Source organism: Martes martes, assembly GCF_963455335.1.
Source record: "Martes martes genome assembly, chromosome: X".
Lineage (NCBI taxonomy): Eukaryota > Metazoa > Chordata > Mammalia > Carnivora > Mustelidae > Martes > Martes martes.
In genome coordinates this window covers 94,419,195-94,491,283 of record NC_137897.1, presented here as the reverse complement: position 1 = coordinate 94,491,283, position 72,089 = coordinate 94,419,195, and positions in this window count along the sequence as shown.

The window sequence follows — 72,089 nt, the reverse complement described above, 5'->3', positions numbered from 1 at the left end:
TTAACTTAGGGTTCACTCTTGGTACTGAACTTTCTACAGGGTTAGACAAATATGTAATGATATGTATCTGCCATTATAACATCATCCAGGATAGTTTCACTGCCCTAAGAATTCGCTGTGCTCCACCTATTTATCTCACACAACCCTCTAGCCTATGGTGACAGTGGATCATTTTACTTCCCCATAGTTTTGCCTTTTCTAGAATGTCATGTAGTTCTAGTCATACAGTATACAGAATTTTCAGATTTGTTTCTTGCACATGGTAGTATACAATGAAACTTCTTCCATGTCTTTTCATGGGTTAATATTCATTTCTTTTTAGTGAGGAAAATATTCCTTTTTTTTTTAAGATTTTATTTATTTATTTGAGAGAGAGACAGTGAGAGAGAGCATGAGCGAGGAGAAGGTGAGAGGGAGAAGCAGACTTCCTGTGGTGCCGGGAGCCCGATGCGGGACTCGATCCCAGGACTCCAGGATCATGACCTGAGCCGAAGGCAGTCGCTTAACCACTGAGCCACCCAGGTACCCCAAATATTCAATTTTTTGAATATATAACTATTAATTCATGTACTAGAGGATATCTTAGTCACTTCCATGTTTTAGAAATTACCAATGAAGCTGCTATAAATATTCATGTGCAGGTATCCGTATGGACATATGTTTTTAACAACTGTAGGTAAATAGAAATGAATATGATTATTGTATTACATGGTCCAAGTATGTTTTGTTTTATAAGAAACTACTGAACTGGGGCACCTGGGTGGCTCACTTGTTAAGCACCTGCCTTCGGCTCAGGTCATGATCCCAGGGTCCTGGGATTGAGACCTGCATTGGACTCCCTGCTTCTCCCTCTCCCTCTGCCTGCTGTTCCCCCTTTTGTGCTCTCTCTCTCTCTCTCTCTCTCTAATAAATTAATAAAATCTTAAAAAAAAAAGAAGAAGAAAAGAAAAGAAACCACTGAATTGTCTTCTGTAAGCATGCAGTTTGGCTAGTCTAGGTCCTTCTTTTCTGTGACTTTTTGTGCTCCTACCTACCAGTCCAATTATTAAACTTTATAAGATCTGTGGCCTAGGACAACAGTAACGGAATTTTTTCAGGTTCTTTTCATGGTAGGAAGAACACTATCTCTGGCAGTCTTTGATTTCACTCATTGATCATTTCTCTAGTCCTAGTAGCAATCCTACCCACCCCCGGAGACAGAGCATGAGGCAGGAAGGGGCAGAGAGAAAGGGAAAGAGAGAGAATCTTCAGCAGGCTCCACTCTCAGTGTGGAGCTGACACAAGGCTGGATCTCATGCCCCCGAGATCATGGCCTAAACTGAAATCAAGGAACAAATGCTTAACTGACTGGGCCACCCATGCATCCCGCTAGTAGCAATACTTTTATCCTCCCCAGTAATTGATCTCTGTAACACTTCTACATACTTCCAGTCCTTAAGTTCATAATGTTAAACTTACTTTATAGCCATGTATTTCTTTGCAGTTTCTGATCCACAGGAATACTTAGCTTGTTTATACACATTGTTTTTGTTTAAGAAAACATCTTTCATTGCTGCATTTACAGATAAGGAAGGGAGTCAAAAGTCGACTTGAAAATGTCTTATTGACTGAAAATTCCTAAACAGAGCCATTTGTGTGAATAAAATATCGACAAAACTTATAATCTGTTCATGGCAGATAAAGATTCTAACAAATTTATCCTTTTAAGTGTTTTATAAGTTACAAATTATCTGAACAAATAGACTTCTACAATTATTTGCTGGGTGTCTACAGATAGCTGCCCATCTCTTCCTGAATTCTGTACTATTTTTTCATTTTGGACTTTAAGTTGAAAAGTCTTGGTTGAAGTAAACATCCTCCACTAACAACTTTATCTCCATGAATAGCTGGCCTGAATAATGACACAGTGTGGCTAGCAAAATGATAGCTTATAGAGGTGTCTACATCCTAGGCCCTAGAACCTGTGAATAAGTTACGTTACATGGCAAAAGGAACATTATAGATGCAATTAAGTTAAATGTCTTGATATTGGAAGGTTATCCTGGATTTTCTTGGTAAGCTGAATATAATCACATAGATCTTTTTATACAAGGGAGTAGGAGAATTAAAGTCAGAATAGAAGGTGAGACAATAGAAACAAGAGATTAGAGTAATGTGAGGAATAGACCATGAGCCAAGGAACACCATGTAGAAGATGCAAAAGCAAGGAAATGGATTCTTTGGAGTCTTAAAGACTCTAACCTTAGTGTGGAGAAAAATCAGCCCTGGCTGTTTTTAACTCTAAGATTCATTTAAGACAGCTGACATTCAGAGCTATAAGAGAATAAATGTGTGTTGTTTGAAATCATTAAGTTTGTACTAATGTGTTTGTTATAGTAGCAATAGGAAACTAATACATATTAATACATATGCTATAGTGATGCCCTATATTTTCTCTATCCAAAGATCCAAAAATCTAGACACTTGTTTTTTGAAACTTAGATATACAATACATCAAAAGTACCTTAAAGATATACCAGGGTTTCATGCTGAAAGGCCATATTTAGTATGATAAATGGCAATGCACACTAAGCTTTATAGTTGGAGAGACAGCAGAAATTGATGAAGGTAGTGGGAAAATGGAAAGTGCTGGCCTTTCTAAAGGCCATTACTCAGTCCCAGCCCAATGTTGTTATACAGGAATACAGTACCAGATCCTATATTTTTCTCATTCAAAAGAAGCAATTTATGTGGATTGTTATGTGACATTTCCTGATTTCAAATGTCTGTAACTAAATAAAAATTAAAACATCACATAGACCAACACAGCAGGGTGAAAACCAAGCAAAATACATCTGTAATCAGCGGTTTTGATTGCTTATGCTACAGCTACTCTGCAATCTACATATTACACCTTGGGAACTCTGTATCAGGAACATATCATGATACTTAACAAGGGCTGCTTTGAGGGAAATAAACTACTCTTCATATAACTGCTTTTAAGCCAATTTTTTTTTCACTAGATCAAGGTCAATTTCAATGTCTAATTATAAAAAACATCGAATGATCAGTCACATACTTTTACTATTTTAACAAGTGACCTGTAAAATTCTCAGATTTCTTTAAAAACGACACCATTTAGTTTGCATAGATGGTGCCACAGAAGACTACATACTCTTTGTAACCAAGGAGCAATGGACATTTTAAAAAGACCATCTAGTATCCTGATTCACATAATTCCCCACAGAAAACAATCCTGTGAAACTTGAGAACAAAGTAACTAAAGAGTATGCCTCCTGGAAAGGGAGTAGGGGAGAAAGAGAAGAACTAATTGGTGATGGCACCACAGCAGGTGTTCTCCTCAAGGACAATGATGACATTGCTCATACATTCAGAGACCAACTCATGGGCTCCTTGGCAAGCTTACACAGATTCCTTTTTGTAAACGAGTCAAGTGTCTACATCTGCTACAAACAAATCCGTGCTTTAAAGAGTGCTTCACAGGCCAAGGGCCCTAGTAACAAAGCCAGAATAAAAGTTTGTCAAATTGCTAACAGTCATTTTGCACCAGGTAGGCTTAAAGGCTCAGGTGTGGTCAGTTATCAAGAAAGATGGAAATGAGTCAGAGGCATTAAAAGAGGAATCTCAACAGCCATTGAGTTTCATAAAAAGAAACAGAATACCTTTGATGTTTGAATATTAATCATTGCATGGTTACTCTCTGGAAGAGTCAGAAAGTGTAAACTGCCCACCTGGGGAATCACAGCATGTGCTCTACCCATCTGTTGACAGTGTCTGAGAGTATGGATATACTTCATATTTCCCTTCATCTTCAAGGAAAATTATTTCTGTATTTCTATGCTGAGGCATAGAAAGGACCAGTATTTAAAAGAGGAAGTACAAGTTTTCTCTGTGTTTTGGCAAGGCCACATTCATGCACATTTTTTTTTTCTCAAAAATAACTTAAGCACACAGAAGTAAATCCTTTGAGTTCTCCTGGAACTACTTGTTGTGCTGTTGAAAAGAGGCAAATCCTAGAGGTAAATGTTAGAATAATGGAAACCTTCATTTGTAACTTATTTCTGAGCAAAAGGCTATGGTTGTATTTAAAATATCTTCAAGGGGCACCTGGCTGGCTCAGTCGGTTAAGCAGCTGCCTTCGGCATAGTTCATGGTCCCAGGGTCCTGGGATGGAGCCCCTGCGTCGGGCTCCCTGCTCAGCAGAAAGCCTGCCTCTCTCTCTCCCTGTGCCTGCGGCTCTGCCTCCTTGTGCTCTCTCTCTCTATCAAATATAGAAATAAAATCTTTAAAAAAAATTTTTTTTTAAATCTTATTATAAGCACTCAACCAAAATTTACAGGGTAAGGACATTGATTAGGGGATTAATTCAGTCATTTAGCAAACTATAAGGAAACCCTCTACTAGGTGATATGGAGGAAAGAAAGCAGATATGGTATTGAAGGTAGACTCTTAGCGTCTAGGAAAATTAGTAACAATAGATATAATGATTATTTAGTATTTATAATGTACCATTTATTAGGAATATTATATACATAATTACCTTTAATCATTAAAATGATCCTAAAAGACACATATCATCATGATCCTTATACAAATATTGAATTTGATACTTAAAATGAATTAGTGATATACTCAAAGTCATACAGTATGTGAATGGCAGGATTAGATTCAAGCCTACATTTATCTGACCACAGATCCCAATAGATAGCTCTCTGGTTGTTTTGTGTGGGGTAATGAGTGTGGGGATCCCCCATTCCACCTTCTTGCTGACATCACTGTGGAACTATTTATTTAAAGGTATCCTCTCATAAGCTAAAATGAAACTATGTGCTCAAAGGGAAAGAAACCTCTTCAATCCTTTGTGGAACAATTTATTAAAACATTACCAAAGCACATAGTTCTAAATCTACATGGGGATCTTTTGATTTCCATCTTAGTTGGAAATCTTCTGCCTGATACAAAGAAATAAACTGAAGATAATATAGTTAGATGGTTGGTTCTGCCTTTTAATACTCGCTGCAGAACCAATTTTTTGAGGAATTAAAAAATGACTGTCCTTTTCTTACAGTCTTTACAAGAACAGAAATGCAGTTCTAGAAACAATTCAAAGCATACCTATCTTTCTTATGAATCTCCAAACCTCCCCTATTAATCTCCAAATGTTTGCAGATATGGTAAAAGACCACATTTGAAACAGAACTGTCCTGCAATTCAGAAAAAATAAAAGGGATAATCTTAATTACCCTAGATCTGTGATAATAGGCAAATAGAAAGGGAAAGAAAGGGGGAGAAAGAAAAAAGCCTTTCTCCCTCTGGGAGAAAAGTTACACCACTTCAGCATAGTTGACATGTAAATTTTCTCCCCTGTCTTCTGTGGGATCCAAAAGCCTTGGACCCAACCTCAGCCTCCCTGAATTTCAGGGAGATGACTTACCAGAATGGGGGGAAAAGGGAGATAACTGGAAACACACTGGGCAGATAAAAAAAAAAAATCTCAAAAGTCTTCTCCAAAAATATTAGTAAAAGTTTTAGCTACCTGAGGGGGTAAATTTAACTTATTCTATAGGCCAGGAACACAGTTTGGATTCCAGCTATTCTTTTATAAACTAGTGAGTTTTGCATTATTATACCTGACACATGGCTAAAATTTTTAAATGAAAGCCATAAGACCTCTCTTTGTACTTGTCTGTAGGGTTCATGTATATATATATATATATATATATATATATGGAATATTTTTCTACCTCTTGTTGGTAGTACCAAAATTAATTTGTAAAACAGCTCTATTTAATTGACATAAAGAAAAATAAACACTTAAATAAATGAAATATTCTTAGAAAAGTGGGAACTAATCCAAATGCTTTTCATGTTCACATGGCCTTGGTAATCTTTAGCAAATAAGAACACTAATAGTTTAATAAAACAAAACAAAACAAAACAAAAACGCAAAAAATGAGGATACCTTCATATTTGTCAGCATTAAGCACATGCATACATATGTCAAAGATCAAGAATTTGTCCCCTAAAAGGGACAGCTGGACTTAGAATCAAATTGACATGAGAGAGATTAACAGGTGAAAAAGAGGGGCACCTGGATGGTTCATTTGGATAAGGGTCCAACACCTGATTTTGGCTCAGGTCCTGATCTCAGGGTCATGGGCTAGACCTCCTGGGGGCGTGCAGTGGAGCCTGCTTAAGACTCTTTCTCTCCCGGGGCACCTGGGTGGCTCAGTGGGTTAGGGCCTCTGCCTTCGGCTCAGGTCATGATCCCAGGGTCCTGGGATCAAGCCCCGCATCGGGCTCTCTGCTCAGCGGGGAGCCTGCTCCCCCCCCCCCGTCTCTCTCTGCCTGCCTCTCTGCCTACTTGTGATCTCTGTCTGTCAAATAAATAAATAAAATCTTTAAAAAAAAAAAAAAGACTCTTTCTCTCCCTCTGCCCTACCCATCAAACAAACAACAACAAAGAAACACAGGAAAAAAATCAAATTTAATAGGTGTATGTCTGGGGAATCCATGTAGACATGAAATTACATAAACAGTGAGGTGACATGAAGTTTATGTGAGTTCGGGAGAGGAGTAGGCACCTGAGTGTTCAAAGGGGAGAGAACCATTTGGCAAGAAGGTGAAAGGTGTTTGGAAAAAACAAGGTCACCCTATTATGCAGAGGAGTTCCTTAGGTAAAGGGGAGTCTTTTCCTGTCATAGGCTCTTTTCCAGTGTAACTTTAGACAGTTGAAGATCAAGAAGAGAGCTTTTCCTCCATCTGCTGGGTCTTAATTGCTTTCAACTCAAAATAATACTGAGGCCCGGGGCGCCTGGGTGGCTCAGTGGGTTAAGCCTCTGCCTTCAGCTCAGGTCATGGTCTCAGGATCCTAGGATCGAGCCCCGCATCGGGCTCTCTGCTCAGCGGGGAGCCTGCTTCCTCCTCTCTCTCTCTGCCTGCCTCTCTGCCTACTTGTGATCTCTGTCTGTCAAATAAATAAATAAAATCTTACAATAAAATATGTCCACCCATTACTTTAAAAAAAAATAATAATAATACTGAGGCCCATCTTGGGGTAGCCTCCCTTGGCCCCTACGCATATAACATTTAATCTACCTAGGTTTACTAGAGGTATTATCTCTATGTTACAAAATAGATCAGCAAGTTAAACAACTTAAGATGACAGCTAGCTGTTTAATGTTTCAGGAAACCGTCATGACTAATACAAGCAAAATTGTTAAAAACAACTGAATTAAATAGATTTAAGTGGGATAAAAGTTATAAATGAACTTTTCAACTATTATGCTTTATAAGATTTTTATAATATGTCTACTTAATAATAATTCCTAAATCTCTTTGGTAACATACACCCTTAGAGCTTTGCCAAGTTAAGGTAAATGATGGATATTTGTTGATTATCTAGATCATTTTCAAAGAAGATAAAATGGTGAAGCATTAATTGCTGAATATAAATATACGTTTATCTACTTTTTGCTTCTAAATTTTTACAGAGAGACTAAAGATACTTAGGTGTATTTATTAGTAGATATTTGGGTTTTGTAGTAAACATGTCCTGTGCCACATTTAAAAATAGTGCTATGAGGAAGCATACACTACAGAAATTTGTGCATCCATATATTTGCTAGTCTACAGAATGCTGGCATGGCAGTTCACAATTGCTTACTTTCTAGTTTTCTAGAAATTAAGGGTATTAGGGGTTAAGAATTCTAATTAATATATGTAATTAAAGTTACTAAAAATAATAATAATAAAGGATAGTTGGGAGGAAGCCAGGCAGGGACAAGAGGGCCCCCTAAAAGGAAACTACCCTTAAAAGGATTTTACACCACCCTGGAAGGAGCTCTCCACCCTTTCCCACATGATAGGCAGGTGACAAAAATCTGACTGGGTAGCAAATGCATGGAGGATTAATCTGATTAAAACAGCCTGCCAGCAAGCCCATAAAAACCCCTAGATCTAAACCCAAATGGGCAATTCTTTCAGGTCCCCTCCTTCTTTGGGAGCTTTGTACTAAACTTTGGTTTACTCTCCTCAGTAAACTTTAATTTGCTGCCCACCACTTTTCCTCTGGTCTACCTCTTCATTCTTTAAAGATGCATGACCAAGAACCACAGGCACTAAAGGAAGAGAAATCCTATAACAATTAGGTACACAACTCTGTATGCAAACTATGCAAGGAAAGTAAAAAGTGTTTTTGGTAAGGAAAGCTATAAGGTACAAAAGTGTTTTGTTTTGTTTTTTTTTTAAAGCCTTAAGGTATGAAAGATGTACTCTCCTTAAGGGAAAAGAGAGTAATTTTTTTTCTTTAATTTTATTTATTTATTGGAGAGATACAGAGAGAGAGCTAGAGAGCATAAGTCGGGGAGAAGGAGAAGCAGGCTCCCAGCAGAGCAGGGAGCCAGATAGGGAACCTGACAAGGGGCTCAATCCTAGGAGCCTGAGATCCCGACCCCAGCCAAAGGCAGACACTTAAACGACTGAGCCACCTAGGTGGCATAACAGTAATTTTTCTTAGAGTAAAATAACTGTTACGGAATGAGAGAAAGAAGAATAAAGAAAAAGCACTAAATGTAAATAGAAAAGGAGAAGGGGAGAGAATGAAGGATGGGGAGACGGAGGGGAGAGGACAGAAGAGGAGAAAGGGAGGGAAAGAGAGAGAAGTTTTCATGTATTATTATATAAGATTTTTTTTTATCTGTTAAGTAATTCACTTAGAAAACAATGATTTTTGTGTCTTATCAAAATAATTTCCTGTGTCTCATGTTGTCTTTACCAGGTCTTTGATTACTTAAGAAAACTGAATCATCCTATAAAAAAGCTAAACTTTCTTTGACTATGTAACTGTGTATTTGCCTTTGAAATATTTTGTCATATTGATTCAATAGATAACTATTTTTTCACAGTTATCTGTGATCCTATTTAATCAAGTATTTTAAAACCTTTAACATTTTTTAAAAGATCTTATTTATTATCGGACAGAGAGAGCACAAGTGGTGGAGCGGCAGGCAGAGGGAGAGAGAGAGGCCAAGTTTCTGCAGAGCAGGGAGCCTGATGTGGGGCTCAATCCCCAGGACCCTGGGATCATGATCTGAGCTGAAGGCAGAGGCTTAACTGACTGAGCCACCCAGGTGCCCCTAAACCTTTTGACATTTTGAACAACTTCCCAAAACCAAATACCAAATGAAGGTTTTTAGAATTTAGACTAACTTCTGGACTTTGAAGAGCTTCTCTGGAAAATCTCAAAGGAATCTGCTCTCTTTCCTTGTGAAAAGAAGAGATGTTACACTAGTTAGGCTTATTTGTTCCGTAACATTGCATAGGAAGTATTTTCAAATAAGGACTGCTGTTCTACCTTCTTTAAGTATTTATTTGTATGGTCACATTTATATTAACAGGTGTTCCAGAAAATCTTTAAAAGATTTTATTTATTCATTTGAGAGAGAGAGAGAATGAGAGAGAGAGAGCATGAGAAGGATGAGGGTCAGAGGGAGAAGCAGACTCCCTGCCAAGCAGGGAGCCTGATGCAGGACTCCATCCCTGGATTCAGGGACCATGACCTGAGCCAAAGGCAGTCACTGACCCACCCAAGCACCCTCAATGTTCCAGAAACTATATAAAATTCCTAAGATATTTGTCAACATTCTTACTGTTCATATAACTAGTCATAATTCCAAATATTATCTTAAAATGTTGTATGTCACAGAAATAACCAAGTTTCCTTGTTAGTTACATTACAGATAACTCTCAACAGATCGTTATCCGAGACCATTTTGAAGTCATTTACAGTTACTGTTTACTCTGATGCTTTCCTGAAAGCTATTGCCAGCAACTACAGACAAAAGTGCTCATCCTCAAATAGAGACTGATGGAAAAGAATGTGGATTACTTTATGATGATACCATTGAACTATGTAAGAATTTGCAATAATCTAATGGAAAAAAACTGACTCAAAACTGCTAATCCAAGATTAAATAAACAATTTAGTCAAATTGGACTAAATGAATTGATGAGATGATTACAATTTTTATGAAATTTTCTTTGAAAAATTACTGGTTATTTAATATTTTGTTTTCCAAATTTAAAGGGATCTTTTTTCTCAAGCTATTTATAACTTACAGCTATTTGGCAAATTATACTTTGGCAAACAGAATTGAAATTTTTTCCTCATTACCTTTTCCCTCCACAATTCAGAAACTCTTATTGAGTATTCTTATTTTTACGGCAATGTCATTATTTGCCTAATTTCAATAAGAATTGTTCATCTTATCATAGGGACACAATAGGAATCATTTTCCTGGTTTCCTCAGATATCTAGCTACAACCCATCAAACTGTGGAGGTCACTTTTGAACAACAGGCTTGAACAATGGGAGTCTGAGTAAGGTAGAAAGTCCCACAGCAACACAATGGCTGAATCCAGACAGGCCCATCTGATGACCCACCTCAGAGTACCCATAGGTCCTAACTAACCAATGGGTTACTTACAACCAGACACAGTTACCAAAGGAAAAATTCTATACATCCCCAAACCTCCTCACCTTTCCCCTTTAAATATAGCCCCTACCCACTATCACTTTGCAGAGTCTCTCCTTTGCTGTCCTGCCCAGTGCTCCCTTCCAGTGTATTCAATAAACTTCTATCGCCTTGGTTCTGCCTCAGGTGAATTCTTTTACTTCCCACATGACTGGTTTCCACCTGATTGGGTTGCCCCACATTTAGGGGCCCCAATCGGATAGAGACAGATGCCACACAAATGAATATCTCACATTTTCTTCCACTCTTTTCAGTTGGAGTCACTAAAAACTAAAACGGCCCTTTTCCCCAAACTCTGCAAGCTGAAGGTGGATGACCTGACATCAACTTCAGAGAAACTGCAACAGCTCACATATGGACAACCTTCATGCCTATTGCTATATGAGCCATGCATAAAATTCACTGGAACACAATGATGTGGGAAATAAAGGCAGAAGAAAAATTATTAAATTTCCTCACTACTTACAGCCCATTGACAAATCCCTCAGACAGTCAGAGTGACATTCCCCTAGGACTCAACTGCCTAGATGTTGACACTTTGCTAAAGGCAAAAGGCAATGTTAGCCTAAGGCCCAGGGTCCTGAGTCTACTTCAACATATAAAAATTCTTTTGGAAACTTCCTTTATCTCTACCCCACAAGATACATGTTGGCAATCATCCCCCCAATCATCCCACCGCTATGCATCTGAAGGGTCTCACTGAATAAGGGGCAGGCAGGGCTAGGTAGATAGAGATAGGTAGGGGGCTGCATGACTAGGTTCACATGGGAGCTAAGTGATCAGACTCCCCCAAAATCCCAGAAATGCTGAGGCATAAGGAAACCAGAGATAAGAGAACAAATCAGACTGATGAGGTTTTAGAATATAGGTTCGGTGGGTGAGGTGGGTGAGGTCCAGAGCCCACAACCAAGAAAGAATTCTAGAGACATCTTTGGTGCAAAATGGTAGTTTATTAAAGCACAGGAACAGGACCCGTGGGCAGAAAGAGCTGAAGAATCTCTTTTGATCCTGATCTTTGAAGAGCAAATTGTCCAGCTCTCCAGCTCATTTCTTACAGAAATTATGTGGAAAACATTGTTTCTCAGAAACAAAATTGTATTTTCACCTTTACCAAAGAAAATGATCTTTTTTTAAAAGATTTTATTTATTTATTTGACAGACAGAGATCACAAGTACGCAGAGAAGCAGGCAGAGAGAGAGGGGGAAGCAGGCTCCCCGCCGAGCAGAGACCCCAATGCGAGGCTTGATCCCAGGACCCAGGGATCATGACCTGAGCTGAAGGTAGACATTGAACCCACTGAGCCACCCAGGTGCCCCAAAAATGTCTTGATTCACTTAAATTACTTTGTATAAAGAGAAGTAAACTCATTCAGGAATATAAGGCAGGAGTGGGATCATCCCACTAGGATCTGAAAATCCTTTCAAGTAAACCTGCTATCTAAACTGAAGAACTGACAATACATTCATAAACTGAAAAAAAGGTCACTTGAACTCACGGGTACAAGTATGTGTGTGCAAATATGCACAATGATAAAGAAATAAGAGGTAGTATGGAGAGGAAGGTCAAGGAGTTTAGTGGGTAAAATTGTAAAAGGTTTCATGGAAGGGATGAGTTTAATGCCAGGTTTAGTGAGATGTAAAACATGTGAATTGTTAAAGTGGTTCTTCCTGGATTCCTCTCCACTACAGTGATACATGCAATACTTGAGATACTTCTGAAGAGATAATAGGACACCCAAGTTAGACCTCTATTAGCAGAGCATGAAGAAAATGAATAGGAATGAAGATGGCCTCAATTGTAGGAGGCGGGATTAAAATTTGATATCTTAAATCCAAGGAGGTATGGACCAAACTATTTAATTCAGGTAGCCATCAATACTTGAAAGGTCTGATATGAAAGAGATTGGGCTAGATTCATTAACTCAACAAATGTTTGTTGAGCACTTACTATATACCAGGGAGCCTTCTAGGTTCAGGGAATATGTCAGTGAAGCATACAGGCAAAAATCTCTGCCCTTCAAAAGCTTATATTCTATAGTGTGGAGAGAAAGACAATAAGCATAAGAAGCATATTATACTATACGTTAGAAGTTATTAGAAGCTGTGGGGGCAAATAAACAGGAATACTTCACAGAGAAAATAGCATTTTAGTAAAGTCTTGAAAGAATTGTGGGCTAGAAGCAACATTAAGTTTTCTGGCAGTGAGTGGTGCCTGGCTGGCTCAGTCAGTAGAGCAGGTAACTCTTGATTTCGGGTTGTGAGGTCGAGCCTCATGTTAGGTGGAGAGATTACTTAAATTTTTTTCTAAAAATCTTTAAAAAAGAAAGACTTCTGGCAGTGATAGACCTAACATCTAGAGAAAAATAGGGTGCTATACAAGGGCATTTGATTTAAGAAATTAACAACTAAGGAGAAATTTTCTGCCATCTCTAGAAGTGTAGAGAATTGGGGATTCACTGGACAACAAGTAGCACCTGTTCACTTGAGGCAAAAAGTAAAAGCAGGTGTCAACACTCAAAAGCAAAAGTGAAGTGAACAAACTAGCGCTAGCCAACAATCTTCCTCAAGGTCTTAGATTAAATAAATGACATTGTGCCTCCCAGGGCTCTGTTCACCTCAATGCTCTTGTCCAGTGGGTGATAGCCATCTAAGGACTGTATCCAGTTCCTACTTACTAGTTTGGAGGAAACAGCGTAAAGTGGTCTTAAATAATAGACAAGTAGAAAAAAAGGGTAGGTGGGTTTCTATACCCATGCCCTGGTTCTCAAGAGTTCTCTTGTAGCAGTTTCTTGCTTATTTGTCAAATTCAGATGGGTGTATGTAAAGGAAAGAATCTTTTCTCTGTTATGTTCTGCTTTTAAGAAGAGAACTGGACTAAGCACATGCGTGTTTTTAATACCAATAATCTGACAACACTTCCGCATGGATCAAGGAAAACATTTTAAGCCTCCTCTTTGTTTTCCTGACTGTATTAATGTCACTTGTTGCATTAAAAAAAAGTTATTTGAGATGAATTGCAAGTGTCATGCTAATTCTTCCATTGCCTTTAAAAATATTCAACAGCATAAACATATTTGAAGGTCTTAATGTGTACATGTGCTGGATTTAGTTTAATCAATAAGATTATAATAAATAATAATTTTGCACATATTTACTGAAAAAATTAAAGATATTAAATTAATTGTCAAATTAGTAAGGCATTGCTTAAAACTTGAGATGTTTCAAATTTTGGAACAATGAAACCTTTGCAAGATACTATTTTGCAAGTATTCAAATTAAACTCCTCCATGACCTTTGTAAAAGGTTTGCAGTAGAACAGAATTAGGTGAAGAAAAACTAACATTCACTATTAAAAATAAATTGAGGAGTGTCTGGGTGGCTCAGTCAGTTGGGTTTCCAGCTCTTGGTTTTGACTCAGGTTGTGATCTTGGGGTCGTTAAGATAAAATCCTGCCATTGGCTCAGTGCTGAGCAGGGAGCCTGCTTCAGATTTTCCTTCTCCCTCTGCCCCTTCTCCGTACTTGACCACTTATGTTCATGTGGGTGTATGCATGTGTGCTTTTTCTCTAAAATAAGTAAATAGAAACAATCAACAGAAATTATTATCAACAGTTCTATGCCAATAAGTTAAGCAACCTAGATGAAATGGATGCATTCCTGGAAAACTATAAATTTCTAAAACTGAGCCAGGAAGAAATTGACGACCTGAATAGACCAATATCTAGTAACAAGATTGAAGCAGTGATCAAAAAACTCCTAAAAAACAAGAGCCTGATGGATTCCCTGGGGAATTCTACCAAACATTCAAAGAAGAAATAATACCTCTCCTCCTGAAGCTGATTCAAAAAATAGAAGCAGAAGGAAAACTTCCAGACTCTTTTTATGAAGCCAGCATTACCCCGATCCCCAAACCAGGCAAAGACCCCACCAAAAAGGAGAATTTCAGACCAATATCCCTGATGAATATGGATGCTAAGATTCTCAACAAGATCCTAGCTAATAGGATCCAACAGTACATTAAAAAGATTATCCACGGGGGAGACAAGATGGCGGGGAAGTAGGAGGAGGCGCCTTTTCAACCTGCACCCTAAAGTGAGCTGATTACCTACCAAAGAACTCCGATCACCCATGAAATCAGCCTGATATCAGAATTATACATGTCTGGATCTCTACGGGGGCCAGAAGACGCCAGTGGGCAGGTAAAGTGGAGTGGGAACGTCGGACTGATATCGGGAGATAAACAAAAGGGGGAGGGAGCCACCAGAGGCGACCGACTGGAAAATAATACCCCAATATGAGAGTGCGCGGCATCTGGGGACCAGCATTAACTTGGAGTCTTGTTGAAAGCACTCAAAAGAGCAAAGACTCGAGCGGGGAAATTGTGGGAATCGGGGCGGATAGGGATAGGGGCTTAAGTCCCCAGACCCAGGGCAGCATCCCCTGGCGCTGAGCCGGAGAGTGCGGCGGAGAAACCTGGTCTTTGTCCCGGAGCCGCCAGTGCGCCCCAGAACGGGTGGAGTCCGGCTCCCGTGAGGGGCTGGGAGCCACACCAGATGGCAGAACGCGCACCTTACTGGAGATGCGCGCGTGCCTCAACCTCCCCTGAGAGAGGTGCACGCCCAGCCTGGTGTTCTGGGACCCACGAGGCGATAGACCCACGCGGCGATAGAGCCGATAGAGCTGGAGGCGCCGCGCCCCAAACCATCCCCTGGGAGAGGTGCGCGCAAGACCTGAGCTCTTAGCCCCAGCCAGCGGGAAAATCTCAGTGTGCGATTGCTGCTTGGAACCTCTCTGGCGGTCTGGAGCTGCCCAGACAGCCACAGCTGCCTTGGTTTTGCGTACAAGCAGGAGATCCTGCGTCCCCAGGGACCGTGACTCAGAACCTGCTCTGCCAGCGGCCCAGTGGCTGCAGCACCTGCAGGGGAGCAGACTGAGGCTTCTCTCTGAGAGGGAGGTTGGGGTGCAGTTTTCTTTCCTCTAAACCTCCAAAAACCATCAAAAGCTGTCAAGGCGAGAGAAAAGAAGTGAACAAACATAAAAACCTCCAGAGAACAAAAACCTGAAAAAAAAAACGTTTTTCTCAGAGCCCACCCCCTTGAGGGGGTCAGGAGGACTTAACTCAGGGAACATCATTGACTGAAAACCCACGTGGCAGCCCCCTCCCCCAGAAAACAAATCAGGAAAAAAAAAAAAAAAGACTACAAGAGAACAACCACCACTACTTCATAGATACAACTTTTATTTTTAATTCTTTCCCACTATTCTGGTTCATTTTTTTTCTTTTTTTATATAGATAATTTTTTAACCTATTTACCATCACAGTGAGATGTCCAGTACATCAAATTCCATGATAAACTTCTAACCTGAATTTTTTGATACATACACATGTGTTTTTCTTTTGCTTTTCTATTTTCTTAATTTTTAAAAAAAAATTTTAATTTAGTTTAGTCCAGTTTATTCCTTTTTTATTTTTATTTTCTAATATTCATATAGAGTTAAACTTCAAGGTAACCCCCTTTCTCCAAGCAATGCTACCCCTATAGGTGAACCAATTTTTAATCCCCCTTTTTCTTAGGAAAGTTGAGTCCTTTAACAAAGATATCAAGATACATCCAGGAAGAATCAAAATAACCTTCCTCGCCCACACCGAGAATCTATAACCATGCTCCCATCTTTTTCTTCTGCCAGTGTCTCTGTGTATTTATGTTTGTCCGGATAGTATATAAATCTTATACTTGGGGTTCTTCTTGACGAGGCTCCTCCTTTTTTTTGCTTATATATATATATATATTTTCTCTCATCATATACTTTTATCAGTCTTTTTGTTTGTCTGTTTTTGTTTGTATACGTCATAAACCTTACCCTGGGGCCCATTTGGGCTGAACCTTCACTTTTATCTTCCCTTTTTTTCCTGTCTCTCTCTCTCCCTCTTTTTTCTTTTTCTTTTCTTTTTTCTCTCATTTGGGTGGGGAATCCTGAGTGCTCAGAAGCATTCCAGGGTGCACCTTGACTGCACCACGGTCGATACATCCAGCTACATCTGTCCAGTCATCTCTCACCAAAATGACTAGGAGGAGGAATCCCCAACAGAAGAAAAATACAGAGGATGGGCCTTCTGCAACAGAGCTAACGGCTATCAACATAGACAATATGTCAGAAAGAGAATTCAGGCTAACAATTATCCAGGCAATAGCTAGGTTGGAGAAAGCCACGGATGACCAAACAGAATTGATTAGGGCAGAATTGAAAGCGACCAGAGAGGAGGTTCATAATGTTAGGGCAGAGCTGAAGGCCACCAGGGATGAGGTTCACAACGCTCTCAATGAGTTCCAATCTAATCTAAATTCTCTAAAAGCTAGGGTAACTGAGACAGAAGATAGAATTAGTGATCTGGAGGACAAACAAATAGAGAGAAAGGATCAGGAGGAAGCCTGGAACAAACAGCTTAGAAGCCACGAAAACAGAATCAGGGAAATAAATGATGCCATGAAACGTTCCAACGTCAGAATTATTGGAATCCCTGAAGGGGAGGAGAAAGAAAGAAGTCTAGAAGATATAGTGGAACAAGTTCTTCATGAAAATTTTCCCAATCTTGCGAATGGAACAAGTGTTCATGTACTAGAAGTAGAAAGGTCCCCCCCCAAGATTATAAATTCAAAAAAAAATCCAGGCACCTCATAGTAAAATTGAGGAATCATAATTGTAGATACAATCTCTTGAAAGCCGCTAGGACAAAGAAGCTCCTTACATACAGAGGAAAGCCCATCAGAATAACGTCAGACCTGTCCACAGAGACCTGGCAAGCCAGAAAGGGCTGGCAAGGTATATTCAGGGCACTAAATGAGAAGAACATGCAGCCAAGAATACTTTATCCAGCAAGACTGACATTCAAAATGGATGGAGAGATAAAGAGTTTCCAAGACCGGCAAGGCTTGAAAGACTATGCAACCACCAAGCCGACACTGCAGGAAATATTAAGGGGGGTTCTATAAAAGAGGAAAAATCCTAAGAATAGCATTGAACAGAAATATAGAGACAATTGACAGAAAGAAAGACTTCAAAGATAACACAATGTCAATAAAAACGTATCTCTCAATAATCACTCTCAATGTGAATGGCCTAAATGCACCCATAAAACGACACAGGGTTGCAGATTGGATAAAACGACAGGACCCATCCATATGTTGTCTACAAGAGACCCATTTTGAACCTAAAGATACACCCAGACTGAAAGTGAAGGGATGGAGAAGCATCTTTCACGCCAATGGGCCTCAAAAGAAGGCCGGGGTAGCGATTCTCATATCAGATAAATTAGATTTTAAACTAAAGACGGTAGTCAGAGATACAGAAGGACACTACATCATTCTTAAAGGGACTATCCACCAAGATGATCTAACAATTGTAAATATCTATGCCCCCAATATGGGAGCAGCCAATTACATAAGAAAACTATTAATCAAGATAAAGAGTCATATTGATATGAATACATTAATAGTAGGAGATCTTAACACGCCTCTCTCAGAAATAGACAGATCATCGAAGCAGAAAATCAATAAAGAAATAAGAGCATTGAATGATACATTGGACCAGATGGACCTCATAGATATATACAGAACATTCCACCCTAAAACAACAGAATACTCATTCTTCTCAAGTGCACATGGAACCTTCTCCAGAATAGACCACATACTGGGTCACAAATCAGGGCTCAACCGATACCAAAAGACTGAGATTATTCCCTGCATATTCTCAGATCACAATGCTTTGAAACTGGAGCTCAATCACAAGGAAAAGTTCAGAAGGAACTCAAATACCTGGAAGCTAAAGACCACCTTGCTTAAGAATGCTTGGATCAACCAGGAGATCAAAGAAGAACTTAAACAATTTATGGAAACCAATGAGAACGAAGACACTTCACTCCAAAACCTATGGGATACAGCAAAGGCGGTCCTAAGGGGGAAATTCATAGCCATCCAAGCCTCCCTCAAAAAAATTGAAAAATCCAGAATACACCAGCTGTCTCTACACCTTAAAGAACTGGAGAATCAACAACAAATCAAACCAACTCCACACGTAAGAAGGGAAATAATCAAGATTAGAGCAGAGATCAACGAGGTAGAAACCAGAGATACAGTAGAACGTATCAACGAAACTAGAAGCTGGTTTTTTGAAAGAATCAATAAGATCGATAAACCATTGGCCACACTAATCCAAAAGAAAAGAGAGAAAGCCCAAATTAATAAAATTAAGAATGAAAAGGGAGAGATCACAACTAACACCAAGGAAGTAGAAACAATCATCAGAAGCTATTATCAACAGTTATATGCCAATAAGCTAAGCAACCTAGATGAAATGGATGCATTCCTGGAAAACTATAAACTCCCAAAATTGAACCAGGAAGAAATTGACAACCTGAATAGACCGATATCTAGTAACGAGATTGAAGCAGTGATCAAAAACCTCCCAAAAAACAAGAGCCCAGGACCTGACGGATTCCCTGGGGAATTCTATCAAACTTTCAAAGAAGAAATAATACCTATTCTCCTGAAGCTGTTTCAAAAAATTGAAGCAGAAGGAAAACTTCCAGACTCTTTTTATGAAGCCAGCATTACCCTGATCCCCAAACCAGGCAAAGACCCTACCAAAAAGGAGAATTTCAGACCGATATCACTGATGAATATGGATGCTAAGATTCTCAACAAGATCCTAGCAAACAGGATCCAACAGCACATTAAAAAGATTATCCACCATGACCAGGTAGGATTCATCCCTGGGTTACAAGGATGGTTCAACATTCGCAAATCAATCAATGTGATAGAACAAATCAATAAGAGAAGAGAGAAGAACCACATGATCCTCTCCATTGATGCAGAAAAAGCTTTTGACAAAATCCAGCATCCGTTCCTGATTAAAACGCTTCAAAGTATAGGGATAGAGGGAACATTCCTGAACTTCATCAAATCTATCTATGAAAAACGCACAGCAAATATCATCCTCAATGGGAAAAAGCTTGCAGCCTTCCCATTGAGATCAGGAACACGACAAGGATGCCCACTCTCACCACTCTTGTTCAACATAGTATTAGAAGTCCTAGCAACAGCAATCAGACAACAAAGAGAAATAAAAGGTATCCAAATTGGCAAGGAAGAAGTCAAACTCTCTCTCTTCGCAGATGACATGATTCTTTATATGGAAAACCCGAAAGACTCCACCTCCAAACTACTAGAACTCATACAGCAATTCAGTAATGTAGCAGGATACAAAGTCAATGTCCAGAAATCAGTGGCTTTCTTATACACTAACAATGAAAATACAGAAAGACAAATTAGAGAATCGATTCCATTTACTATAGCACCAAAAACCATAAGATACCTCGGAATAAACCTAACCAAAGAGGTTAAAGATCTGTACTCGAGGAACTACAGAACACTCCTAAAAGAAATTGAAGAAGACACAAAAAGATGGAAGACCATTCCATGCTCTTGGATGGGAAGAATAAACATCGTTAAAATGTCTATACTGCCCAGAGCAATCTATACTTTTAATGCCATTCCAATCAAAATTCCACCAGTATTTTTCAAAGAGCTGGAGCAAATAATACTAAAATTTGTATGGAATCAGAAGAGACCCCGAATTGCTAAGGAAATGTTGAAAAACAAAAATAAAACTGGTGGCATCACGTTACCTGATTTCAAGCTTTACTACAAAGCTGTGATCACCAAGACAGCATGGTACTGGCATAAAAACAGACACATGGACCAGTGGAACAGAGTAGAGAGCCCAGATATGGACCCTCAACTCTATGGTCAAATAATCTTTGACAAAACAGGAAAAAATATCCAGTGGAAAAAAGACAGTCTCTTCAATAAATGGTGCTGGGAAAACTGGACAGCTATATGTAGAAGAATGAAACTTGACCATTCTCTTACACCGTACACAAAGATAAACTCGAAATGGATAAAAGACCTCAACGTGAGACAGGAATCCATCAGAATCCTCGAGGAGAACATAGGGAGTAACCTCTTTGATATCAGCCACAGCAACTTCTTTCAAGATATGTCTCCAAAGGCGAAGGAAACAAAGGCAAAGATGAACTTTTGGGACTTCATCAAGATAAAAAGCTTCTGCACAGCAAAAGAAACAGTCATCAAAACAAAGAGGCAACCCACGGAATGGGAGAAGATATTTGCAAATGACAGTACAGATAAAAGGTTGATATCCAGGATCTATAAAGAACTCCTCAAACTCAACACACACAAAACAGATAATCATATTAAAAAACGGGCAGAAGATATGAACAGACACTTCTCCAATGAAGACATACAAATGGCTACCAGACACATGAAAAAATGTTCATCATCACTAGCCATCAGGGAGATTCAAATCAAAACCACATTGAGATACCACCTTACACCAGTTAGAATGGCCAAAATTAGCAAGACAGGAAACAACGTGTGTTGGAGAGGATGTGGAGAAAGGGGAAGCCTCTTACACTGTTGGTGGGAATGCAAACTGGTGCAGCCACTTTGGAGAACAGTGTGGATATTCCTCAGGAAATTAAAAATAGATCTTCCCTATGACCCTGCAATTGCACTGCTGGGTATTTACCCCAAAGATACAGATGTAGTGAAAAGAAGGGCCATCTGTACCCCAATGTTTATAGCAGCAATGGCCACGGTCGCCAAACTGTGGAAAGAACCAAGATGCCCTTCAACGGATGAATGGATAAGGAAGATGTGGTCCATATACACTATGGAGTATTATGCCTCCATCAGAAAGGACGAATACCCAACTTTTGTAGCAACATGGACAGGACTGGAAGAGATTATGCTGAGTGAAATAAGTCAAACAGAGAAAGTCAAGTATCATATGGTTTCACTTATTGGTGGAGCATAACAAACAATATAGAGGACAAGGGTAGATGGAGAGGAGAAGGGAGTTGAGGGAAATTGGAAGGGGAGGTGAACCATGAGAGACTATGGACTCTGAAAAACAACCTGAGGGTTTTGAAGGGGCGGGGTGGGAGGGTGGGGGAACCAGGTGGTGGGTATTAGGGAGGGCAGAGATTGCATGGAGCACTGGGTGTGGTGAAAAAACAATACTGTTACGCTGAAAATAAATAAAAAATTGGAAAAAAAAATTCACAAGAACAGAATGGGAAAAATAATACAGTCCTATTCTTTACTTTGGTTTTGAACATCTAAAACTTCAATGTAGTTTCTGTAAATTACCAGTTACTAGTAAGGACATTAAACTGGTTCCAAAAAACAAAAAACAAAAAACAAAAAACAAAAAAAAAGATTATCCACCATGACCGGGTGGGATTTATCCATGGGAAGGAGGGGTGGATCAACATTCACAAATCAGTCAATGTGATAGAACAAATCAATAAGAGAAGAGAGAAGAACCACATGGTCCTCTCAACTGATGCAGAAAAAGCATTTGACAAGTTACAGCATCCGTTCCAGATTAAAATGATTCAAAGTATAGTGATAGAGGGAGCATTCCTCAACTTCATACAATCTACTTAGGAAAAACCCACAGCAAGGGGTGCGTGGGCAGCTCAGTGTGTTGAGGCCTCTGCCTTCAGCTCAGGTGATGATCCTGGGGTCCTCAGATCGAGCCCCACATCGGGCTCTCTGCTCAGTGGGAAGCCTGCTTCCTCCTCTCTCTCTCTCTCTCTCTCTGCCTGCCTCTACGCCTACTTGTGATCTCTCTCTCTGTGTCAAATAAATAAATAAAATCTTAAAAAAAAAAAAAAGAAAAACCCACAGGAAATATCATCCTCAGTGGGGAAAAGCTGACAGCCTTCCCTTTGCGATCAGAAACAGGACAAGGATGCCCACTCTCACCATTCTTGTTCAACATAGTACTAGAAGTCTTAGCAACAACAATCAGACAACAAAAAGAAATAAAAAGTATTCAAATTGGCAATGAAGAAGTCAAATTCTCTCTCTTCACAGATGACATAATACTTTATAAAGAAAACCCAAAAAACTCCACCCCCAAAGTACTAGAATTCAGACATCAATTCAGTAATGTGCCAGGATATAAAATCAATGCACAAAAATCAGTTGCTTTCTTATACACTAACAATGAAAATATAGAAAGGGAAATTAGAGAATTGATTCCATTTATGATAGCACCAAGAACCATAAGATACCTGGGAATAAACCTAACCAAAAAGGTAAAGGATCTGTACCCAAGGAACTACAGAACACTCATGAAAGAAATTGAGGAAGACACAAAAAGATGGAAGACCATTCCATGCTCATGGATCAGAAGAATAAGCACTGTTAAAATGTCTATACCGCCTAGAGCAAACTATACTTTCAATGCCATTCCAATCAAAATTCCACCGGCATTTTTCAAAGAGCTGGAACAAACAATCTTAAAATTTGTATAGAACCAGAAGAGACCCCGAATTGCTAAGAAAATGTTGAAAAAGTAAAACAAAACTGGGGGCATCACATTGCCTGATTTTAAGCTTCATTACAAAGCTGTGATCACCAAGAAAGCAGGGTACTGGAACAAAAATAAGCACAAAGACCAGTGGAACAGAGTACAGAGCCCAGATATGGACCCTCAACATTATGGTCAAATAATCTTCCACAAAGCAGGAAAAAATACCCTGTGGAAAAAAGACAGTGTCTTCAATGAATGGTGCTGGGAAAATTGGACAGCTATGTGTAGAAGAATGAAACTCAACCATTCTCTTATACCATACACAAAGATAAACTCGAAATAGATAAAAGACCTCAATGTGAGGCAGGAATCCATCAGAATCCTAGAGGAGAAAATAGAGACTAACCTCTTCAACATCGGCAAAAGCAACTTCTTTCAAGGCAAAGGAAACAAAAGCGAAGATGAACTTTTGGGACTTCATCAAGATCAAAAGCTTCTGCACAGCAAAGGAAACAGTCAACAAAACAAAGAGGTAACCCACGGGATGGAAGAAGATATTCGCAAATGACACTACAGACAAAGGGCTGATATCCAAGATCTATAAAGAACTCCTCAAACTCAACACACACAAAACAGATAATCATGTCAAAAAATAGGCAGAAGACATGAACAGACACTTCTCCAAAGAAGACATACAAATGGCTAACAGACGCATGAAAAAATGTTCATCATTAGCCATTAGGGAGATTCAAATCAAAACCACCTTGAGGGGCGCCTGGGTGGCTCAGTGGGTTAAAGCCTCTGCCTTCGGCTCTGATCATGATCCCAGGGTCCTGGGATCGAGCCCCACATCGGGCTCTCTGCTCAGCAGGGAGCCTCCTTCCTCCTTTCTCTCTTTCTGCCTGCCTCTCTGCCTACTTGTGATCTCTATCTGTCAAATAAATAAATAAAATCTTAAAAAAAACCATTAAAACCACATTGAGATACCACCTTACACCAGTTAGAATGGCCAAAATTAACAAGACAGTAAACAACATGTGTTGGAGAGGATGTGGAGAAAGGGGAACCCTCTTATACTGTTGGTGGGAATACAAGTTGGTGCAGCCACTTTGGAAAACAGTGTGGAGATTCCTTAAGAATTTAAAACTAGAGCTATTCTATGACCCTGCAATTGCACTACTGGGTATTTACCCCAAAGATACAGATGTAGTGAAAAGAAGGGCCATCTGTACCCCAATGTTTATAGCAGCAATGGCCACAGTCGCCAAACTGTGGAAAGAACCAAGATGCCCTTCAACAGATGAATGGATAAAGAAGGTCGAAAGTGGAGATGCAACGTGGGGAGTTTGGGGGGTAGGAAAAGAATAAATGAAACAAGATGGGATCAGGAGGGAGACAAACCATAAGAAACTCTTAATCTCACAAAACAAACTGAGCGTTGCTGGGGGGAGGGGGGGAAGGGAGAGGGTGGAGGGGTTATGGACATTGGGGAGGGTATGTGCTATGGTGAGTGCTGTGAATTGTGTAAACCTGGCGATTCAGAGACCTGTACCCCTGGGGCTCATAATACATTATATGTTTATTTTAAAAAATTAAAAATTATAAAAAGGAAGGAAAAAAAAAGAAGGTCCATATGGTCCATATATATTATGGAGTATTATGCCTCCATCAGAAAGGATGAATACCCAACTTTTGCATCAACATGGATGGGACTGGAAGAGATTATGCTAAGTGAAATAAGTCAAGCAGAAAGAGTCAATTATCATATGGTTTTGCTTATTTGTGGAGCATGAGGAATAACACAGAGGACGTGGGGAGATGGAGAGGAGAATTGAGTTGGGGAAAATTGGAGGGGGAGATGAACCATGAGAAACTGTGGACTCTGAGAAACAACCTGACAGTTTTGGAGGGGAGGGGAGTGGGATGTTGGGGGAGACTGGTGATGGGTATTATGGAGGGCACGTATTACATGGAGCACTGGGTGTGATGCATAAAAAATGAATTCTGGAACACTGAAAAGAAATTTTTTTAAAAAAATAAATAAAGAAATTTAAAAAATAAATTGAGCATAAAAAGTCATTATCCATCTTCATTTGCAAATTATGTAACCTAGATCTAGGGAGGAAATAACTCGTCTAAGGTGACACAAGTTAGTAGTGGAAATAGGGCTAGAACTCAGGTTGCTTGATATCAGGTCCACTTAGGTCTACCATACAACTTCTCACCATTATAGAATGGCTGTTTTAAGGTACTGTGGTGGGGTAGGTAAATATTGGTCTTACTATGATATATTAGTATAGACTAGGGGAATGACTATTATTTAACAGTGCTTGTATATTTGAGAACTTCAGGTGGAGCCATGAGCAATTCAAAATAAGAGCTAATACTCACACCATTGCATTGTTTTGGGGATGTATTATTTGATTAGGTAGGTAGGTAGTAGATTTAACTGTTTAATACTTTTAGATTATGTGCATTTCCTGTAGTGGAGTGGACATACCTGGCTTTCTGATTCTTGAGCTCAGCTTAAAAAAGAGATGAAGCTGGGGCACCTGGGTGGCTCAGTGGGTTAAGCCTCTGCCTTCGGCTCAGGTCATGATCTCAGGGTCTTGGGATCGAGTCCCGCATCGGGCTCTCTGCTTGGCGGGGAGCCTGCTTCTTCCTCTCTCTCTGCCTGCTTGTGATCTCTCTCTCTCTCTCTCTGTCAAATAAATAAATAAATAATCTTTAAAAAAAAAAAAAAGATGAAGCTAGTATTATGTAGGATTTTTTTTTTTTAAAGTAGCCAATGTGGGGCCATGGTGAAATGAGACCTATTGAAATACAATGTGGATAACCATGAAAGAAAACAGATCAGCAAAGAAACAACTCCCATATGCATAACCGTGGGAAAGAAATTCGAATAACAGGCTTCCCTTGTGCAGTCTATTAGTCTTTGTCTACACTCCGTGATCTAGCACAATTCTTCCTTAGGATCCATGTCTTCACATATCCTTTGGTCATTTTTATTCCAAAGGTATGGAGACCTAACAGAAAAGGGAAGACTGTGGAGGAAGAAGAGGTGTGTGTGTGAGTGTGTGTGTGTATCTATGTGGTGGGAGCTAGGAAGGTGATGAAAGTGGCTAAGTATCAGGCAAATTTTCTTTGTCTAGACTGACAGCGAAATACAGATATTTGATATGAATATATTCTATTTTTTCAATTAATCCTTTGATTACAATCTTTTTAAAAAGAATTTATTTATTTATTTGATAGAGAGATGGGGGAAAATCAGGGCCCCAACTGAGCAGGGAGCCCAATGCAGGTCTCAATTCCCGGACCCTGGGATCATGACCTGAGCTAAAGGCAGACACTTAACTGACTGAGCCACCCAGGCATCCCCTTTGATTACAATCTTTAAAGACAGACCATTCATCATCACCATCCTCCTCCTCATCATCAATAGTAATGTGACTGAATAAAAAGGGAAATAGCTGCTACCCATCGTAACAAAGCCTGATGGTCTTGTTCAATTCAATTTACAAATTATTTCAACATATAGCAAAGGAGTACATTTCATGAGGAGAATAAATCAATCAAGAAGGGAATGTAACATGGCAGGGCAGGATTAATTGTTTTCTATCACTAAAGAAAATGGTTCCTATAGAATAGTGGATGCTAAATATTAGAGAGGAATAGCAATATTATGATATGCCCACAGTCAAAAAACAGGTTTGAAAAAAAATTAGTTCCCTTTATGATAACTCATTTTCTAGCCCAATGGATCTCTATATGATGGGAGCCATCTGACACACTTACCTACTAAGCAATTACATGCTGATCGCCTACTCCATCAGAAAGCTCTGATCTAGGTGTTGTACATACAACAATGGATAATATAAATACAATTCCTGTTCTTATGAATTCTGCCTTCTAACAAGGGAGATAAAAAAGAAACAAGTTTTACACACACACACACGTAGGCATGCACATGCATATTTTACCAGACTTGAAGGATACTGATAGTAACAGTAGATAATAATAGATACACAGATAATAGATAATAATCCTGTATGCCAGACACTGTATGCTAAATGCTTAACACTCATTATCCTATTTGCTTAGTCCTCATAAATAACTCTCTGAAGGATACATTATTCATCCCTATTTTACAAATGAAGAAACTGATGTTCAGAGAAGCAAAGTAATCAGCCAAAAGTTTTACAACATGTGACAGAGTTAGGATTCTAATCCTGATCTTAGTAACAATGAAGTCTAAATTTTTAAGCATGGTGCTAAGATTTTTCAAATAACTTTTCCGTCTCACTGAAGATGGAGCCAGATAAAGTCTTCCCTTCTTGGGCAAACTATGTCTTTGGATACTGGGTTCTTCTACATGCTTAAAATATATTGTTGAGCAGCTTATTTTACCTGGGTTCTAGGAAAGGTATAGTGGCTTGTAGGTCATTGTTAACACAATTTTAAAAGAGCAGATGGTAGCAGTAGTGTATTGCCATCAAAGTAAGGCTTTAGCAAGAAGAAAACATCAACACATGTATGAGGTCCAGTGAAAAGCCCTGGACTGAAATTCAGAGGATTTGAGTTATAAACCTAACTTTGTAACTTACATATTATGGACAATAAGCAGGTCCCTTCACATTCCTTGAGATTCAGTTTCTAAACATGCTCCATGTCTCTAAAGAATTATTATGCTGAAAAATACAAACATTAGACATCTTTTTTTTTCCCCCTTTTAACCTTTCGTTTGTCAATTTTGTGAGAAGTTAGATTATACCTTTGTCCCCTGCTCCAGTTACGTTTCCTTTTAAGAAACAGCTGGTTCTTTCCTTACCTATTCCTTTTCAGCTAATTCTGGGTGTGTCAGGGGAGGAAGTGGCAGTGAAGTAAGGCAATATTCAACCATTTCTGCATGTTGATGAGCTGACAGATGGAATACACTCGGGCATTTCTTTCTTTAATTTTCATTCCAGGGAAAGCCTTCTTGAGTTATACTTCTGGAAATGAAGATTTGGTGAATCTCAGGGCAGGCTAAATATTGAGCTGATGGCACTTTCATGGTGCCCCAGGACAAGATGGGGATTTGGGGTCTGGTGCATTATACACATTTATTAGCGGACATCTGTTAAGCTGTCATTTCCTGATTGTTTCATTTTAATTCATTGACATTGTTGGTAGCCTCAACACAGGGACTCATTACAAATTAGGTAAATTCTCTGATGAAATGAGTGGAAGAGCATTTAGATCACAAATTTCAGGAATAAGGAATAATTCTCATTATCTGTCATGTGTCTTATAAAAGAAAAACAAGCAGACATATGTCAAACAAAATGAGAAGCTGGGGAACAGAGAGGCTTCCACAGCTGACAATTAAGTAATGAGGTTGCTTAATAAAGAGGAATAACTACCTCCTGAAACAAATGAAGGGAGAAGTTATAATTTTATACCGCCTAGTTCAAAGGATGGAAATCAGTTTCTGTTTACACACCAGGAGAAACAAGAGAATACCTTTTTTTTCCAAGAAAAATTCTCATTACAAAAAAAGCTACTCTAGGTGGAGATTTTCACAAAGGAAGTCCATATGGAATAGACAAGGGATCCACGGATCACAGCATTATACACAGTGTAAGCTATAGATAGTGCATCTGGTCAAATCCACCTACTACATTTCACATACAAGGACAATTATCCCTAAAAGGTAAAGGGACTTCTGAATTGCATAGCCACGAAGTGGTAAAGTCAAGCCTAAAATCTAGTGAGCGATTTCTAGTTTAGTATTCTTTCCATCGTGCCGCAATACTTTGTTTTCCCCACTGAAAGGTATGGAAAAGGGAAGGGGGAATTGTGTTTTCCCATGTGGATGCTCATATGTCTAGTTTTATTCCTCTCAGAACAAATGATCTAATTTGAGTTCAGCATGTTTGCAAAGATGGTAAAGCGAGATGACAAAAGATTCAACTGCTGAATGTGATTCACTTCATATGAAAGTGTATATCTTACTCGGAGGACAGCGTGCTCTTGAGGTCAGTAACCATCAAGCTTTCTTGCCTTCACTGCCTTTCTTACTACCATAATAATGAGTACAGTAATAAATGAGTAAATCAATTAGTATCTATTATTGTTTTGTAGATACACATTTTTACAAATGTAACATGTAAGATACATGTGATTTTCACAGAAATCTTATTATAGTCTTAGAAACTCTTGCATTCTTAAAGGTTAGAGATGTGTTAGAATTCTAAGTACATTAATATTTTGGCTAACATTAATTTAACATGATTCAGTTTATATATACAAGTATGTATTCAAATAATTTATTACTACTTACCTTTATTATATTTTCTTTTTCAACTTTTATTATTTTGTTAAATCCCCAAATGCCAAAAGTGGGTCAGTGATGCAAAATTTATACCTCAAAACATGAAAATAATGGTATAAATAGTGATATAAATACTGCTGCTCAGAACACTTATAAATGTATATATATCTATATATATAATGAGATTCTATATCTTGTAGTACATATGACTTTGCATGTATTTTTTTTTAAGATTTTATTTATTTATGAGAGAGAGCAAGACCTGAGAGCATGGAGCCCAAGGCAGCGCTCCATCTCAAGGATCCTGAGATCATGACCTGAGCTGAAAGCAAGAGTCAAGGCTTAACCAACTGAGCCACCCAGGCACCCTTGCATGTATGATGATTTTAAGAAAATAGACAAAAATGATGGGGTAGGTTGGAGATGAATTTTTGTGGTTTTAAACAACTTGCTCAACGTGCATACCTCAGCAGTGATCCATTATCATGTATTTCTTATACATAACCTATCATTTCAGAGATAAGATAGCATGCTTTTCAGATGTTGAAAATAAAACAGCAGAATTGTATAAAAAGACTTAACTGTGATACAAAGAGCTTGATTACCAAGAGTTTGATTCTTTTGAAATACTTTGTAACATTCTCTATTCATCAGAGAAAGAAATCAAACACTTCTTTGGATATATTTAAAAACGATATCCAAATGTTGCAAAAGATTAAGACACATTTTCTAGAATTGGAAGAAACCAGAGAGTAGATTAGCAATCCATTTATATCTATCAGGCAGTGTGAACATGCAATCATCCAACCTTTACATATGATATGTTCATCAATTTAGCTACTGACAAAGTGCTGAAAGCATTCTTAAATTGAGAGATCTTCTTAATCATTTTGGGATCCAAGTTTGATACAAATATCTACCAATATTTGATGGAATCATGACACATAATTATATTTCATAAGACTGAAGGAAAGTAAAAATTTTTCAAACTTCATATAAATAAAGTCTAAGAAAAGATGACTCAATATAAAATCTAACCTACTGGTCGGGCTATAATTGAACAGTCTATAGATGCACCTGTGAATGTTTGCAAACAATAAATTAATTTAAAATATTATGTTCTTTTTTGTTATTTTAAATTATAATTATTTTTTATACTTACCTAAAAGTGGCAGTCTCATGTGTAGTAAAAGCCCTCTAACTATTGAATATGCCTGAAATTCAACAAACATAGGGCTAGATGAATCTCTTCATTCAATCAAACTCACTGAGTTGACTCACTAAGTCAGTCTTTCTAGGCCTATCTCTGTAAGCTTTCTTTTCTATTCTATGTCAAAATCCTGCTTCTCTTAAATCATTTTTCTTGAATTCTTCTTTATTTACTCTAAAGTAGGAAACCTTGAATCATCTAATGCCAAATTTCTATTCCAGCCTCACACTTCCTTCAATTCATACTCATATATACTCTGTGCATGTGGACATATTATACCCTTGATGGACATGAGGTATCTAACATTGAAGTACACACCAATGTATTCTGTAATATAGCTATAGCTTCCACATTTTTTCTTAAAGCTCTCTACTCCTTTACCTTAGCTATTTTTGAGATCAACATAGTGTGTGCTCAAGTAATGGTGTTGACTGTCTTATAACAAATACTTAGGGCTAGCTATCACATTTAGGTAACCCTGGGTGGGAAAAAAAAAGGGGGGGGGGCGTGGGACAAAGTCACGCTTCATGTGGGTTAATGACAAAGACAAAATCTATTCCTCTGCTTCATACTATGTCTTAAGACTAGATCAGCTGTCTCAAAAGGCCCCAAACTTCACTCTGCCCTTAATCTTACTAGAGACACGAGTTTATACACCTATATATAAGAATGGCATCATATTAGGTAAAATGGAATTTCACCCAACTTTCTACTCTCATACACTCTCCTCTTACTACTCTGTATTTTCTCACTGCCTACTTGACTCCCAGGTCTGTTCACTGCTATCTCTGGGACAACTGTTAAGCACTAAACCAATTCTGCTACAGCTTTAACCTCTTACTGAACAGTCCCCACCTCTTCCTAAAGTAATTAAAATCAAGTTTCCCCCCAGACATCTAAGGTGTATTCTAATGATGCTTTTCTAACCTCATCTCTCTTTGATGCTCGCCAGCCTTTCTTAATATTGTTGCTTTCTTAACTTCCATGATAACACTTTTCTTACAGAACACAGAGTATCTAATATAAAAGTATATACCAAGACAGTTCATGATCACAAATATATCTTTTATTGCTTTATTATTACTCCTCTACCTTAATTATGCCTATTATTGTGCTAACGTGCTGGTCACTCATGGAAATGCCCATTGACTTACCACAATACTCATGCTTAAACCATTGCCCATCCCAAGAGTTCTGTCCTTGGCTTCCCCTGCTCTTCTCATTCCTCACTCTCTCCCCTTAGCTGTCTCATTCATTGCTAAGAATTCTATTACCACCTGTGCACTGATGGCTCTAAGAGCTTCATTAATCCAGCTAATTAATTAGTTGGATTAGCTAATCCAGTGCACTTCCCAAAACTGGACTTTTGCACCCTACTATCTAAAGACAATTTCACTATGTCCCATGCGTAACTCAATCTCAATATACTTAAAACTAAACTTATAATCATTTCCTCCATCCCCAGCCAGGCTAAATCTGCTTCCCCTATATTTATGATCATGATAAATGCACCACCACACACTCAGGAATCCACATAAGAATGTAATGTTTGTCCTACATTCCTTTCTTTTCTTTATCACATATAGCCAGTTGATCACTAACTCTAGTTAGTCATTTCAACATCATAAAAACCTGAGTTATTGGCCCCATACATTCCACCCTCACTGCCCCCTATTTACTTCTCTCCTTGACTATTATAACAACCTTCCTCTCAATTATATGGCTATAGGAACTTCCATTTTAAATCTGTATCTGTTGGGGCACCTGGGTGGCTCAGTCTCAGATAAGTGGCTTTCTTCAGCTCGGATCATGATCCCAGGGTCCTGGGATTGAGCCCCACGTCTGGCTCCCTGCTCAGCGGAGAGCCTATTTTTCCCTCTCCCTATACATGCCACTCTGCCTGCTTGTGCCCTCTCTCTGTCAAATAAATAAATAAATAATCTTTAGAAAAATATGTATCTGTCACTGATCTTTAGCACATATATCTGACCAAGTGACTGCTTTACTTGAAATTGTCCAATGGTTCCTATTATCTATGGGACAATGTTCAAAGTCTTTTTCATGACAAAGAAAGGTGAAGGCCAACCTGCCTACATGTTCAGCCTCATTTACCACCACTCACCATAGACATTCTTTGTTCTGTATATGCACAATTGTGGTCAGAACTGTGCACTTTAGAGTTGTACACTCAAATAATTAGTTTGGAACAAGCATTGTTGTTGTCTTGGGGTAGAACTAGAATGGTAGAAACCCATCATATTCTCCAACTTCTCATATCCTGGAAAGTTCTATTACCACTGAGGAGTCACTTGAGAGAGCTTTTAATTCCACAGCAGCAATACCAAGAAAGGTGTCAATAAGTAAAAGATTTACTGAATTCACCTCTGCCTGAAGCTTTGCAAGTGACTTGAAAGAAGGTTTATGTAGGCTCTTTAGTTTCATAGGAGCACTAGCTCATAGCTGAGCAAGATGACATTTTAGGATTTAGCCATTGGTCTAGAATCAGAAAAGGCTGGGTTATAGCCTTTCTTCTCTCACCTGACTTCTTTGAGTATCCAGGTCACTAAAATGAGAATAACAACAGCTAATTTGTGAGCTGTTTAGAGAATTAAATGAGCTACCAAAGGTTTTCATATAGTGCCTACAACATAATAGGTGCATTTACTTATGGCCATTATATAATAGTGTGGACAAATTGAAGGTGTCATGGTTTTAGAGGACAAGATAGACATGTAACTTCATTTTCACATGAGAGGAAAATACATTTTTATAATACATATGTTATGAATATGCATTCATATGTGTCTTGCTCTCGGCTGGGAGGGGTGGTGACAAAACAATAAAACACAAGTATGGTGTGCTTTAGAGACCTATGTTATGGTTTGGGGAGTGAAGATCAACACCTGAAGCCTTCCATGCTACTACCACATGCATGTAGGAAGCACCAATTTCAGTTTCCCAACTCAGCAATTTCTCTCCTCAGTTCTTTGCTGTGCCCCCAGTTCCAGAGTAAAATGAAAGTAGAATCTTTTTCTCAATTTCTGGCTACTTGCCCCAACCAATAAGGAGTAGAAAGGCTCTAGGCAGATGACTTGAATGATTCATATAGGCTGACAATAGATGATAACCACCTTTGTAATGAATATCCTTCTGCTGAGCTATGTGGGGACATAAAGCTAATAAGAAACAAAATCACAGGAAGTTCACCAAAAAAATATTTAATAAATTTTAAAAAGCACAGAAGAATTAATTGTGAGAGAGCATTTCTCCTTTCTGGGACATCTTCAAAATTTCTGTTGACTCTTTCCAAACAGTGGAAGTGGTCACTGATGCTAAATGATCATAAAGTATTACTAACAATCTTGGCAGGGAACTGTCCTCGCTTTTAAGCACAAAACTTCCACATTCAGGAGAAAAGGGCCAAGCACTTTGGGAAACTGAAAAAGTATCAAAGAACAAAGCTCATGAGGTTGCTATCGCCCTCAGCCTTATAGAACATCCTCGGGAGTTGCATTTGACCATTTGTTCCCCTAACTAACCCAGCTGCTCTCACCAGGATATTGTTCTGTCCTAGGAAACTGCCTGGTGTGTATTCTATTTTGGAAATACACTTATCATTGCTCCTGAAATGCCATTTTGCCTTTGGAAACATTCACAGAAACTAGCACTCAGAAGGTAGAAAGATTTCTGAAAGCTTGAAAATTCCCCAGTAGGAGCTCCAATCCTCAGAAAGCCATAAAAGAACACAGGCTGGGCCACAGCTAATATAACAACAACAACAAAGCTGAAAATATCACTCAAACCATACTACTGTGATATTATTATAAGATGACAAAGAATAATTGTTATCACTATTAGCTATCATGTATTGCTTCTTATTTCTAGCTAGTACTTTACATTGATCACCTCAATTAATATTCACAGAAACCTATATAAACGTAGACACCAAGGATCAGAGAGGTTAGGTAATTCGCCCTTGGTAACCCAATTAACAAGATGGCCAAGATGGGATTTGAACTCAAAGTGTCTGCTCTTTCCACCATCCCAGTGCATTTGAGTCCCATCTGGGAATGGAACCTAACCCCTGAAACAGGTAGAAATGTTATGGACCCTTGAAGTAAGTAAGCTGAGCTCTGCATGGTGAGGAAAGCAGATTTTTCTGATATTTTGTATATGCTATATTTTATCTACAGACAATTTTCCTTCTGGGGTTTCAAGAGTTATAGAGTTCTGAGAAGATATTAATAATTGATTTGCATCTGCTATATGTCAAGTACTTTACACATATTGCTTCTTATTTTTAGGACAGCTCTTCAAGTTATATAGTACCATTGCCATTTAATAGATGGGAAAACGAAAAACTCAGAAAGGTATTATACAGCTAGAACCTGAGTCCCTATATTCCAAAGAGTCTTAATGCCTACTTTGGTGGTTTAGCCATTGGAGGCATTTTAGTGCTGATGCCATTTTCCCCAACCATTTCCTTCTCTGAAGCAGCTTTTGTCATAAATAATTTTTATTTTGTAAAACCCTTTCAGAATTATTAGAAGAAAGGCAGAATAATGAAACCCTGCCTTGGTTAGGCTTTGGGTGTATAAAATTTAATTGCTGTCAGATGGGCTGAATCAATCAATCATTGTAATAAAATCCAAGCCACATTTATTTGCCAGTAGCTGGATTATTGAAATATGCTGCTATAAGATGTAGAAATTCATAAAAAGGAGGCTTCTTCATTATCTATGGACACCAAATGCCAAAAAATACGGATTATTCCCCACTTCTCCTTTGATTATATAGGAACTGGTTTGGATCAGTTATTTATTGCTGTGATAATGCTGTGTAACAAACCACCCCAAACCTCAGGAACTTTAAGATAATAAGCCTTTATTTAGGTCAGGAGTCTGTGGTTAGGCAATTTCAGCAGAATTCAGATGAATGATTCTTCTGGTCTTAAATGGGTGTATTCATATGTCTAGTGGTTGGTGGTTGATAGTTGGGTGATAGGAGTGCCAAGGTCACATGCAGCAGCAATCTACACTATGCATGTTCTCATGTTTAAGGGAGAGTAGCAAGAGAAGAGGAAAAAACAGGCAAGCACTTTTTAAAGCCTTTGCTTGCATTAAGTTTTCTACTCTCCAACTGGCCTACCCAAAGCAAGTCACAAAGCCAAGCTCAGTCTACAAAAAGCAATGATATGGAAAGGCTTGATACATATGGCCACTAATGCAATCCATATATCATATTCCACTCTTTGCACAATTATTCACAGCCTTCTTACACACAAAATATGCTTCCCTCAAAAGATCTCGAAAGTCTCATTTAGTCACACCATCGGGTCCAGAATCCATTATCTCATGATTTATAATCAGTTACTAATATGGCTCCTCAGATGAGGATTCAAATCCAATGAACTGAAATGATAATTTATTGGCCACTCATATACCCAACATTCAGTGATGACAGAGGGACTGGATAATTACAAAACCACTCTCTTTCAGAAAGGGAATACTATGGAAAGCACCTAGCCCTGATACACATGCATAACAATTTCCACTGGACAAATATGGCCAGGACCCTATAATGTAGGGGTAGGGAATGTTTCTTGACTATATCCCATAGTTTCCCAAGAGTGGTCCACCAGTCCATTGTTCTCCATGGTCTTAACTTTATTCAAAATATTATTCTTTTTCCATTATGCTCGGTCACTTTTGAAGAGGGAATTTAAAAATGTTTTCTGAGCAACTTTTTAGCCTGCTTCTTGCTCATAAAATATTGAAGGTCCAGTGCTTTTCTGAGTTTTATATAATTTCATTCTCCTTTAATCCAGGATGGTAACATTTTTGCTGATACAACTCCCTTAAAACTTTTTGAGCTTCATAAAAATACAGTTTAAGTCTACTCCATTGACAAAAGCCTCAACCATAATTCCTTTTGAAGTAAGTCTCACTTTCTCTAGATTTTTTTCATCAGTTTTTCTTTGAGCTTCTCAGGGTGCTGTAAAACAAAGCTCTTAGAATTTCTTTTAGTTTTTTTTGCTCTTAGAAATACTTTTGTCTAGTTGAGAGGGTCTACATAGCAACACCTTAATTCATTCAAAAGTCTTAACAGAGTTTGACAAACGTCCTTGGGTCTTTAATGCTAAGACCACATGTTTCTGGCAGCTCCTTGGATTTGATCTTTTACTAGCCCAAGAGGGTGGAGATGAGAAAACAAATATTTTCCAATCTATTGAGTTCTGGTATTCTCTAAATTTTTCTCACAAACCATTCAATTCTTTCTTCAATGCATCTTTTCTAATTTGTACCTTGTCATATACAGCTAGTAAGAGCCAGGTGGTATTTTCAACACTCTGCCTCGAAATATGTTTACTAAAGTATAAATGTTAATTTGGTATATTTCTATATCCTAAGTTACTGTATTTTGCCAAATGCTTTACCACTAGATAACATAGTTTGCCACTCATCCAGGTTGTTAGAGCAGATTCCTCACTATTTTTCCAGACTCTCTTTAGTTTTTTTTCCTATTTTCCTCCTCTCTTTCAACACTTTCCTTTCCAGTCTCTCCCCATTGCCTTTCATAAAGCCAATGACACATATTTTAGATTCTTATTATAATACTTCATTTCTAAGAACAAATTTCTGTATTTGTTATTTACCTCAATAATAATGCCACATAACAAAACAACTCCAACTCAGAGATTTAAGTGACTAAGCATTTATTTGGCATACAAGTCTACGAGTTAATTATTTAGAATGGACTTTTCTGGGTCATTCTTCTGGTCTTAGTTGAGCTCACTCACAGGTTTGAAGCTGGCTGGTTGTCAACCAGGGTAATAGCCATAACTGGGTCATGCGTCTCACCTTATCAGGTAGGCTGGCCTGGCTGGCATGGTAAAGGCCAATAAAAAAAGAGAAGTGGAAATACCATGTACTTTTTCAAATCACTGATTGCATCAAATTTTCTAACGTTTCATTGGCCAAAACAAGTTTTATGGCCATACAAAGAGTCAATATGAGAAAGCACTGCCAGATGATATTGACACAGGGAAACATGAAAAGTTGGGGTCATTAATTCAATCTAAAACACTTATTATATAATCGCCTCAAATGTGTTAGCATACTTCATCCCAGTAGGATGATAGACATCTCCAGGAAAAGAAATTGCTATACTTTTTTTGCCTTTTTGTTTTTGCTAAGAATGTCCAAAAAAAAAGAAAAGAAAAGAAAAGAAAAGAAAAGAAAAGAACAAAAGAAACCCACATAGTTTTTGAAATGGAACATATGGAAAAATGAATAACAATTCAAAGAGATGAGGACTTAGATGGATTTTCGGTATCCAGTGCTTTTAGAGGTTAGGAAGGTAGTTCAATTAATGAAGCCAGTGGGGATAGAAAACAATTGGCTGTGCTAGGGATTGTGATGAGCTGTAAAGCACCATATAAAAAAGCCGCTACTCTTCAAATTCCAGGAGATTATTATCATAAATATGGGTAAAGTGTTACCAGATGTTCCATTTGTTTCAAAGAACCTGAAAATCCAGAATCTTATGTGAAATCTCTGGCTTTTTAATTATTAGAAACTAATTCAATGAAAAATAAAACAAAATGCTGAAAAGACCATTACTATCTGGATTTACACACACCACACACCACAAACACACACACACACACACACACACACACACACAAATGTCCACAAGAGCAAGCTGGATCTGACACATAGGTTGCCAGTTTGTGATCTTTGCTTAAGACCTTTGTACATAGAGATTCTTAAATTGTTTCCACCTTTATTGAAGTATAACTGACAAAATTCTGAGGTTTTTTTTAAGATTTATTAAGAGTGTGTGAGTGAGTAGGGGAGGGACAGAGGGAGAGAGGGACAGAGAATTTCAAGAATTTCAAGCAGACTCCCCACTGAACACAGGGCCTCATACAGGGCTTGATCTCACGACCCTGACATCATGACTGGAGCCAAAATTAAGGGTCAGACACTCAGCCAACTCAGACACCCGGGTGCCCCTAAAATTGTGAGACTTTTAAAGTGTGCATGCAATGATTTGATCTATAAACACACTGTGAAAGGATTCTTGCCCATTAAGCTCATTAACACATCGCCATTCATCACCTTACATGTTTACCCACTTTATTTTTTTAACTTAGGTAAGAACATTTAAGTTCTACTCTCTCAGCAAATTTTAATCATATAATACACTGTCAACAATAGTCGACATGTTATATACATTAGATCCCCAGATCTTATTTGTATCATAACTGAAAGTTTATACCCTTTTACCAACCTCCCTATTTTCCACACAACCCCAAGCCCTGGACAACAACTTTTCTACTTTTTTTTAAATATATAAGTTTGACTATTTTTTTTTCTTAAAAATGATTCCACATATAAGTGGTACCATGTGATATTGGTCTTTCTTTGGCTTATGACACTTACCATAATGCTCTCCAAGCTCAGTTTTTTTATACATTGATCTGTCAAAGGACACTTAGATTGTTTCCATAACTTAGACATTGTGAATAAAGCTGCTATGAACATGGGAGTACAGATGATAAATGGTTTTTAATTTTAATTTCCAATTCAATATATCAGAAATAACTAAGGTTGCAGTGAGTTCAAAATTAGTACATAATCCAGGAACTTTAAACTTTCAATGATACCACATTTGCATCTAGGTATTTCTCTTGGTTTCATGATGACAATGCAAATACATAATTTATATAGGTTCAATCTGGGGGCTCCTGGGTGGCTCAGTCCTTAAGCGCTTGCTGGGAAAGAAGCCTGCTTTTCCCTCTCCCATTCCTCTACTTGTGTTCCCTTTCTTGCTGTGTCTCTCTCTGGCAAATAAATAAATAAAAAAGTTCAATCTGGCCAAAGCCCAATTCAAATTATTATAGACTTAATGAGAATCTGACATAAGACCTGAATTTTCCTTTTAGTATTTCCTATACATGTTGGTTTCCATGGAAATATAGAGTTTTCCCTAAATATGCTACATACTACAGTGTTGGAAAGAAGTCATTAAAGAAAAAGCTAAGCTGGGGCACCTGGGTGGCTCAGTGGGTTAAAGCCTCTGCTTTTGGCTCAGGTCATGATCCCACCTGGGATGGAGCCCCGCATCAGGCTCTCTGCTCAGCAGGGAGCCCGCTTCCTCCTCTCTCTCTGCCTGCCTCTCTGCCTACTTGTGATCTCTGTCTGTCAAAATAAATAAATAAAATCTTCAAAAAAAAAAAAAAAAAGAAAGAAAGAAAGAAAGAAAAGGCTAAGCTTGATCCAGAAGACACAAATTAGAAAGTTCAGTCAAAGTAACCCTAGCCAGCAGCACCAACTATCCACCTAAAAATAGTCAGTGTTTTGGTAAACCCCTTAGTATGATTTTTCCCAGTACTGTAAGACTTTGTGAAGATATAGAGACAAAGGAAGCTTCGTAAAAATGACTCAGGGATGTACACTACAGCTTAGGGAATCTAGTCAATAATACTGGTAACAACTTTGTATGGTGACAGATGGTAACTACACTTATTGTGGGGACCATTTCATAATGCATATAAATATCAAATAACTCTTTTGTACACCTGAAACTAATTCAGTAGTATATGTCAATTATTCTTTAATAAAAAATGGCTGAAACAGAGACAAATTCTGCTGCTTAGATATTTTTATTCAATTTTAATATTCATTTTATTTATTTATTTGAGAAAGAGAGAGAGTGTGAGTGGGTTAGGGGCGGAGGAAGAGAGAGAGAGAGAATTTTTTTTTTTAAGATTTTATTTATTTACTTGACAGACAGAGATCACAAGCAGGCAGAGAAGCAGGCAGAGAGGAGGAAGCAGGCTCCCTGCTGAGCAGAAAGCCTGATGTGGGGCTTGATCCCAGGAACCTGGGATCACGACCTGAGCTGAAGGCAGAGGCTTTAACCCACTGTGCCAACCAGGCGCCCCAAGAGAGAGAGAATTTTAAGCAAGATCCACGCCCAGCATAGAGCCCAGTGCAGGGCTCAATCTCACGACATTGAGATGACCTGAGCTGAAAGCAAGAGTCAGATACTTAACTGACTGAGCCAACCTAGTGCCCTCAATAGATTTTAGTACCTATGTCATACTCTGTTATACTTAAGAAAAATAATTTACAATCAGCAGGTACTGTTGAACTTGAACTAAAAAGTAATAAGATTCTTTTGGCAATCCATTGGGCAAATGTCTCAGATAATACTGAATTTTATTCCATGGTGACTTTTATTGTGTCTGCTTCTGGGTATTGCATTGGAAAAGAATAGCACTACACTAGGGTATGTTCAGAGCAGTGACCAAGATAGTGAGAAAACTAAAGTGACCTATTGCCCCTTCGCTGGGGATTAAGGGAGTTCCCAGGATGTGGGACTTTTAGTACTAAAACCAAAAAAATCAAACCAAAACAAGTTGGTTGCCCTGGGGATAACTTGAAACCATGTTTTAGAAAGAAATGCTAAAGAGTTTCAACACATTTATCCTAGAGAAGGCTTTGGAGAAGGCATGATAAATTCTTCTGAGTATACTTAAAAACTGCTATCGTTTTCTCCTATATAGCCCAAGGAAGTTATGAGGATCAATAAGTAACATTACAGATTTTGGTTTAAAATAAGAAAAAACTATTTAGTCATACCAGCCTAAAGATGGAATGGGATAGATCAAGAAATAGACTTTGATGAAAATCCTCAAATAATGTAAAGCATTCAGTGTAAAGACATATCAGAAATGTTGTAGAGAGGATTCAAATTTTTGAAGTACAAGAAGGGATTTGGATGATATGGCCTTTAGGGTCCCTTCCAATTCTGTTTTTAAAGTCTGTGATTCTTTAGGATCATAAAATATTTTGATACAAGGAAGACAACCAATATAAGTTTGAAAATCTTACATTCATTATCAAAAACATAATAGAAGAATTTTAAAATAGCAAAATAAGGAGAACCATATGGCAGTGAAGAAACCAAAATTAATCTGAGGTTAATGTAACAAGTGATGTAAGCTGTCAAGTCACCTTTGAAGCAGCCTTGGATAAGAGATCAGCCATGGATGAAAAAAGACCATTTTAGAAGAGAATGAGAAACAGTCACTGAGGATGGTAAAGTAATTCAAGCATTAAATTAATTCTTACATGTTTACCAAAAGGATGACGAAAAATATGCCTATTCTTCTGTGCCTCAATAAAAGTGTTTAAGTCACCAGGGTGACTGAAATGGCAAGTATCCATACAAGAAGAGTGACAAGTATTAACCCTAAGTTTGCCTGCACAAAATTTCTGTATCATCCAAGAGAGAAACTTTAAGCTTGTCCTTGACTCATTGTATTTGGGTTAAGTAGCACCAGGAATGGGCAAAATGGGAGTCAAAGTCATGCCCAAAATACTTCCATCTGTCTGGGACCAATCAGTTTTAGTACCCACAGGGCAGAACAGCCCTTCACACGATTGAATGAAAAAGAATTGGGTGAACTCCAGATCCTGAGGCACGAATACAAACCTAAATGTCGTTTCCAGAACCTTGTTTTCATTAACAGTCTACTTATGTTTGCTAATTTATAAAACTTTCCCACTCCTATTTCCTTATCTATACTAACAATAAGTTTCATCTTCAAAATAATCAAGGCATGAGAGTACATTGCAGTCTGCTACAAATAAAGTTACAAAGACAGAACAGGTTCACTTATTGGATACACACTAAATGTACAGTTCTGTACTGATTATTGTAGAGTTACAAAAAACAAAAAAAAAGTAGATGCCACCTCTGACTTCAGTGAACATGTAGTTCCTGGACCAAGACAGTACACTAAGTATTCCAAATTGTTGAGGGCTCACTAAGGTATTTGGTACTCGAGCACAATTAATTTAATCAGTCAATCAACTAATTAAAGCGGATACCGTCCACATTTTACAGGTGAAGCGATACAAATTGCCCATATGCTAACAGTATATACTTTTCTTCCCTGGCCAGTCTGAACTTACATCTATTGTTTTGATGTAATTTTAAACAGCATACTTTTTCATCCTCCAAAGTTCCCTAATTTTGATTATAAATTATATGGTCACCTCAATTATCACAGTAGTTGATGACAGAGTTAAAAGTATAATTATGGTCTGCTGATTTTTGTGCTCTTTTGAACATGATCGTAGATGAGATATTCCAAGGTAAGAATATGACAGAAATCAGTTGCTATCTTCTGAAAGTCCACTGCTAACATTACCGCCTCCATGTGATTACTTATTCATCTTCCTGTAAGCACTCCTTACCCTGTGTGGCCTATGCTACCTGCTTGGTCATCCTCATCTGTTCTTTACTACTACCATACAATTCATTTTAAGATCATAGAACCTCAATATTTGCATTGTTCATGTGTCCAAATCCCTGGTTTCAGGGTTTCTCGACTCTTTAAAATTACAATCAATCCACATAAGATACCCATTCCTGCGACCATTTATTGGACAAAAAATGATTATCAGGGTCTATTCCACCTCTTACAAATTAAACCTCCAATACCACTCATGTACCAAAACTACCTTTTATTGCAACTACCCTGCCATTCTGCCATCATTCCCACGTAACCAACTTTAGTCTCATTCCTAGTTACTCTCTGTTCCTTGACCCATATGATTTCTGCCAGATAATCAAACTAATTCTGGCTTCATTTTCCTTTCTCCTCTACCTAAACTCCATGAAAAATCTAATTTGTTTCTATGACTGTTATATATATATTTAAATATCATAAAAAACAGAGTCATATGTTTGTAGCCAAAACATCTCACATAAAAACCTGGGTTATAATGGGTACTCTCTCTATATATATTGAATAAAGGAATTACGACAGGGGGATTACCTATTATATGTTAAATTTCCCCTTCAATTCTTATAATGGAATTATAAATAGCATGTATAAAAAGGGCTAGCTGGTATAGCATTGTTCTAATGAGGCTATAAAAATCAGTCAAATCCTCAGGGAATACCTTCCTTAGAACTACTATGTGAAAATAAAATAATATCCTAATATTTGATCAGCTATGATATTTACCATTACTTTTATGATTGGATTTTATACTATTAGTAGTTGTAATTTTCTGTATTACCTCCTAGGTAATTAGCAACTTATTTAGTTGTTGGCTAGTAGGTATACAGTAGCTACTGGCCTTTGGGTTCATGCACTAAACAGCAGGATGTCCTATAGGAATAGTCAACTTATAGAACAGTTAGCATTACAAGTTTCATATAAGAGGTGCTCCATAATTCACTGATGGGTAAGCATATTTTCTCACTCACACATGCACTGAAAAAAATGTAATTATATAAAAAGAGCCAAATGGAAATATTTTTTACAAATCTGTATTTTAAAAAAGTATATACCATTCAGCAACCAGAATTTTCAAAATATAAACACATTCATATATTGAAATATTTTGTATATGAATATTTGACTAAAAAGACTCTGTAATAAAGTAGGCCTTGGGAATTTCGTTTTCACTCACCTTGAAATTTTCTTGAAGGCCAGGTTTGTTTATAGTTCTACAACGTCTATTCAGCTTTACTTCATTCGCCCTTGTGGAGTTACATTTCTGAAAATGGCAGATTAGTCACTTTCAGATCAATCCATCCACTGAGGACACCAAGAAAATCTGAATAAAACATTAAAATAATACTTTGATATAAAATAATATAATGAGGGGTGCCTGAGTGGCTCAGTCAGTTGACCATCTGACTCTTGATTTCAACTCATGTCATGATCTCAGGGTTGAGATAGAGCTCTGTATTGGGCTCTGCACTGAGTGTGGAGCCTGCTTAAAATTCTCTCTCTCCTCTCCCTCTGCCTCACCCCCTGCTCATGCTCTCTCTCTTGCTAAAAAAACAATAATATGTAATTAGAATAATATAACATAATACAAATTAAAAACAGAATGTGTATTTAATTTTTCCATAAATACTACAAATTTTAGAGGTGCCTGGGTGAGTCAGTCAGCTGAGATTCTGACTCTTGATTTTGGCTCAGGTCATGATACCTAGGTGGTGAAATCAATTTCCACATTGGGCTCCACACTGAGCATGGAGCCTGCTTGAGATTCTCTCTCTCTCTCTCCCAGTCCCTCTGCACGCTGCTAATGAATGTGCTCTTTCTTTCCATTTAAAAAAAAATTAAAAACTACAAATTTTAGTTTAGGATTAATAAAAGAAGATGATTCCTGTAAAACACCGAAGGGTTTCAATAGGGCTTTTGAAGGGCTACACTCCAGAGTAAGGATGAACCAGACTAGATAAACCCTCATAAGGAGACTCAAACCTTCATGGATTAAGGAAACTGAGATTGTTAGTGCTTTCAGTTAACTATTTGCCAGAATAAAACTTGAGTATACTTGGAGGAAGATAACATTATATAGAACCTCAAATTTATCAATAATTTTGTACACAATTCTTTGGCTTTAAATAAAATATAACCAACTATACACAAGTAAAGAAGTTGAGAAATTAAAGAAAAAATATACCCTGCTAATAGACAAACAGGAGATTTACATATTGGAATTATCAGAAAAGAACCATAGATTAATTATGACTACTATAGTTAGAGGATTTAAAGAAAATTCTAAAAATTGGCAGAAAACTACAATCTAAAAATTAGGAACCATATGGAAATTCTGGAATTTAGGGATACACTAATTCGAAGTAAGAACTCAAAAAATAGATCTAATGATACTATACATACAAAATCCCAAAGACTCAACCAAAAAGCTAGTAGAAGTAATAAATGAATTCAGTAAAGTTCCAGCATACAAAATTAATACCCAGAAATCAGTAGAATTTCTTTAAAAAATTATTTATTTATTTGAAGAGAGAGAGCAGAGAGAGACAGAGCACAAATGTTGGAGAGGAGCAGGGAGAGAGGGAGAAACAAGCTCTCCCCTGAGCAATGTAGGGCTCGATCCCAGGACCCATCAGTAGCATTTCTATATGCTAATAACAAAATAGCAGAGAGTACCTAGGTGGCTCAGTAGGTTAGGCATCTGGCTTTGGCTCAGGTCATGATCCCAGGGTCCTGGGATCAAGCCCCACATAGGGATCCCTGCTGAGTGGGGAGTCTGCTTCTCTTTCTCCCTCTACCCCTCCACTTGTGCTCTTCCTCTCTCTCTCTCTCTCTGTGTGTCAAATAAATAGCAAACAAACAAAAAAAACCAAAATAGCAAACAAAAAACCCAAAATAGCAGAAAGAAAAATAAAGAAAACAACATCATTTACAAGTGCATCAAAAAGAAGAAAATACCCAGAAATAAATCTAACCATCAAGATCAAAGACCTGTGCTTGGTAAACTACAAAACACTAATGAAAGAAATTGAAGACACAAATAAATGGAAAGATATTATGTGCTGATAGACTAGAAGAATTAATAAGGTTAAAATGCTGATATAGATTCAGTGTAATTCCTATTAAAATAACAACAGCATTCTCCACAAAACTAGAATAATACTAAAATTTGTATGGCAACCAAAAAGGCCTCTAATAGCTAAAACAATTGAGAAAAAAAACCAAAACAAAACAAAAAAAAACAACCAAAAAAAAAACAAAGCTGGAGGTATCACAATTCCAGATTTTAAGATATACTACAAAGCTGTAGTAATTAAAACAGTATGATATGGGCACAAAAGTAGATATATAAACCAATATAAAAGATTAGAGAGGCCAGAAAGAAACCCACAGTTATTTGGTCAATTAATCTATGACAAAAAGGGCAAGAATATATAATGGGGGAAAAGATAGTTTCTTGAATAAATGGTGCTGGAAAACTGGACAGCTACATATAAAATAATGAAACTGGACCACTTTTTAATGCCATATGTAAAAACAAACTGAAAATGGATGAAAAACCTAAATGTGAGACCTGAAAACGTAAAACATCATTCAAGAGCACACAGGTAGTCATTTCTCTGACATTGGTTATAGCAGCATTTTCCTAGATGTTTTTCCTAAGGCAAGGGAAACAAAAGCAAAAATAAATTATTGGGACTACATCAAAATAAGAAGCTTTTAAAAAATTAAAAATAAATACATATATAAAATAAATAGCTTTGCACAGCAAAGGAAACCATCAGCAAAAGAAAAAGGCAACCTACAGAATGAGCCAAGATATATGTAAATAATATATCTTATAAGGGGTTAATTTCAAAATATAAAATGAACATAATTATATAACTCAACACCAAAAAAAAAAAAAAGGGAACAATCCAACTAAAAATGGGCAGAGGATCTGAATAGACATTTTCCAAAGGAAACATACAGATGGCCAACAGACATGAAAAGATGTTCAACATCACTCATCATCAGGGAAATGCAAATTAAATCAACAGTGAGATATTGTGAGATATAGTGAGATCTTACATATGTTAGAATGACTAAAATCAAAAAGATAAGAAATAACAAGTTTTGACAAGGATGTGGAAAAAAAGAAACACTCATACACTGATGGTGGGAATTATAAATTGATATAGCCATGGTCCAAAATAGTATGAAGCTTCCTCAAAAAATTAAAAATATAAATACTATGTGATCCAATAATTTCACTATTGTGTACTTACCCAAAGAAAATGGAAACACTAATTCAAAAAGATAAATGCACCCCTATGTTTATTGAAGCATTATGTATAGTGGCTATGATATGGAAGAAACTTAAGTGTCCATCAATAGACAAATGGGTAAGACAGATGTGGTATATATATATGTGGTGTGTATATTGTATGCATATATATGTAAATGTGTGTGTATATACGCACATATATACATATGGGAATATTATGTAGCCATAAAAAAGGATGAGCTCACGCCCTTTGAGACAACATAATAGACCTAGAGAATATTATGCTAAGTGAAATAAGTCAGACTAAGAAAGACAAATACCATATGATTTCACTCATAAGTAGAATCTAAACAAAACCAATTAATAACAAATAAACAGAAAGCAGAATTAAACCTGTATATACAGAAAACAAACTAACAGTTGACGGAGGTATGGGAGGGAGTTGAGCAAAATGAGTGAGGGGGAGTTAGACATATAGGCTTCCAGTTAGGAAATAAAAAGGTTATGCTAATAAAAGTCAAAGCATAAGAAATATAGTCAATGATATTGTAATAGCGATGTATGGGGACACATTATAGATACATGTTTGGTGAACATAGCATAATGTATATACTTGTCCAATCCGTATCTTCTTTTTTTTTTTTAACTTTTTTTAAAATTTATTTATTTGACAGACAGAGATCACAAGTAAGGAGAGAGGCAGGCAGAGAGAGAGGAAGGGAAGCAGGCTCCCCGCTGAGCAGAGAGCTCCACGAGGGGCTCAATCCCAGGACCTTGAGATCATGACCTGAGCAGAAGGCAGAGGCTTTAACCCACTGAGCCACCCAGGCGCCCCCAATCCTTATCTTCTATACCTGAAACTAATATAATATTGTGTGTCAACTATATAAATAAATAAATAAATAAAGTTTAACAGCAGAGTAGACACAACTGAAGAAAGACATGGCTAATTGGAAATTAGAAAAAAAAACTTCATCCTGAAGCACAGAGACTCAAAAAGAGATAAGTGTGAATAAGGGCTAACATCAAGCCTAAACCCTGTATAAATGTTGTGTCTATATTTGCCTTGTTTGCTATGTGAAACTGCACTTGGATTGGAAGACATGTTAGCTGGCATTTAGGACTTAGGCCTACATGGATAGAATGATATTAAATGGTTAAAAACTAAGGCAAAGATAGCTTTGTGTCAGTCAGCCACTCACATCTTGGCTCTTGTCTTTGGGAGCTGTACATGCCCTACATGTATAACAGACTAACCGACCCTGTATATACTTAAGTATCTCTTGGAACCCGAAAGGATAAAGGTGATATATCTGCTGAATTTCTTGTATTTGAATTTGTATCCACAATTATTGTGCTACCAATGAAAATTCAGGAAGTAACAAACAAAAATATTGAATATGATGGAACAACTATATATATATAATTCTTCCTATATGTACATATATTTGATTATATGATATGAATCATGATATATAACAATATATAACATATATACCCAATAACATAACAATACATAGATATATAACAATCATAAAAATATATATTTGGAGAGGACACAGAAAAGTGGACAGAAATAACAGTGAAGAGGTAATGTCTGAATATATCCCAAATAAAAAACATATTAAACCACAGATTCAAGAAGTACTATATATCACAGGAATATGAATACAAATAAAATGACACATAGACATGTCATAAGATAACTACTAATAATCAAAGACAAAAGGAATATGTTAAATTCAGCCAGAGAAAAGACATTTTGGTTTCATAGGACCAACAATATGGCAATAGGTAACTTATTAACAGAAATAGTGTGATCATCGTTCCAAAGACATCTATTTAGAACATCTTTCCAATGTTCTAAATAGTGTAATCATCTTTCCTATACTTCTGTAAGTAGCAAGAAGAGACCTCAAAATGTAGGCCTCAAAGTCTACTTTTGACTTAGATGGACTAGCAGGTATCAAAAACCCCTTCTACCAAGAAAACATGATGCTATAGAAAAAAGTTAAGAGATAGGTTTGAAGGCATAAAAGCACAACCAAGGCAACCAAGACTTAAGAGTCAAGCTCACTGAGAGAATGGAGACAAATAGCAATATATAAAAAAAATATATGAAGAACTGTTTGAAGACATCAGAGTGTACCAAAGGCAGCCAGTACTTGAGACATCAAGGTCAAGAGAGAATGAAAACATACTGAAGGAAACTAAAATTATGGCTATTTTCCCTCTTAGGACATTTGCTGATTCTTGCAAGTAACATGAAAGCTAACAGAATGCAGTTTTCTTGAGCTTGCAGCAGTCTCACTGAACTTAGAAGACAAATATTAGCATTTAGGGCTACCAAAAATTCCATAATTTAAGGGGCAATAATTCAGAGAAAAAGGAAGCACAGAGAACCGAGCCAATGTACAATTTTCCCTTGAAGCAATTTTATGAGTAACAAGCTACACTTGTGCAGAGGGTTATTCTAAGAAACCAAACTAAAAGTAGACATAAGAGGAGACAAAATATAGAGTTCATAGCCTACAAAGGAAAAAGTACCATAGTAAATAACCAAGGCTTTTTGGTAATGCTCTGAAAGGGAAATATCCTAGAGTAAGGTCAAAAAGCAAATAGGAAGAGCAAGATGGCGGAGGAGTAGGAGATCTAAAATATCATCAGGTCCCAGGAGTTTGGCTAGATAGTTATCAAATCATTCTGTACACATACAAATGTAACAGGAGATCGAAGAGAAGAGTAGCAACTCTAGGAACAGAAAAGCAACCACTTTCTAGAAGGTAGAACATGCAGAAAAGTGAATCCAAGGTGATATATGGAAAGATAGACCATGGGGGGAGGGACCAGCTCCCAGCAAGTGGTAGAGCAGTGGAGCACAAAATCAGAACTTTTAGAAGTCTGCTCCACTGAGGGACATCACTCCAGAGGCTAAGCAGGGGGTGGAGTCCTTGCTGACATAGTATGGTCTCAGGACCCATGGAGTCACAAAGAGACCAGGGGTGCCTGAGTGGCAGAGCCCCTGGGTATCATAACTGGGAAGCTGGCTGCAGACATGGAGCTTGGGAGTGGGCTGTCAGATCGGGGTTACCTCAGTGATCTGAGGCACAGTTGGGCTACTGCTTTTTGAGCAGGGGCCCCACAAGTAGCAGATCCAGAGGGACCCCTTCCCTCCTCCTCCAGCAGGAGCAGCATACAGTGTGCTGCAGGAATCTGCTGTTTGGAGACTCCAGAGATAGAAATGCTCGGTCACAGGCTGGGTAAGCACGGAGTGCAGCTGGAGACCAGGGAGACAGGAGGGATTGACTGCTTTTCTCTGAGGGTGCATTGAGGAGTGGGGTCCCGAGCTCTCAGCTCCTATGGGCCAGAGATTGGGAGGCTTCCATTTTCATTCCCATCCTCCAAAGCTGTACAGAAATTGTTCAGGGAACAAAAGCTACTGAGAACAAAACCTAGCAGATTACTTAGCCTGGCCCCTGGCAAGGGAGGTGCAATTCCACCTTGGGCAAAGCTTTACATTTGAGAATCAATGCAAAAGGCCCTTCCCCCAGAAGATCAACAAGAATATCCAGCCAAGACCAAGTTCACCGATCAATGAGAACTCAAAACTTCACAGCTATGAGAATAAAGCACATAGACTTCATGGCTTTTCTATCATGATTCTTTAGTCTTTCCAAGTTAATTTTTTTTATATTTTATTTTTTTCTTATTCTATTTAATTTTTAGTTTTTTTAACTATTTTATGTTATCAATACCTTTTTAAAAATCTTTCTTAAATTTCATTGTTAAAGTCATATTCTATCCCTTCATTGTATTTAGCCTTATTTTTTATATACATATAGGTTTTTCTTTCTTTAAAATTTTGGGATACAGTTTCTTCTAACAGATCAAAATACACCCAAAATCATGAGTGTAGCTCTGTTCTATTCACCAGTCTAATATACATACATACATACATATATATATGTTCTTTTTTTTTTTTCCCGTCATTTCCTCTCCCCCCCTCAAGGTTTCGGGTCTCTTCCAGTTTTAGAATTTTATTCTCTCATTCACCTGTTCTTATCTGGACAAAATGACAAGGCAGAAAAACTCACCACAAAAAGAATAGAACACATCAATGAACTAGAAGCTGGTTCTTTGAAAGAATTAATAAGATTGATAAACCCCTGGCCAGACTTATCAATAAGAAAAGAGAAAGGACCCAAACAAATAAAATCATGAATGAAAGAGGAGAGATCACAACCAACACCAAAGAAATACAAACAATTATAAGAACACATTATCAGCAACTGTACGCCAACAAATTTGACAATCTGGAGGAAATGGATGCATTCCTAGAGACACATAAACTACCAAAACTGAACCAGGAAGAAATAGAAAACCTGAACAGACCAATAACCAGAAAGGAGATTGAAGTAGTCATCAAAAATCTCCCAGCAAACAAGAGCCCAGGGCCAGATGGCTTCCCACAGGAATTCTACCAAACATTTAAAGGAGAATTAATACTTATTCTCCTGAAACTGTTCCAAAAAATAGAAATGGAAGGAAAGCTCCCTAACTCATTCGATGTGGCCAGCATTACCTTGATCCCAAAACCAGACAATGACCCCAACAAAAAGGACAATTACAGACCAATATCTTTGATAAACATGGATGCAAAAATACTCACCAAAATACTAGACAACAGGATCCAACAGTACATTAAAAGAATTATTCACCATGACCAAGTGGGATTTATTCCTGGGCTGCAAGGTTGTTTCAACATCCGCAAATCAATCAATGTGACACACTACATTAGTAAAATTCTAATAGCTATTCTTTTCTAGGAAAGCCTAAAGGAAGAATAAAATAGTTCTTTAAAAGACTGAAAGCAAGTAACTACAGACTCACCATACAACTTACAATGAAAATCTCTTCATATATGCAGGCAAAATAAAATATCTTCAGACAAAAAAAAAAGCTAAAATAATTAATTACTAGCAAATCTGCACTAAAAGACATACTAAAAAGGAAACATTTATGGGAGTGAAATGATCTAAGGTAGAAAGAATTATAATAATGCAGAAAAGAATGACAACTCCTAAAAAAGGTAAATTTAAATGGATATTGACAATTTGAAGTATTAGTAACGCTATATTATGTGGTTTTAAATATGCATAAAATCAAAATTCTTGGCAACAATGTCATAAAATGTCAGAAGAAAATGAGTAGAGGTAAAATATTAGAAGTTCCTTATATATTTGGAAAGTAATAAAAGCACTAATTTATATTACACTCTAATGAGACAAGGATGCATGTTGTATTCTCTAGGGTGACCATTAAACAATACAAAATGATTAATTACCAACAGGGTAATAAAGGAAACAATAATTTTAAAAAATCACTTAATTCAAAAGAATCCAAGGCAGGGAAAAGAGAGGAACATAGCCAAGATAGGCCCAAAGGAAAGCATATGGTAAATTGGTAAATACAAACCCTATATATCAGTAATGACATTAAATAAAAATGACTAAAGACCGTAAATAAAAGGCAAATATTGTCAGACTAACAATGAAAATAAAACACAAACAGATGTGCTTACCAAAGATATACCTCAAATATAAGGAAATATAAAACTTGGAAGTAAAGACTATAAAAGGCACACCATGCATACAACTAACCCAAAGGAACCTAATTAAGCTATACTAATATGAGGGGCTTTAAGGGAAGAAGATAGAGAGGAGACAAAGAGATAAATTTCATAATGACAAAAAGTCACCTCAACAGGAAGGAATAATTCTAAATCTGCATATAACCAATAATATAGTTTAATAATGTATAAAGCATACATTGGCAAAGGGGGAAAATATATAAACCCACAATCCGATTAGGAGACATTAACACATCTTTTTCACTAAATGACACAACAACCAGACAAAAAATTAGTGAGGCTACAGAAGATAAAAACATATTGTTTTAGTTTGGGGTTTCCCTGGAAGTACATCTAGAGAGAAGGATTTCAATGCTAGGAACTGATTTGGGACATCCAGCAAACAGTGGTAGCAGACTGGGGAATTATTAAAGGAAAAAAAGCTGGCTTTTGTTATGTGCTGCTATGGGCAATGGGGCTAATTCTTATGAGTGATCACTGAGAAACAGTTTTTTAAAAATTCTGGGGTGCCTAGGTGACTTAGTCGGTTAAACATCCTACTGATTTTGGCTTAGTTCATGATCTCAGAGTCGTGAGATTGAGCCCTGCATCCGGCTCCACCTGCAATGTGGAGTCTGCTTTTCCCTCTCCCTCCCCCAGCTTGTACTCTCTCTCTCACAATCCCTAAAATACATACATACATACATACATACATATGTAAGTACATAAATAAATAAATAAATAAAATCCTAAAAAATATTCCTCAGTATTCACACCTGGAATAGTTTTATACACCTACCCCCAAGAGTAATCAGTTTAGGGCTGCTTTCAAGGGGTATAAATCTCTAGCACTTCTGACCTGCAACGTGCACATGGGTAGCCTGACCTTCCACCATTTTCAGCAAAAGCCCTCAATCACAGAGTTGCTAATCGCTGGCAATTTGAAGTAAACCAGAACACATGGTAGTATCCCAAGAATATGTGTGAGATACCGACAGCATCTGCTACAACAATTTTAAAAAATGACCTAATTGACATTTATAGAACACTGAACTGAAAAACTGTAGCATACACATTATTTCCAAGTGCCCATGGAACATTTATCAAAATAGACCATATGCTGAGTCATAAAGCAAGTCTCAACAAATTTTAAATGATTAAAGTCATACTGAATATATTCACTGACCACAGTGAAATTAAACTAGAATTTAACAACAAAATGATAGAGAAATCCACAAATGTAAGAATGTTTGTAAAAACAAAACCAAAAACTGATGTTGTCTAATGTGGCAAAGAGGGCCTCTTGAGGTAGAAAAATGCATGCAAAGATGTGGGAATCAGTCAGATAAGAAGGGTAGTAAAAAAGCATGTTCCAGACAGAGATAAGAATATGTATGAAGGCTACAGAAGTCAGGGAAGGGTTCCTGAAGGAGGCGTCCTGAAATGGGCTTTCAAAGATTACTAAGATTTGGCTATACAGAGGAAAAGAAATGAAAGGACACTATAGCAGAAAGAATAAGGAGTAAAACAGCAATAAACACAACATGTTGGTGTTAATGAACCTTAATGAAATCTAGTTTCTTTGCTGGGTAGCCATGGGGAATTAAATTGGAGAGGTGGAATGGGTCAGATAATGGTGTGGAGGGCTCAGATTTTAGATACGGCTCCATACGAAAGAGATGCCCATGTATATACTTGTGTAGCAAGCTTCCTTCATAAGGGAAGCTTCAGAAGAACATTATTTAAAAACTTTAAGTTACCTACAGAGATACTGAAAGCCACTGAGTAAATATATCCTTTTAATAGCACATGTAAAAGGGGTCTACCTTCTTTTCCAGGGAAGGCATTCTTCTGTTTAGTATATAGTGTTACAGCAGATTGCTATCAAGTCTAATGTTATTTAGTAGCAAATTGTTACAGTAGAACAATCTAATTGAGCCCTTTCTTGGTCTTCCAGCAGTCCAGCAGCAATGGACTGTTTTGGTTAATTGAATATTCTGTATATTTGCCATGCAAACATGGAGGGTTTAGCAACATTTACAAGATGTGAGCACAACTCGTCACTTAACACAGATTAAGAGCTCAAAACTCATGTGCTTAAATTCAGTTCAATTCAGTTTATCTTTCTTTGATGAATCAGAAAGCTCTTTAGGATCTTATGGATAAGGTCTGAAGGACATCTATAGAAACACTGATTCTTACCAGATTATGTGTTCAGAAATGCTGAACTTAGAAGTACCCAGGCAGGCATTGCCACAGAAATAATTTCTTATCAGGTGATATTCTAAACTAGTACAGGAAAAAGTGTGATGGGGTATTGGGAATACCTTGACGAATATCCTGTTAACAGTTGTAGAGATTTGGAAAAGGAGAGTGTCTCCTGTGCTGGGTCTTAGGGCTATAGGACTGTGAATTCCCCATGAGAACCCCCAAGGAAGATATCACTTCAGCGCTGAGTCTTAGTGGACATATTCTATACCTCCGTTCATTTACAATGATTGCTCTCTGTGTCCATAGTCTAGTGTTTTATTCCAAGAAGAGAATGTGTCACCATCCTTGGATTCTGATCCCTTAGGTTCCAGGATCTCCAGAATTCTGAAACCCAAAATACTGCAGAAGGAGGAATTAAGGAAAGCACCATAGTAGGAATCCATAGTGACATGGGGGCATTACAATATACACAGGATGGTATGGAAAACTCAGAAGATGGAGACAAAATCTATTTCACTGTTAAAACTATTCTTAGGTGAGTGTTGGGGAAAGAGCTAACATTTAATAAGATTAAATCTTCATGGGATGCCTGGGTAGCTCAGTCCATTAAGTGTCCACCTTCAGCTCAGGCCATAATCTCGGGGTCCTGGGACTGAGCCCCCCATTAGTCTCCCTGCTCTCGCTGCTCAGTGTGGAGTCTGCTTCTCCCTCTCCCCCTGCTCATGCTCACTCTCTCTCTCTCTCAAATAAATAAATAAAATCCTTAAAAATTTACAACTGTTATCATTATTACTATTATTAATATTATATTTATCAAATTATCCTCATTTTACAAAAAAGGAATCTTAAATTCACCGAGATTAACTAAGCTAATATATATAACTTATTCATACTCACACAGTGACTAAGTTTTGAATCAAGGTTTAAACTGAGATTTGTCTGCTTCCAAAACTGCTTCCTTTTACTTCTTCTGCACACTCTCACATTCATTTTGGCAATAGCTCAGAAAGGAAAGAGGAAATAATGATAGCTAAAATGTTGAGTGCTGTGTGTTAGGTAGGGAACCGAGCACTTCCACACATTATCTCAAAGTTATAGAAAATGAGGCCCAGAGAGCTTAGGTAACATGGCAAAGTCACACAGTAAATGGAGGACCAGAATTTGAATTTGAGAGTCTATTTTCTTAAGGACTGTGCTATATTTGACTAGAAGTGCACCATATATATCCTAAAGTGATCTTGGGCACTCAAAGTCAGAATGCCCAGAGTTCTTCATCCAATACTGCATTCATATTTTAAATATGTTGTATTGGTTTCACTCTTAACACTCCATGAGAAGATACTGCAGTACCTAGCAAAGAGAAGACAGAATTTTGTTCCTGGATAATGCCACTTGGCATAGGGCTATCTCCTATAGCACCCAGGGTCTGATGTAAAGAAGCAATATGTGACTCAGGGCCCAAAGGAATATTGTGGAATCTACACCAATTTATGTCACATGGTCCCAGATAAACTCCCCAGCTTCTTCTGAACTGGCTCATCTTCTATAACCTTCCCTAGCATGCTCTTTCATTCCTCGTGGAGCTTCCCTCTTAGTAAACAATTCCTTATCTTTTCCTCTCTTCTTGAATTCTTCAGGAAAGAAATGCAGTAGTCAATTGCATATATTTGTTCTCAAGCTTGTGATATGCCTGAGGGGTTCCAAGTACTGTGGTTCTCTAGAAATCCAATTCACAAAGAAAGAGAGAGAGAGAGAGAGAGAAAAGATCAAACTCTTGCTTTATTAATAGAGTACCATGTTACCCATAATACTCTAGCTGTGGAAAGGTCAGGGTTTGAAATGGTGGAAACAGATTATCCACTCCTTTTCACACACTACTCATTTATAATACTGGTATCGAAGGGGAAGAAAGGCCTGACAGCTGTGTCCTAACTGTGATATGTTCCATCAGACCTTTCTAACTAAGGAAATCTTCCTCTGGGGATACCCTCTAATCTGAGGAGTGTCCAAGTCAGGTACAAGGTGATAAGGAAAGGCACCTTAAATCTAGCTAATAGCTCTCTATACACAAGAGTAGGTAATCTATGGCCTATGGGCCAAATCCAGATTGCTGTCTATTTTTGTAAATAAATTTATATTGGAACACAGCCACACCTATTCATTTAGATATTGTCTATGATGGCTTTGCCATTACAATAGCAGAATCGAGGAGTTGTACCAGAGAACACATAACCCACCAGGTCAAAACTGTTTACTATGTGGTTCTTTACAGAAAAAATTTGCCAACCCTTGGTCCATGGTAATAGCTGATTTACAAATTGTCAATGAACACAAAATTGACCCATACAAACTGATGCCTTCTGTTCCTTTCCACCCTCTTGTTTCTCTCCCTCAATCTTCACTGGAGATCCCAAAAGGCATCCCTATAAAAACTATAGTGAAGCTTTTAAAGAAATGTATTATTTCAGAAAGTGGAAAAAAGGATAGAACGGAAATTTAAAAAAATTCCCTAGAATATAAAACACATGCATGGTAAGACTGAATTAAAAAGTCAGAAGGGAAAAGTTAGAAACATTTTAGTTAGCATGAGGGCACTTAGGACTCTGGAAGAGAGGATTTTTTGGAGCATGACTTATTTATTTTTTTTTCAATATTTACTAGAAAATTTATGACTTATATATAGCAAATAGGAAATAAATAATTCTTCTCTAGTCCTCATATTCATTCATTCATTCATTCATTCATTTACTCACTCATTCAACATTTTTGAGCCAGGTACTAGAACGGATGTTGAGAATGCAATAGTGAATAATCAGAACTTGGCTTCTCTTCTCAGGGGAACTACAGTTTAGTGGAAGGGAAATAGGAATTAAAGATAAACTCACAAGAAGTTCAAATAAGTACCATAAAAGAAAACCACAGGATACTCTTCAAGTATATAATAAGTAGTCCTAATCTAGGTTGGAGAGGTGGGTGTAACTAATAAATAACGGCAACATAGATAAAGGACATTCAAATTAAGACCTGAAGGGGATAGCAGTTTGTATGAATAGCTTTTTCTCCAATTCTTATTCTTGCCTGGGGATAGGAGTTTGGCATCTTCAAAGTATTAAAAGAAAAGAGTTTCCTTAGCAAAAGAAATATAGAATCATTAGGTTGAATATATAGGTAGAGTCCAGATCATACTTGACCTTGAATCCTCTAGAATTTTATCACAATAATAACTATTCATTTATAAGCAATTAATAAGCAGTGGGGCATCATTATTTCACTTCAGGAAGAAAGTAGGAATAGATGAAAAGGGTGAGAGGCCATTCTTTACATGGGCAAAGTCCTAGTGGCTCTTGGAATAGTTTCTGTCTCCCCTCAATTTCATTCATCATTTTTTCCTCTTCCATACTCTTTACTTTTCAGCTTACTTTCTCTTTTTCCTTGCCTTCCTCTACTCTGAATGGTCTACTGCCTTTGGAGTTCAGCTCTCAAGTTTATGCTATTAGTTTTACTGCTTAACAACCAAATTGGCTCTTGTGGACTGGCCTGGGAAGCCAGATACCACTTAAAATGTCAGAACATAGGTTGTGTGTCAGGTTGAGGTTTATCAACCCTCAAATAAGGGCAAGTAACTTTTCTTTGGAAGTTGGAAAACATTTGTACTACAGGTTACAGGCTCAGTGGTTCCCTGATGCTTGATTACTCAGAGATTACAGTGGACTCTGTCTTGGTGTACAAATGCAAGAACACATAGGTCCACCTCCAGGTCAACAGATGAAGTGTGTGTGGCTGTGTTTGTACATGTGTACATTCTATGACCCCCTCTTATCTCCAACTAAATTGTAACATGCAATCCCTTGTCCATCATTGAACACCCACAGCCTGGGCCCTCTGACTTTCTCCTTCCATACTTCTTTTCTTCCTTCCTCATTATTTCATTTCATAAATGTTTTATCTCCAGCTAAAGATTGTGTCATCAGCAAGCAGATGGGAAAAGCATCTTTCGTTAAAGGGTCCTTCCGAGCACAGCTGCAAGCTCATCATATTCTCAACCAACAACTTAGGCTAGATGGAAGGCTGGCCTGTTGTAAACATTTACAACTATATACTACAGACTACTGTGATTCAATGGTAGTTGGCAGTATACCCCATATATCAGTTCTGTCCATCACCCTAAAGCATAACCATTAGAGCTCTTATATCACAGTAACCATAGCTTGAATAATATTGTGAAGGAAATTTTTGTTTATCAAATGTTTCTAAGCCTTGAGTGATCCCCCACTTATTTCAAGCAATATACATTTATATAACCTTAATTTTCTACTACCTAGAACATAAGAGCCAGGGTAATCCTAATCTATTAGGATTAAGCTCTCCACATTTCTGGGATTTCTTACTTTACCAGACCTCTCTCCTCTTCTCTACTCTGATGCCTGGTGATATGTCCCATGGTCACAGTGAGAAGAAAACGAATATATGACTGTAGAACAACATCTGCCTTGTCTTGATGTTCTGAGGGATATCCAGTTGAGATAAGTCAGTTTCCAGCTGAGATACCTGGGTGACCCTCAAGGCAACAGAGGATATATCTGAATCCTTAACCCACCTGTGTTCTCGCCCAGTGAGGACTTAGAGCTGTTATCCATTCTACATCCATGTCCATGGCAGAGTCATTGCTGCATTCAGAAACAAAGCCTAAACTCCTTTCTTCGCTGGTACTGTCTCTCAATTTCAGTGTCATTTCCACTTCTTTCTCTAACTACTAGAAGAAAGCTTCCTTCAGGTGTTGCATGTTTTCACTAGCCTCTGGCACTTTGACTCTTCCACAGATTCATTTAATTCTACTGAAGACTGGCGTCTCCTTAAAGGGTAAAGCAGTATATGATAATCATTAAGAGCAGTGCTGGGGCACCTGGGTGGCTCAGTGGGTTAAGCCTCTGCCTTCGGCTCAGATCATGATCTCAGGGTCCTGGGATAGAGCCCCGCATCGGGCTTTCTGCTTAGCCGGGAGCCTGCTTTCCCCCACCCCCCCCCCCCGCTTTCTCTTCCTGCCTCTCTGCCTACTTGTGATCTATCTCTCTCTCTGTCAAATAAATAAATAAATAAATCTTAAAAAAAAAAAAAAAGAGCGGTGCTTCTCACACTTTGATGTGCATAAGTATCACCAGGGGATTTTCTTCTTCTTCTTCTTCTTTTTCTTTTCTTTTTTCCTGAGGGATCTTCTTAACATGCAAATTCTAACATAGATGGCCAGGGTGGGGCCTGAGAGTTTCCATTTCTAATGTGCTCCTAGATAATGGTGATAATCATGGTCCACGGGAAGATTAATATCTAATATACAAGTCTGTATATTAAATAAGCCAACCAAGTGAAAGTGCCTAGTAAGAAAATGAAGGGAATCAACATATTTTTGTATCCTTACTTTGGAAACTCCTATGAGATTTCCATATATGATCTAATTTAAACTTCACAAAGACATTATTAGAAAGCTAATGTTAGCTCCATTTTCATGATAAAGACACGGGGTTAATATAGCATAGGTACTTTGTCCAAGGTCCTAAAGCTATAAATGTGTCTGATACAATGCTCAAGTTCTTTTTTATTTATTTTATTTTTATCACCTTTAAAAAATGTTTTCATTTTAATTCCAGTATTGTTAACATGCAGTGTTATATTAGGTTCAAGTGTACAATAGAGTAACTCAACAATTCTATGTATTACTCAGTGCTCATCATGACAAGTGTACTCTTAATCCCCTTCACAAATGTCAAGCATCCCCCCACCCACCCACCTCCCTTCTGGTAACCATCAGTTTGTTCTCTATAGGTAACACTCTGTTTTTTGGTTTGTCTGTTTTGTTCTTAACCATTAGATTACAATACTTCTACACTTATTAAGAAAATAGGTCAAAGAAAAAAGTACTTCACAAGGTAAAACAAGACCCACAGCTGTATAATAGCAGGCATTCAAAAGAGGCTACTTACTGGAGTTTGGTGTACAGGCACTTGATTATCAAAAACCTGGCTGAGCGAGATTACTCTAAATGACTAAAACTCTATAATGCTCTGTTTGGTAATGGTGAAATTTCAGATAAAAAATATCTATCACTCTTTTGAGGTGAAAATGTGCACAAGAAGTCAAATGGCTTTCAAATAATCAGCTTTATTGATGGTCAATCTAGATTTGAAAACTGGATTTGGTTCTAAAGATAATATTGGGCCTCCTATACAGTTGATACTCCCAATCTTCAGATAATGGTCTCCACTAAAGGACAAGCATGATTTATCAACACAGATGGACAAGTTAGAAAAGAGAGAGCAGAACAATAGTGGGGAGCCACTAGAATTGATCTCTTTATCCCATAAAGACTAGAAGCACTTAATAAATTCACCTTCTTTGAGCAGAGAGAGTCCAAGATAGAAAAGTGAAAAAAGCGGAGGGAAAGAGAAAGACAGACGCAGAGGCAGAGAGAGATTGAGATAAGCCTGCCTTGCCTTTTCAATATATTTATTCTGTCTTCTGGTTAGAAGTCTTGGGGAGTCCTTGAGGAGTATATGTTGAGTTTAAAAGAGAAACCAGAAATAGTCTCTCCAAAATAACTCTCCATAACCTCCTTACTCCTCCAAAAGATGTAGAAGTCCCCTTATATAAAATACTATGCAGGAATCATGGGATAAGTGAAAAACTCTACTCTTTCCAAGTAATGATCAACATGTACTTTCTTAACTTGGCAGCAAAGAGTTGAGGTTAAATATATGGTTTCCACTTAAATTGCAAGGGCTTGAAATCTAGCTTTGCTGATTATTCTGTAACATTGAGAAAGTCACTTAATCTCTCTGTATGTCAATTTGCCCATATGTAAAATTGTAATACCAAGAAAAGATTTGGGGGAGTGGTGGCAACAGCAACAAAGCTCTTGAATCTCCCTGAATCCTCCAATAACAACACACAGAAAACTAGATATCAACATTAAAACTCATGAGCAAAAGGGACACCAGTCTGGCTTAGTCAGTTGAGCATACAATTCTTGATCTCAGTGTCATGAGTTTGAGCCCCACACTGGGGTAGAGATTACATGAAAAAAATAGAAAAATAAAACCTTTTTAAATTCATGTGCAAGATTTACAACAAAAAAAGTGACAAGAAACCCTCACAATCTCCAAATACCAGCAGATAAGCAGGACAAATATTAATACAGCAAGAACAGCATGATATCAGGAGGTGTGTAGAAAAAAATAGAGGGGAGCAACAGATCAGGTGGATATTAGAACATAAGAATCCCAACCTAGACTGAAAGTGCTCACTGGAAATAGAGCAGACTAAATTGAGAATAGTACCTGAAACTGTATGGGGATAAAAGAAAGGACATAAAGATGTAATATACAAGAGGTTAAGTAAAAACCCTATAGCCGTGAATTGGAATTGGAAGTATACATATGAACTCAAGAAGTTCCTTCCCTCCTCCCTTCCTTTTTTCCTCCCTTCCTACCTCCTTCCCTCCCTTCCTTCCTCACCAGCTTTATTCTGGAAAAGGCCTAAAAACATTGAATAAACAAGTAGTAATAAGTTGTCTAACACAGAGATTGTGGACTTAAAATACTGTGTTCCATCAAAAGATACTGGGGCATCTAGGATTCTAGGTCAGCCACATCTGATCATACAAGATAATGAAAATATTATTAAAAAATCATAGCATTATATTAAAAGAGCTCATGAGCCAATTTGAAAAAGATCTTACTGACCAAACATGGGAAAGACTGAGATTCAAAAAGGATTACAATAGAGGAGTAATGTCAACAAAATAGCAGAGTAGCTAGCTCCAAGCTGCCTCCACTAAAGAAACATCACAAAACAACCAGAAATTGACAGGACGAACTTTGTCAGAACCATGGAAAACAAAGATTTAGAGCAACCAAACAACAATAAATACAAAAATAAAAATTTAAGAAAAGAAGCAACTTTGACAAAATAGGAAAGCTTTATGGAATTTTTACTAGCCCTTGACTTACTCTCTCTCCAGCATTGTGGCAGTCTTTAAAATTGAAATCTGAATTCTAAGTGTAGGATTCTGCTCCCTGAACCCACAGGGAGCAGAAGAGACCTTATTCACAAATTATTGTGTGTGTCTGTTCTAATCTGTCTAGGGAAAACCTGGAAAACAAATGCAAGGCAATTATCTCAGTTTCACCTAACTCAGAAGTCAGGCTAGAAAAGTGGTAGGCTTTTCTCAAAAACGCTGCAAGCGAAAGTAACAACCCACAGATGCCTGAAGACAAAATATACGATAGTCCACCTAAGGTCCAGTAGACAAACTGGGGAGTTTCTTTGGGAAATTAGTACATTTAAAAGGACCTGTATATACACAGAAATTTAGAAAACCACATGCATATTCAGTATAAATCCAAGAAGACTAAACTTTCAACTAAGGGTGATCCTTAAGTTCAGGTCAACCCTGGCTACGTATAGAAGTAATGTCACTACACAGAGTAAATCTGCAAAGACTGGGAAAGTATTTTGTGTTTGTGTGGTGGAGTATGTGATCTGTTTTTCATTCTTTATATATTTCTAGGTCCTGGCATTCAAAGAAATTTATGTGAAACTATAAACTGATACAATGGAAAATTACTCAGCCATGAGAAAAGAATAAGACCTTTCCCTTTGTGAAAACATGGATGGACTTAGAGGTATTATATTAAGTAAAATAAATCAGGAAGAGAAAGACATATACCATATGATTCCACTCATGTGTAGAATCTAAAAACAATAACAACAACAAAAATGAACAGACAATTCAGAAATAGACTCATAAATACAGAGAGTAAATGTGGTTGCCAGAAGTCAGAGGGGTAGGGGGATGAGCAAAATGTGTGAAAAGGAGTGAGAGGTACAGACTTCCAGTTATGTAACTAATAAGCTATAGAGATGAAAGGTACAGCATAGGGAATATGGTCAGTGGTATTCTAATAGCATTGTATGATGATACCTGTTAGCTACAATTGTGGTGAGCACAACATAACACATAGAGAAGATGAATCACTATGTTGTATGTTGTACACCTGTAACTAAAGTAACATTGTATGCCAGCTATATTTCAACAACAAAAATTATCATCTGAACAAATACTAATGAAGAGAAACATAATGACCACATACAGCAATGAATATAGTATGTATAAAAAATCTGCAAAAAAAGTTGGGGAATGTCACTAAAAATATGAACAACTACAGCCCTCAACAACCACAATAAAAAGAAAACTCTGGAGGAGGAAAAATTTGATTTCCAGAATTACTACTTTATAATATTCAAGTTTTCCAATTTTAACAACAATAACGACAAAAATCAAAAGGCATACAAACAAATAGGAAAGTATGTCCGATTTAAAGAAATAACAAGGGGAGACAAGATGGCAGGGAAGTAGGAGGAGGCACCTTTTCAACCTGTACCCTAAAGTGAGCTGATTACCTACCAAAGAACTCCGATCACCCATGAAATCAGCCTGAGATCAGAATTATACACGTCTGGATCTCTACGGGGGCCAGAAGACGCCAGTGGGCAGGTAAAGTGGAGTGGGAACGTCGGACTGATATCGGAAGATAAACAAAAGGGGGAGGGAGCCGCCAGAGGCGACCGATTGGAAAATAATACCCCAATACGAGAGTGCCCTGCATCTGGGGACCAGCATTAACTTGGAGTCTTGTTGAAAGCACTCAAAAGAGCAAAGGATCGATCGCGCGGGGAAATTGTGGGAATCGGGGCGGCTAGGGACAGGGGCTTAAGTCCCCAGACCCAGGGCAGCCTCCCCTGGCGCTGAGCCAGAGAGTGCGGTGGAGAAACCTGGTCTTTGTCCCGGAGCCGCCAGTGCGCCCCAGAACGGGTGGAGTCCGGCTCCCGTGAGGGGCTGGGAGCCACACCAGACGGCAGAACGCGCACCTTACTGGAGATCCGCGCGTGCCTCACCCTCCCCTGAGAGAGGTGCACGAATGCCCAGCCTGGTGTTCTCGGACCCACGCGGCGATAGAGCCAATAGAGCTGGAGGCGCTGCGCCCCAAACCCTCCCCTGGGAGAGTTGCGCGCAAGCCCGGCGCTCTTAGCCCCGGCCAGCGGGAAAATCTCAGTGTGCGATCACTGCTTGGAACCTCTCTGGCGGTCTGGAGCTGCCCAGACAGCCACCGCTGCCTTGGTTTTGCGTACAAGCAGGAGATCCAGCGTCCCCAGGGACCGCGATCCAGAACCTGCTCTGCCAGTGGCCCAGCGGCTGCAGCACCCGCAGGGGAGCAGACTGAGGCTTCTCTCTGAGAGGGAGGTCGGGGTGCAGTTTTCTTTCCTCTAAACCTCCAAAAACCATCTAAAGCTGTCAAGGCGAGAGAAAAGAAGTGAACAAACATAAAAACCTCCAGAGAACAAAAACCTGAAAAAACTGTTTTTCTCAGAGCCCACCCCCTTGAGGGGGTCGGGAGGACTTAACTCAGGGAACATCATTGACTGAAAACCCACGTGGCAGCCCCCTCCCCCAGAAAACTAATCAGGAAAGAAAAAAAAAAAAGACTACAAGAGAACAACCACCACTACTTCATAGATACAACTTTTATTTTTAATTCTTTCCCACGATTCTGGTTCATTTTTTTTTCTTTTTTTATATAGATAATTTTTTTAACCTATTTACCATCACAGTGAGATGTCCAGTACATCAAATTCCATGATAAACTTCCAACCTGAATTTTTTCATACATACACATGTGGTTTTTTTTTGTTTTTTTGTTTTTTTTTTTTTTATTTTCAGCGTAACAGTATTCATTGTTTTTTCACCACACCCAGTGCTCCATGCAATCTCTGCCCTCCCTAATACCCACCACCTGGTTCCCCCACCCTCCCACCCCGCCCCTTCAAAACCCTCAGGTTGTTTTTCAGAGTCCATAGTCTCTCATGGTTCACCTCCCCTTCCAATTTCCCTCAACTCCCTTCTCCTCTCCATCTACCCTTGTCCTCTATATTATTTGTCATGCTCCACCAATAAGTGAAACCATATGATACTTGACTTTCTCTGTTTGACTTATTTCACTCAGCATAATCTCTTCCAGTCCTGTCCATGTTGCTACAAAAGTTGGGTATTCGTCCTTTCTGATGGAGGCATAATACTCCATAGTGTATATGGACCACATCTTCCTTATCCATTCATCCGTTGAAGGGCATCTTGGTTCTTTCCACAGTTTGGCGACCGTGGCCATTGCTGCTATAAACATTGGGGTACAGATGGCCCTTCTTTTCACTACATCTATATCTTTGGGGTAAATACCCAGCAGTGCAATTGCAGGGTCATAGGGAAGATCTATTTTTAATTTCCTGAGGAATCTCCACACTGTTCTCCAAAGTGGCTGCACCAGTTTGCATTCCCACCAACAGTGTAAGAGGGTTCCCCTTTCTCCACATCCTCTCCAACACACGTTGTTTCCTGTCTTGCTAATTTTGGCCATTCTAACTGGTGTAAGGTGGTATCTCAATGTGGTTTTGATTTGAATCTCCCTGATGGCTAGTGATGATGAACATTTTTTCATGTGTCTGGTAGCCATTTGTATGTCTTCCTTGGAGAAGTGTCTGTTCATATCTTCTGCCCATTTTTTAATATGATTATCTGTTTTGTGTGTGTTGAGTTTGAGGAGTTCTTTATAGATCCTGGATATCAACCTTTTATCTGTACTGTCATTTGCAAATATCTTCTCCCATTCCGTGGGTTGCCTCTTTGTTTTGATGACTGTTTCTTTTGCTGTGCAGAAGCTTTTTATCTTGATGAAGTCCCCGAAGTTCATCTTTGCCTTTGTTTCCTTCGCCTTTGGAGACATATCTTGAAAGAAGTTGCTGTGGCTGATATCAAAGAGGTTACTCCCTATGTTCTCCTCGAGGATTCTGATGGATTCCTGTCTCACGTTGAGGTCTTTTATCCATTTCGAGTTTATCTTTGTGTACGGTGTAAGAGAATGGTCAAGTTTCATTCTTCTACATATAGCTGTCCAGTTTTCCCAGCACCATTTATTGAAGAGACTGTCTTTTTTCCACTGGATATTTTTTCCTGTTTTGTCAAAGATTATTTGACCATAGAGTTGAGGGTCCATATCTGGGCTCTCTACTCTGTTCCACTGGTCCATGTGTCTGTTTTTATGCCAGTACCATGCTGTCTTGGTGATCACAGCTTTGTAGTAAAGCTTGAAATCAGGTAACGTGATGCCACCAGTTTTATTTTTGTTTTTCAACATTTCCTTAGCAATTCGGGGTCTCTTCTGATTCCATACAAATTTTAGTATTATTTGCTCCAGCTCTTTGAAAAATACTGGTGGAATTTTGATTGGAATGGCATTAAAAGTATAGATTGCTCTGGGCAGTATAGACATTTTAACAATGTTTATTCTTCCCATCCAAGAGCATGGAATGGTCTTCCATCTTTTTGTGTCTTCTTCAATTTCTTTTAGGAGTGTTCTGTAGTTCCTCGAGTACAGATCTTTAACCTCTTTGGTTAGGTTTATTCCGAGGTATCTTATGGTTTTTGGTGCTATAGTAAATGGAATCGATTCTCTAATTTGCCTTTCTGTATTTTCATTGTTAGTGTATAAGAAAGCCACTGATTTCTGGACATTGACTTTGTATCCTGCTACATTACTGAATTGCTGTATGAGTTCTAGTAGTTTGGAGGTGGAGTCTTTCGGGTTTTCCATATAAAGAATCATGTCATCTGCGAAGAGAGAGAGTTTGACTTCTTCCTTGCCAATCTGGATACCTTTTATTTCTCTTTGTTGTCTGATTGCTGTTGCTAGGACTTCTAATACTATGTTGAACAAGAGTGGTGAGAGTGGGCATCCTTGTCGTGTTCCTGATCTCAATGGGAAGGCTGCAAGCTTTTTCCCATTGAGGATGATATTTGCTGTGGGTTTTTCATAGATAGATTTGATGAAGTTCAGGAATGTTCCCTCTATCCCTATACTTTGAAGCGTTTTAATCAGGAACGGATGCTGGATTTTGTCAAAAGCTTTTTCTGCATCAATGGAGAGGATCATGTGGTTCTTCTCTCTTCTCTTATTGATTTGTTCTATCACATTGATTGATTTGCGAATGTTGAACCATCCTTGTAACCCAGGGATGAATCCTACCTGGTCATGGTGGATAATCTTTTTAATGTGCTGTTGGATCCTGTTTGCTAGGATCTTGTTGAGAATCTTAGCATCCATATTCATCAGTGATATCGGTCTGAAATTCTCCTTTTTGGTAGGGTCTTTGCCTGGTTTGGGGATCAGGGTAATGCTGGCTTCATAAAAAGAGTCTGGAAGTTTTCCTTCTGCTTCAATTTTTTGAAACAGCTTCAGGAGAATAGGTATTATTTCTTCTTTGAAAGTTTGATAGAATTCCCCAGGGAATCCGTCAGGTCCTGGGCTCTTGTTTTTTGGGAGGTTTTTGATCACTGCTTCAATCTCGTTACTAGATATCGGTCTATTCAGGTTGTCAATTTCTTCCTGGTTCAATTTTGGGAGTTTATAGTTTTCCAGGAATGCATCCATTTCATCTAGGTTGCTTAGCTTATTGGCATATAACTGTTGATAATAGCTTCTGATGATTGTTTCTACTTCCTTGGTGTTAGTTGTGATCTCTCCCTTTTCATTCATAATTTTATTAATTTGGGCTTTCTCTCTTTTCTTTTGGATTAGTGTGGCCAATGGTTTATTGATCTTATTGATTCTTTCAAAAAACCAGCTTCTAGTTTCATTGATACGTTCTACTGTATCTCTGGTTTCTACCTCGTTGATCTCTGCTCTAATCTTGATTATTTCCCTTCTTACGTGTGGAGTTGGTTTGATTTGTTGTTGATTCTCCAGTTCTTTAAGGTGTAGAGACAGCTGGTGTATTCTGGATTTTTCAATTTTTTTGAGGGAGGCTTGGATGGCTATGAATTTCCCCCTTAGGACCGCCTTTGCTGTATCCCATAGGTTTTGGAGTGAAGTGTCTTCGTTCTCATTGGTTTCCATAAATTGTTTAAGTTCTTCTTTGATCTCCTGGTTGATCCAAGCATTCTTAAGCAAGGTGGTCTTTAGCTTCCAGGTATTTGAGTTCCTTCTGAACTTTTCCTTGTGATTGAGCTCCAGTTTCAAAGCATTGTGATCTGAGAATATGCAGGGAATAATCTCAGTCTTTTGGTATCGGTTGAGCCCTGATTTGTGACCCAGTATGTGGTCTATTCTGGAGAAGGTTCCATGTGCACTTGAGAAGAATGAGTATTTTGTTGTTTTAGGGTGGAATGTTCTGTATATATCTATGAGGTCCATCTGGTCCAATGTGTCATTCAATGCTCTTATTTCTTTATTGATTTTCTGCTTCGATGATCTGTCTATTTCTGAGAGAGGCGTGTTAAGATCTCCTACTATTAATGTATTCATATCAATATGACTCTTTATCTTGATTAATAGTTTTCTTATGTAATTGGCTGCTCCCATATTGGGGGCATAGATATTCACAATTGTTAGATCATCTTGGTGGATAGTCCCTTTAAGAATGATGTAGTGTCCTTCTGTATCCCTGACTACCGTCTTTAGTTTAAAATCTAATTTATCTGATATGAGAATCGCTACCCCGGCCTTCTTTTGAGGCCCATTGGCGTGAAAGATGCTTCTCCATCCCTTCACTTTCAGTCTGGGTGTATCTTTAGGTTCAAAATGGGTCTCTTGTAGACAACATATGGATGGGTCCTGTCGTTTTATCCAATCTGCAACCCTGTGTCGTTTTATGGGTGCATTTAGGCCATTCACATTGAGAGTGATTATTGAGAGATACGTTTTTATTGACATTGTGTTATCTTTGAAGTCTTTCTTTCTGTCGATTGTCTCTATATTTCTGTTCAATGCTATTCTTAGGATTTTTCCTCTTTTATAGAACCCCCCTTAATATTTCCTGCAGCGTCGGCTTGGTGGTTGCATAGTCTTTCAAGCCTTGCCGGTCTTGGAAACTCTTTATCTCTCCATCCATTTTGAATGTCAGTCTTGCTGGATAAAGTATTCTTGGCTGCATGTTCTTCTCATTTAGTGCCCTGAATATATCTTGCCAGCCCTTTCTGGCTTGCCAGGTCTCTGTGGACAGGTCTGACGTTATTCTGATGGGCTTTCCTCTGTATGTAAGGAGCTTCTTTGTCCTAGCGGCTTTCAAGAGATTGTATCTACAATTATGATTCCTCAATTTTACTATGAGGTGCCTGGATGTTTTTTTTGAATTTATAATCTTGGGGGGGGACCTTTCTACTTCTAGTACATGAACACTTGTTCCATTCGCAAGATTGGGAAAATTTTCATGAAAAACTTGTTCCACTATATCTTCTAGACTTCTTTCTTTCTCCTCCCCTTCAGGGATTCCAATAATTCTGACGTTGGAACGTTTCATGGCATCATTTATTTCCCTGATTCTGTTTTCGTGGCTTCTAAGCTGTTTGTTCCAGGCTTCCTCCTGATCCTTTCTCTCTATTTGTTTGTCCTCCAGATCACTAATTCTATCTTCTGTCTCAGTTACCCTAGCTTTTAGAGAATTTAGATTAGATTGGAACTCATTGAGAGCATTGTGAACCTCATCCCTGGTGGCCTTCAGCTCTGCCCTAACATTATGAACCTCCTCTCTGGTCGCTTTCAATTCTGCCCTAATCAATCCTGTTTGGTCATCCATGGCTTTCTCCAACCTAGCTATTGCCTGGATAATTGTTAGCCTGAATTCTCTTTCTGACATATTGTCTATGTTGATAGCCGTTAGCTCTGTTGCAGAAGGCCCATCCTCTGTACTTTTCTTCTGTTGGGGATTCCTCCTCCTAGTCATTTTGGTGAGAGATGACTGGACAGATGTAGGTGGATGTATTGACTGTGGTGCAGTCAAGGTGCACCCTGGAACGCTTCTGAGCACTCAGGATTCCCCACCCAAATGAGAGAAAAAAGAAAAGAAAAAGAAAAAAGAGGGAGAGAGAGAGACAGGAAAAAAAGGGAAGATAAAAGTGAAGGTTCAGCCCAAATGGGCCCCAGGGTAAGGTTTATGACGTATACAAACAAAAACAGACAAACAAAAAGACTGATAAAAGTATATGACGAGAGAATATATATATATATATAAGCAAAAAAAAGGAGGAGCCTCGTCAAGAAGAACCCCAAGTATAAGATTTATATACTATCCGGACAAACATAAATACACAGAGACACTGGCAGAAGAAAAAGATGGGAGCATGGTTATAGATTCTCGGTGTGGGCGAGGAAGGTTATTTTGATTCTTCCTGGATGTATCTTGATATCTTTGTTAAAGGACTCAACTTTCCTAAGAAAAAGGGGGATTAAAAATTGGTTCACCTATAGGGGTAGCATTGCTTGGAGAAAGGGGATTACCTTGAAGTTTAACTCTATATGAATATTAGAAAATAAAAATTAAAAAGGAATAAACTGGACTAAACTAAATTAAAATTTTTTTTAAAAATTAAGAAAATAGAAAAGCAAAAGAAAAACACGTGTGTATGTATCAAAAAATTCAGGTTAGAAGTTTATCATGGAATTTGATGTACTGGACATCTCACTGTGATGGTAAATAGGTTAAAAAATTATCTATATAAAAAAAGAAAAAAAATGAACCAGAATAGTGGGAAAGAATTAAAAATAAAAGTTGTATCTATGAAGTAGTGGTGGTTGTTCTCTTGTAGTCTTTTTTTTTTTTTTTCCTGATTTGTTTTCTGGGGGAGGGGGCTGCCACGTGGGTTTTCAGTCAATGATGTTCCCTGAGTTAAGTCCTCCCGACCCCCTCAAGGGGGTGGGCTCTGAGAAAAACGTTTTTTTTTCAGGTTTTTGTTCTCTGGAGGTTTTTATGTTTGTTCACTTCTTTTCTCTCGCCTTGACAGCTTTTGATGGTTTTTGGAGGTTTAGAGGAAAGAAAACTGCACCCCAACCTCCCTCTCAGAGAGAAGCCTCAGTCTGCTCCCCTGCAGGTGCTGCAGCCACTGGGCCACTGGCAGAGCAGGTTCTGAGTCACGGTCCCTGGGGACGCAGGATCTCCTGCTTGTACGCAAAACCAAGGCAGCTGTGGCTGTCTGGGCAGCTCCAGACCGCCAGAGAGGTTCCAAGCAGCAATCGCACACTGAGATTTTCCCGCTGGCTGGGGCTAAGAGCTCAGGTCTTGCGCGCACCTCTCCCAGGGGATGGTTTGGGGCGCGG